This window comes from Hippocampus comes, unplaced genomic scaffold (genome assembly GCF_001891065.2).
Source record: "Hippocampus comes isolate QL1 unplaced genomic scaffold, H_comes_QL1_v1.1 scaffold276, whole genome shotgun sequence".
NCBI classification, from domain to species: Eukaryota; Metazoa; Chordata; class Actinopteri; order Syngnathiformes; family Syngnathidae; genus Hippocampus; species Hippocampus comes.
The window spans coordinates 8,967-76,016 of NW_017805074.1; the positions used below are offsets into that span (position 1 = coordinate 8,967).

At 42.0% G+C, this 67,050-nt stretch overlaps 1 protein-coding gene across 4 annotated transcripts; it reads right to left on the minus strand.

Moving 5' to 3' along the window:
* Positions 1 to 22,560: 22,560 nt before the first annotated feature.
* zbbx (zinc finger, B-box domain containing) lies at positions 22,561 to 54,758 on the minus strand. 4 transcript variants are annotated; one of them, XM_019864842.1, is made up of 9 exons: positions 54,604 to 54,758; positions 53,099 to 53,217; positions 52,684 to 52,797; positions 48,205 to 48,292; positions 47,841 to 47,895; positions 46,749 to 46,861; positions 42,276 to 42,483; positions 40,756 to 40,900; positions 22,561 to 22,681 (listed from the first exon to the last, which is right to left on the minus strand). In XM_019864842.1, exons 2-9 carry the CDS (start codon positions 53,155 to 53,157, stop codon positions 22,576 to 22,578), a joined length of 888 nt encoding a protein of 295 aa, XP_019720401.1. In that variant the 5' UTR covers positions 53,158 to 53,217; positions 54,604 to 54,758; the 3' UTR covers positions 22,561 to 22,575. The 4 variants fall into 4 exon arrangements, with proteins under 4 accessions (XP_019720401.1, XP_019720402.1, XP_019720403.1 ...); XM_019864843.1 differs by lacking the exon at positions 54,604 to 54,758 and adding an exon at positions 53,602 to 53,624; XM_019864844.1 differs by lacking the exon at positions 22,561 to 22,681 and adding an exon at positions 35,609 to 35,683.
* Positions 54,759 to 67,050: the final 12,292 nt, after the last annotated feature.

Here is a 67,050-nt window from a genome sequence, read left to right on the forward strand (position 1 = left end):
AGCTCTCCCGGGAGCAAAGCACCTGATTCAAATCATCAGGATGGTTCTAATGCTGCTTCAGAGCTGGCTGATGAGCTGCTCGTCTGAATAAGTTGCGTTGCAGCCGGGAGAGATGGAAAACAGGCAGGACGGCGGCCCTCCAGGCCAGGAACTGGACATGCCTGCTCTGCACCAACCACCAGAGATCTTCTGGTGGGCACGCAAGGTAAAGTAACACATTTTCCATCAGCTGTCAGAAAGCTTTCTCGAAGCTTGAGCCATTTTGCTGACCTCTGCAATGCGGTGGCAATTCATCAAGGTCACGTCCAATCCGATGTTCATCGTGTAGGCAGACGTGTTTACAAGTGGCGGAAAACCAAGCACGTACAAACCACACATTGCAATAGCAATATGTCTTTAAGAGAGGTGAGGTGACTCCCTGGATTTATGAACATTTGACAGTATTGGGTTGCATGGGTGGCTACAGTCATGCTTCATTCATGATATCGCATTTAACGAAGCGAACTACTTGATGCAGTACTACATGTGGCCCCACGCAGTGTTGAAAATGACTTGCCTTTGGGAGCACATTTGGGATGCTTTATGTTCACATTTCGTCTTTGTAACTCTGGGCCATTAAACTGTCAGCAGCGTTTATAGGTGAGCTGATGTAACTGCATTATTGAGGTGCACACCAACTCCTCCTGCTCGACAAATACTCTTAAAACATACTGGACTCTTTTGCTGTCTTTCCAGGTTGTCATGAAATGCGTTCAACAAAGAGGTCCAGTCATGGTCAGTAAGCTCACACATCTGGTTTGTGTTCACAACCACATTCAATTTGATTGCACATTGAGCATTGAGCATGTGCCCACAAGGGCAGGCATCCGCAAAAGTACACTCACTCGCACTGTATAATCTGTGCTGAGATATATCCGCACAGCAACAGCTTTTATTGCCTCGAGGCACACTCGCGTTATTGAATGGGCTCCAATTTAGAAGGAACCCTCCAGTGTCTTAAAGACAATAGAAGGTATAAAAACGTGGCAAACAGAAAGTGACATAACAAACAAGCGCATGCAGAGCTGCAGAGGACATGTGAAGAGAAGAAAAACAAAGCAACCGAGTCAAAAAGACACAAAAGAAAGACATCCAGGCCAAAATGTTCTTTGACTATATTTCACTTCTATGGGCAATGCATTGGCAACACCTACTGTAGGAATGAACATTCCATTATGCAGCAGCTGTACCTTACTTGTACGCCACTGTATAAATCATAAAGTTCAAAGAAAAGCACAGTACTTGTCATTTCCGCTTCTCGCCGAACCGTTGAAAACAAACTCGAGCCACACAAAATATGCACCCGGGATTTGGAAGTTTACTCTTCTTCGCAGGCAAACTTTTAACTCCCAAGTTTTAGTGCTGGGAGGAAGCACGCATGAAAATTGGACAACATTCTGCATGACATCTACCTAGTATAGTTACTTCGGCAAAAGAAAATAAAAATCAGCTAAGTCTGGGCTCTTTGCCCAGAGCGGTTGCCCATGGAGTGTAAAAAAATTCACTGTTTTGACAGTGGGGTAATCCTGTTTGTATGCTTCATTTTTTTCACCTTCAGTCATATGTGGTTTTTTTTTTTAAGTCTCAATGCATCACCAACTTGGGAATCCTTGCATTTTTTTGGGGGTGGGGGGGTAAATTAGTTTTTGCCTTTGTATGGCGCCAACGTTTGAATGTTGTTGCACACTGATCAATGTATCATATTTTGTATTTCCTCATCGCTCATCTAACGCCTCTCGCTTTCCTTTCGCTCAGATAAGAAGGGCACTCTTCTTAATCAAAGCTTCTGGCCCTGAGCTAACCCAGCACACTACAAAGTCTAATCATCGTCATCATCTTTCATGGGATCCAATCAATAATTCAGCATGCTGCCCAACAAATCACCGTTCATAGGGTTATTTTGGCTCAGGCCCGCACAGTCCTGTGAGCTCTGCGTGCATTGCGATGGAGATATTCACTTCAAGGCCGATAACAAGGTGGAAATGACGACTACAAGCCAATAATCCCCAGTTAGTCTGCAATACTTCTAGCCCTGAGGCTCGAGGGCTTGCAGAAGTGGTGTACTTTGTTGACCGGCATTTGGAATGCAGACGCACTCAGAGAAGGGATTTAAAAAGAGCAACTGTGCAATAACACGCAGGTCTGCCCTATGGACTCCGAATGATAATACAGAGAACTGAAATGATTTTGTCCTGTCGGTGTTTTTTCCTTCCCTGGTGTGTCTGTGATGTCTGGTCACTTATGCCCTGATATCTCTACATAGCAATTCATGTCAAAAAGCGGGTGACACCGCACAGTCTCTGCTCAGTAGCAGCTTGATCCGATGTTGTGGGGAAAAAAATTGGCACTTTTCATGGCTGCTCCATTACTATGAGCTAATTTACTTCCGTAGCTGCCAGTAACGCAGCATACGTAAATTTAGAGTTGTTGTTGTTGCTTTCTTGCCCTCAGGTCCCGATCGGCTGGATAGCTGTAGATTAAGAGAATAACAACAGATTTTAACCTGAGGGGTAAATAAGGGGTCTGTGCTTTGGATCCAGTTTGACACATCTAGGACAGCTTCATGTGAGCTATTACTGTAAAAGTCAGCAGTGTCACAAAACAAGCCAAAGCACTCAAAGCACATTTGACCAACAAGGCTTGAATATTGATAATCTGCCAAAGTATTGAACAAATATTGACATTCAGGATCTCAGGTGACGTTCATCAATCCGGTGCTCTGCTCAACAATTCATTCAATACAGCCTGTTAAAGCTAGACGTTGTTTGTCTTCATCGTGTGCGCGCTTGTGTGTGTGTATGTGTGTGTGGGTGTGTGTGTGTGCGCGCGCTTGTGTACTGTTGTTCTGTATAAAGAGCACTGACATGAAAATGGGGCTGCCCAACCCCAGACAACGTTTGAGATACATTGGAGAAGTTTAGAATAGAATTCATCCATGAACAGCAAACAGGTGTGTTTATCCAGCAAGTGGCGTAGGAGGGCTTTCCCTCCAGCTGCGTACCCGTTGTTAATCATAATCATCCAAGTATTTAAGGACTGCCAAACTGTCATGCATGCCTTTGTGGGTTTGTCCGCCTTGCTCACCAAGTGTTGCATGTATTCCTCTCACCATGTTTTTGCATTTACCTTTGGAAATAGTCTTTTTGTTGTAAATCATAGTCACGGTTGATATCAAACGCATTTTGGGTTTTCTTGTCCTTTTCTTGACAAGCAATGTCCATTTCTATTCGTCCTTGCCTTTTGCAAGCATTTTTGGTTGTCTTGTTTTTCCTGCTATTGTACCAGCATCATTTGTTGTACTTTGTCGGTCTTGCATTTTTTTTTTTTTTTGTGTAAATACAGTTTTTGTCAATTCTTTCCCCGGTCATGTGTGAAGAGCACAATTCTGTCTGTAACATTCCGGAAACCCTGACAGCAATTTCATATGCTAATGCAGTAACGTGTTTTTTTTTTTAATCCTATAACCTCTCCTGATTAAAATGTGGTCTTATTAAAATCTATTAGTGTTCTTGCTCATTTCATGTCCCACTGCGGAGGTATGAAATATTTAAAGTTACTGAATATTATTAAAGTTCTCAGAATCAATTAAACAAATTTTAATCTGTATTCAACAGGACCGTTGTACACTGTAGGTATGGCATTTAGCACCTATTTTTTTCACATGCGCTTTTTTTTATTTCATGCAATAAAGCTAAATAAACAGACAGAACAGTCATAGTTCTATGATTTAGTCATAATAGAATGTTGTCATGCGCGTACTCCCCTTCACCCCCACAACATCCATTCATCCGTTTTCTGATCCGTGAGATTAACTCGACATCTTTTACCACTAAGTTCAATGTTTCAGCCATCCATTTTCTGATGCACTACATCCTCACAAGGGTCGCGGGGCGGGCTGGAGCCTATCCCAGCCGTCTTTGGGCAGTAGGCGGGGGACACCCTGAACCGGTTGCAAGCCAATCGCAGGGCACACAGAGTTGAACAACCATCTGCGCTCACACTCACACCTACGGACAATTTAGAGTGTTCCATTAACCTGCCACACATACTTTTGGAATGTGGGTGGAAGCCGGAGTACCCGGAGAAAACCCACGCAGGCACGGGGAGAACATGCAAACTTTAGACAGGAAGGCTGGAGGCGGAAACGAACCCTGCACCTGTGCACTGTGAGGCCAAGGTGCTTACCAGTAGACCACCGCGCCGCCCCCTCCAACAACATGACATTCTAAATCCGGGCCTGGTATGTACTCATTAAGTGTCTACAGTAAATTATTAGGCTCACACTGCCCCCCATAGTCAGTGGACGATGCTACATGCAAGGAAAGATTTTTAAACTCGGGTGTCAATTATTTAATTTATCTTAGTTCCAAGAACATACACTGTCCTTCAACTCTTTCCTTATATTGTCTCATGCACATGTGATGCTATTACGCACACACGTTCACGCAGAGGGCAACACACACAGGAACACTGAAGAATACACTTCACACCAAACGAACACTTAAACTCAAATCTGTAGAGACCCATACCTCTGATGTGATAAATGGAGTCGTTCCTGTTCATGGCCAACACACACACACACACACACACACACACACACACACTCTCTCACATCTGGACAATGAGAGATGTGTCAGGGGACCTAATTACACATCCAAGTAGGGGAGTGCGAGTAAAAAGCAAGAGAGATGGCACTGAGCGTTTCATTGTCACATATGAAAGAAATACAGCACACACTGGCCAACTTTCACATTTGATGGACCATCATCCTGGACTGGATTTGACCATGTCATAATCTGGGTTTTTGTTGTTTTGGGTTTGTTAGTTTTAGTTTTGGGTGGCACGGTGGGTCGACTGGTCAGTCACCGCTTCACAGTGCAAAGGTCACGGATTCGATTCCGGCCCTGGCCTTCCTGTGGGGAGTTTGCATGTTCTCCCCATGCCTGCGTGGGTTTTATCCGGATACTCCGGTTTACTCCCACATTTCAAAACCTACCATGTATGGGTTTTTTTTTTAGGTTAATTGAACACTCTAAATTGTTCGTAGGTGTGATTGTGAGTGTGAATGTTTCTTTGTCTATGTGTGCTCTGTGATTGGCTGGCAACCACTTCAGGGTGTAGCCCGCCTACTGCCTGAAGTCAGCTGGATTAGGCTTCAGCATGCCCGTGACCCTCGTGAGTATAAACGGTTTCAGATTATGTGTTCCCTTGTGTTTTCCAGTCAGCTCCCTCAGCCCCCTTGTGCCTTGTCCAGGTGTTTCTTGTTGTCTTGTCAGTTGGCGTGTATTTAGTTCCCTGCCTGTCGCTTTACAATCGAAGTTATCGCAAAGCGCAAGATATGGAACAGATCTTTTCACACAATGAGGGATCAAGCTGAACCTAGTATGAGCAAGCACCGAGCGACAGAGTGGTCATGGAATAGAACTCGTGTCATTCATCAATCCATTGTCAGAGAAGATGAGAAAATGTCACAACTGTCCATCAAAATCAAAAGAAGACGAGAATCAAAGCTGTCTGTTGCCACAGAAGAAAGGCTAGACAGAGAACAAGATGATGTTGAAGCTGATCATCAGCCTCATCGCAGATATAGGATGACCTATAATCAGATGTGACCACAAGCTTGCCCTAAGAGGAGTGTAAAAAATAAAAAGTACTACCAAGGGGAAGTATGGGAAGAATAAACAGTAGAGACTCCTTTCTTTAAAATGACATGAACAATCTCAAAATTGTACCTCTTTAAAATACAGAGCTATATTACAAAGTATTTGTTCATCGTGGTCCCGATGTGCCTCCATAGTTGTTTTTTTTTTGTTCTGCGCACAATGTGTATTTGTACACATGTGAAATGCTGAACGCAGGCTTATTATTCCAAACAAATGGACTCAGATTAGCCTCCATCCCATATCGGCACGGACAGACTCCGATGCATACAATACAAATACACATACAAACTGAATCAAATAGACGGCAATGCTGTTACCACGGGAACAAATATCGCCTGCTCCCACAGCTGATGAAATAGTCCATGTTTACCCTCCTCCAAATGTCCTGCTAATTCTTGCATGTGGGGTTATGTGCATGAAGTGGATGTCGTCAACTAACACGCCGCGGTGAAGGCAGCAGAACACAATTCCGACAAACACATTATCAAACAAGCACACAGAGGACACCGTGGCTAATATGATCGACCCCGCGCTATCGACTGTGGTGCTCGTAAATATAAACTCAAGGGCATGTTCTTTCATGGAGTCACCAGGGCTGACTGATATTTCATATTCCAGAATTATACAGTACATTGGGGACACTATATTTCATATTTATTCCAATCATGTCAGACCACCGCAGAGCTGAGTTATCTTTTACAAAAGAACACAAGCAGAACAGAAAAAAAAACAGAGAGGCTGGAACTGTTTGGTAAAAGGATATTGAACGTACAATTATAAATCAACACCTCTGAATGGTAAACATGTAGTTTGACTCTGGTTCTGGAAGCTTGCGAACATTTTGTAGTTAATGATATTGCATCAATTAGAGGCAAATCAATAAGAGGGATGGCCCAAAGTCAGAGGGCCATTCAATTAAACGATGCTGGCACTTGTGATAGATGAGGATGAACTCATTTTTGCCTTATCCAATGGTGAGATTTCATCAAATTTCTGAATGAGTTCCGAGAGGGACATGAATGTTTTTCGAAACAAGCTGTCAGCGTTGGCAAAAAGCAAAGCATTTTGACATGCAGATGATGTTTGTAGTAGTGGTGCTAGCATATGACCTTTGAAATGTTAAGCGCACTCGCATTTGTTCATTAGCCGTGAATTTATCGACAGCCTGTAACATTGGACATTTGGACAACATTGGTGGCACTCAGTTCATTCTCATTTGGCTGCTTCATTCTGTGCGGCAGGCTTGCCTAGTTCTCTTCACAGCTCTTGTTGTAGCTGGAATTAGTGAGACACAACGGCGCAAAAGCCAAAGAACATGCAAAATAGACATATACATAGATAACTCTCCACTTATTCTCAGAAATGTTGGTTGAAGTTCAAATGGTATGGCCGAAGGGGCATCTGAATGCAAAGTCACAACAACAGCGAGTGTTGCGCTCCTGCGAGCACGGTCATGTCCGTCTGTTTTTGTGAGAGAGGTCGACTCCCTGCTAGTTCACTTCCAATTCAGTACAAAAAGGCTTCCATCAGTGTTTATGAGCCCCATCACCGCCCTCATTTGTCTTAATTTGTCAGTACTGTGTCGTATCCAATGAAAGTCTTAGATTAAAAAGATTATTACAAGTCTCACTGGAAATAAAGGTGGCCATTATTTTAAACTATTATTAATATATGTGGAGGTACGCGTCATTTTTGGACATGATTCTTGACAGCTACATTCATCAGCCAGGGGGACAAAAACAACAACAAAAAAAAAACCGTTATAAAACTTTCTCTACTTTGTATGCAAAATTGAGCTTGCCTTGGCCCCCCATGATGTTTTTTTTTTTTTTTTTTTTTTTTTTTGTGATTTTATCCTCTTATTGCTCATTTTCAACTCACCGGATAACATTCCGTGCGTTGCTTCCTTTAAGCCTCACGGGGGGGTGAAACAGGCTCACTAAGACAACACAATTATGCCGAAATTTTCCTACCCGAACAAATGCCTTGCTATTTTTTCGGCACATCACTCCCACGGTGACTCCTTCCCCATGCATGAATCACGATGTGCTGTTTCTGTGCTGTTGAGCTCACCTCTTTAACTCAGTTAATATTTTCTCTTTTCTCACATTCACCCTTGTGTTTTTCTTGTCTCTCTTCTATTACACATCTGCGCTTTGCATCTCACTCTTGTCATGCACTCCAGATTGACTTTCTCTCGGGCTCAAGTGTTATTGATGACAATGCATGCTTGTGCATTAACACTGCGCAAAGTTAAATGTCTGCACATGCACATCAGCACTTTGTTTTTGTTTAGTTTCTCTCTGTGCTTTTTGTCAGTGTATGTCGAAAAATTTTGCAAGATTTTTTTTTTCCTCTTCAACCTCACTGATGTTGCAGTGTTTGTCGGCGAATTGATTGGCTCAGCGTTCTTGTTCTGCTGTTCCTCAACCCTTGATGTGTTAGCAGAGTTTCTATGAGGAAAGTCAATCGAAAGCAAGCTGCAAATTAAAGCAATTTATGCATTTATACTGACTGCTGGGTGCAAAAGGTTTTTTTTCTTTTTAATGAGTCAAGTTACATTTATTCATGTAGCCCTTAATCACAAAAGAGTCTCAAAGGGATTCACATCCATACAGTTGACAAAACGACATCCCCTGATCTTTACTCCACAGGATGATAGGGTAAAAAAAAAAAACGGATCTGGAGAAAAATAAGAAATTTTGAGAAGGGATGCAATGGATGAACTTTGTTTGAATGGCTTCAATTAGCGCAATGTTTCCTGACATTTGCTCATATGGAAAACTGGCCGATTATGGCTCTTCAAACATCGCCCAAAATAATCAGCCACATGGACACCGCTTACCGTATTTAATTTCCTGTACTCTAACCCAGTGGTCCCCAACCCCAGGGCGGTGGACCAGTACCGGTCCGTGGGTCATTTGGTGCCGGGCTGCACAGAAAGACAAAATAACTTACATTACTTCCGTTTTATTTATTTCTGACTCTGAAAGATATTTTATTTTGAAAAAATTGCGGATTCTCTGTTACATCCGTCAACAGTATGTCACTCTTGAAGGCGCGCTTCTCGTCACGTGATCGGTTACTGCTAAAATGAAACCCGTGAGCTAGTGTCTTTTCCGTTAACATTTGTGGTGTTTCTTGCATTTTAAAAGTCAGTAATTATATTATGTGTGTTGTATTATGTGTGTACCAGGTTTGACCAGCAGCGGGTTACACTAGTTATGTTGTATGTGCTTGGCATGCTTGGAACCCCAGCTGATACGGTGTTATAAATTGTCCCTTGTAGTACCCGGGAGTCAGTTGGTCTCTTTTCTTTCTGTTTGGTTTTAAGCGAAAAACACTGGTGCCTCTCAAGTTGAATGATATGACCCAACACCCTCCAACCGCATCCGTCACAGCATCACACACACACACACACACACACACACACACACACACACACACACACACACACACACACACACACACATAATCACACACGTGCACACAACGCCAGACCGTACGCGTACACAAAGAGGAACAATCAATACCTGTGGTGATGGATGCCGCATGTTAATATGTGTGCTGCCCCCTGACCTGTAATTGAACGTGCGGCACAACACTTTATCATGACAGGGCCATTTTCTCCACAGGTCGTCGGCTGCTAAATGGCTGATAAGTTGCTGCACTTCACACCTGCTGCTCATAAGGCTGCTGTCTGTCTGCTGACTGATGCATGGGTAGGAAAGAGCAACCGTGTGTGTGTCTGTAAATGAGGTATGGCTGTGCAAACACAAACCCTGTGTCAATTTCTAATGGCGGTGTTGCTCTGGCATCACCAGGGAGCAAAATCTGCTGGTTCTGGGAACAAAGGGGTCGGAATGTTGCATCAGCGTCAGTCTAATGCAGCCTGCCCGGTCCGTGAACCTCTTCGGTTCTCTCCAGATCCAGAACAAGACACCATCTCTGAATTGTAACTTTTTGTCAAGACAAGTGCCACTTGAATGTCCCATTAAAAAGCTACTTCCCACTTTTTAATGTGTATTACTTTCCTAACCGCCAAAAGGCAGGGCTCCTTTGAAAACTTCACGTAATTCACACAATGTATTCACCGTGGGATACAAATCATAAACATAAAGCACACGGGGATTGAACTCATTAAAGTCCAATTTCATGTTTTCAGTCATATTTCCTGCTTCAGTCGTGGGCTCCTATTGAGGAGACTCACAAAGCTGCAATAACTTTGGAAATGGGTAATGAGTCTCTACATTAGAGGTATTCAGACAATAACATCCCTCAGCAGGAAGATATGATAATGCAAACAGTAGGTGTGAGTTAAGAAAAAAAATAAAAGGAAATTAGGAGCGAAGGAAAAAACAAATGTACATACGCTGACTTTCTTTTGCTGCAGTAATTGAATGTTATGCTTTCGATTATGAGAGTCAGCTTTATTGTCAGCTTTTTTTCCTGAAGGCATCCACTGTTCATTCCGATGTGGTGTTATTGTCATAAGGAAAATAGTCAATTTCTTCTGTGTAATTGGGTAATAATAGTAGTCACAATCATTTTAAAATGTGTGTGGACGGGCGGGGGGGCATTTTGCAAGATGTCAAGGCTCTGAAGATTCGGTTGATGCTCTGTCAGGAAAAAAAAGAAAAAGCTGGCTCCCTTTAGTGCTCCGTGTTTTATAACAATATGCTTTCCTCTGACTGGCTACAAGATAATGGCCACTTGCTCAATAGAATGGGATCCAACACAGTGGTACCTCTAATTACGAACGTCTTTTCATACAAAGTTTTCAAGTTACAAAACGTCTCAACAGGAAAAAATTGCCTCTTGTTACGAAAGAAATTTCAAGATATGAAAGGTCAAAATACAGTATGGAACGAATTAGGTCATTTACATGGAAAACGCGTCTCTACTTACAAAATTTTCTAGTTAAGAAATTTCTTCCAGAAACAATTTATTTCCTAAGTGGAGGTACCACTGTACAGAAATTCAGCAAAAAAACGGTGAGATCAGGAAACGCTTTAAGGTGCCACACATTCTACTTTATTTTTTATTGAACCACAAAACCTGCTGCTGTCAAGAAAAAAAAGTGTATTTCCCCAGAGTTAGCAAGTACTGTATATCATAATTGCATAAAGAGAGGAAATGGGTGAGAAATAAATGAGATAATCAAGAGTCTGCTGGTCCATTTCATTGACTGCAAGCATGCATTTGGGGGAAAGAGACTCTCCATGCTTTGCTTTTTTCAGACACAGGTAAATATGAAATTATCAGAGGGTGGCGTTCTCGTCAGTACTCAGTGCATATATAAATATGTATTGTAAAAGACACACACACACACACACACACACACACAGACACACACACACACACACACAAAAATTGCTACTTATTTGTGCATGCCATTGCAGATCTCCTTCACATGAAACCCCATGAAGATGCATACAGTACTCCCACATACATAAACACGCAAACACACAGTTCTGTATGCCCTATTTGGGTCTGATAAACTTGCTTATGACAGCTAATAACTCCTTTTCTCCCTCTGGTCCTAATTAGGGCCAGTTACTATGAACCGTTTGATGCTAACGCGCTCTCGCTTTGGATTACTCCCCCTACTCTCTCTTTCCTCGGCCTTCCGCACACTGTTGCACTTTGTCTGCACATTGTTGGGAGTGGATGTGGACTAGAGAGGACCATTTTGAAAGGCTCTCCCCGTCGGGGTCTGTTTAACCAGTGAGCATACCACACACACACAGACGAAGTTTCATATAATTAACATTCTTGACTCAGCTTGGTGCTGCATAATGTGCAACGGGCGAGGCACGTTAATCTGCAAACAGTTTAACGTGCCTCGCTTTTTTTGCAGTTCAAAAGGTAGGCAAGGGGTGTTTAAAATGAGAAATAGACTCTAACAGACCACATGGCTAATTGCAAGCATTCATTGTCTGCCATACTTTTCCCGAGGTCCAGAAACCTCTCAATTTTATTACGCATGAAATGCTGAAAATGTTGGAAATGTACATTGAATGTAATTTTCACCAGGAGCTGAATCAATTGAATTGATTGCTTGGCAATCATTGTAAACTTGTTGATTTCACAATCAAAAATCACGCATTCATCCATCTCCCCATAGCATTAGTCATGGAGTAAAACGCATCCAGCCATTCTCTAAACCACTTATCATTTTTCAGGATCACAGGGAGCTGGAGTCAATCCCATCAGACTTTGGGTGAAAGCCAGACTACACCTTGGACTGGTCATCAGTCAATCATGGGGCACTTGTGGAGACAGAATATTCACACCCACGATTACACATGACTTTAAGCAGGCAGGTGAATCACTGCACAATCGGTGATCAGTATAATCTATAACGCCCCGAAAACAATTATAATAAAGTGGTATTTGTGGTCTATCAATAATTGACAAAAGGTCCAAGCCAATAAACGACGATTAAAAGCAGACCCCCAACCCCCCCACCCCCCCAAAAAAAAGAAAACCCACAATGAAAAATGAATAAAATTAGCATTTGTTTGATGGAACAAACAAGTGACCTCATGTATTATTTAGAAACTGGTCCCAACATAATACTCTGATCTGAGAAATGAGGATGTAGTGAGACTCAAAACATCAAATATTCATCACACACACACACACACACACACACACACACACAGACACACACACGCGCGCGCGAGCCAGATTACAGTCATGAGTATGAGTTGGTTGTTTAAACTTTACCTGTCTGACTAGAAGAGGCATTTTTGGAAAATCAAATTGGCAGTTGTTGTTACCAAGTATTTCTTATTATAATAATTATTATTACAATAAGGATTATTATGACCACTTGCAAAATATAATAGCTGTCCATAACAATGACGTTCTTTGAGAAGGTAAAGGAATGATGGTACCTCGTCGGTAATCTAACAAACCGAGACAAGCCAAAGATGACATGCACTGTAAAAACTGTCAGGGGTGCTTTAAATTAAGAGGAAATCAATGTGGAGGCACATGTAGAGGCGTCACCTAAACATGAATGTTCAAAATTCGAAGCCAGGAAAAACGAGGGTCCAGACCTTGTGTGCATATACTCTGTCAGTTCCAGATGGTGTAAATAAACAGTCTTGGTAAATGGTGCTTGCTATGCATGAAGATGAAATAAAGATTCTGAAATTAAGGAAACATCTCTTTGATAAACATAGCATATGATGTCTCAAAACATGACTACATCCGGGAAAAGATGCGTGAGATGGGACGACTGCTTCTCCAAGGGAAGAGAAATGGAAAGCTGAAAGGGACGGTGGATTTCATCATGCCAGCTAATTTCCCTCATGTGATAGAAGCGGTAAGGAAAATGAGGAAACAAATGCATTCAGAATACCATCCTTGGCGCTGAAGTTAGGCCACAAGCTCAAGAAAATTGCAAATATTAGTGAATGTGAAGGATTGAGTTCAGGTGATGACGATGCCGTCAACAATGCACGGGTGTTCAAACAAATCTGTCACACCGGGTGGAGTGAATGTGTGTCCTCACAGGCCCTCAGAAATCAGAGTGAGGCAAAATGGAATGTCCCACAGCTTCTGCCCTTCACCGAAGATGTGAAAATAATGCACAATTATCTCGATGTCCATAGACAGGGGTGTTTATTGCCATCACTAACTATTGCTCACGACGATAAGAACACAACAGTGTCCTGAAATAATATTAAATCGTGAGTTAAAGACGTTTAAAAAAAAAGCATCTTAATTACACTCACACTGTTATGTACGGCGTCGGTTGCCAGCATTTAGCGCGAGACATACTAGCAGCAACCCAATATTAGGAAAAAAATTACTTTCCAACCAGTCGCAGTAAAGTGGGGTACAGGACAAATACCTCACACACCAAGTCCCCATAACTCAGGAAAAAAAAACGTGTGTGTGTGTGTGTGTGTGTGTGTGTGTGTGTGTGGACTTGATTTAGAGGGTTTGTTGTGTAAGACAGAAGATTGCTACAGAAATGCTATCTATACATGTTTGTAAATACATATTTATTCATACTGTATATCTAAATTCATATATATTTTGTTTGCGTTTAGAGTTAAAAGCCCGATCAACACCAAATCAAAATGTGGACCTTCTTTATTTGAGTCCATAGGCCCTGCTGAGTACAACTTTCACTGAAAGTAAAACGCAGATCTTCTTCAGTATACAAGTTTGCCAAGTTAGTGATTTTAATTTTTTTACTGTAAAAAGTGCCAATTAGTGTCAAGCGATATCATTAGTATGCTCTCTGCCTTTTCTATACTTGCAGGGTAGATTGAATGGGTTGTAATTGTGTGTCATGGCGGTAGAAAAGGTTGCGAGCTGTGATCCAGACTGATAATAGCACAGTAAGTTACAGAGCACATTAAGGCTGACAGGCGGCAGTTAATTCAAGAGGAGATGGCTCTTGTTTAAATAGACAATCATCAGGATTCACAGGCCACTGCTTTACGAGCAGGACAACGAAGACCAAGCTTGAACAACGGCCCTGAACCACACAGGGCTCACTCTCCCTTTTTCTTCTTCTTGTGTGATCTGTTGCAAGTTTTCATTGACTGGTAGAATGGCGAGGCGGCACACAGTGCAAAGGTGCAGAAAATTGAATGCTTTTAGGTGCGCCTTATAGTGCGGAAAATACAGTATTTCAAATTTTCTAGGAGGCGTGTGTTTTTCTGGGGCATTCTGTTGTGCATACAATTTCACCAGGATGTAGATGCATGCCAAAATTGGTGAGTTCTGTGGCATGTTGAACCCGTTGATTAGTCACAAATCTAATGATTTGTTGATCATTATTATCTTTGCATAGTCTTTTTTTGCTACTCAAATTCTTATATTGGATCGCTATGGAATGTACAATTGTGCTCGATGTTGTTCTGTGGCAGGATTCTGTGGTTTTTCAATGCTGACGAAAGCTGTTACGTTCCACTAGCAGAGCGCATGATAACCTGTCACACTTTTTTTTATTTTTATTTTTTAAATATGTGACATGAGTTGCTTGGTTAGTGATACAGATGGACGATGACATTTTTGTACAGTGCCCTTTAGGTAATCAATAGGACCATTTCCTTCATATTACTTACACTGAGGGCCAGAGAACTGTCTGTTGCCATCTGCAACAAAGACACAAACACAGACGTGCACAAGTTTGCGCTCATGAATCTCTCCCTGACTTCTGCTTGGACGGCTCATTGAACTGCCATTAAACGAGAGGGCCGTCATTATTTAGGATGTTTCCTTTTAGAGGATACCAAATGTGCATGCTTGTATGTGTGTTTGTGTGCGTGCATATCCGTGCCATCGAATTGTTGAGACTTATGCATTTAACTATCCAAGCGATCTCCGGCGCAGCATGCACGCATAAAGCATATTCATTAGGCAGGAGGGGTGCCATTCTTCAGCACTTTGAAATGCAATGGAGCATTCGCCGTAGTGCCTGGATACGAAAAAGAATAACAGATTGTGTATGATTTGGGCATATGGAACGGAAGAATGCAGCAGAACATTAAAGAGCAGTGCTGAGCCAAGGGTGTCAAGGGAAAAGCCGATTTCATTCAGGGAATATATTTAGTTTGCGCAAATACTGCAGAGATTTTGCACGCTAGAATAATGACTTGAATCATGTTCTGTTGCTACAATGTAATCATCATAGTAAAGGGATGTGAGACTTAAATGCTGGAGGGGGCCACAATTGTTGATTGGTGCAATTGTGGGGCCACACAGGACCACGACCATTCCTCAACCAAATGTATGACTAAAATACAATTCTAAATATGGACAAAATAGATGCATGTGTGCAAAATACGTGCTGTGAAAATATTTCATTCATGACAATACATGTTCAATGCATGTGGCAAAGATCCTCTATCCTAACCACCTCAAACACAAAGGGTTTGAAGCAATAACAAGATATCCACATGCTGTTTTTTTTTTTTTTTTTTCCATCACAAAGGGCTCTCTCACATAAAAATTATTAACAGCTTCTGCCCTCTCGCCATTAACTCCCTAAATAGTGACTCAAATCTAGAGTGGCTCTTTGCATTTTTGCACACCCCTGTGGGACGGCATTACTGCACGGATCATTGTAGCTCCAGCTCCCTACATACTTAAACAATTGTCATTGATCAATATTCCACAGCACCGGACACTTTAAAGAGCTCAAGGACTATCTGCCTAATTGCACATCGAAAGTTATACGACAATTACTGCCACTGTTCACTTAAAAATGGTGCAACGATTAACCTCACCAACAGCACAACTGTCATAGTATTGTATTGCACCACTGATCACTTGAACTCGGCTCGATGACTCTGCACCTTGTCGCACAACTGTCATTGGGTGGTATGACTGCACGATGGTACTTTTACATTACGGAAAGTCTTTCTATATTTTCTATTTATGTCATGGACTGGACCGAATGGTCAGGAGGGCCAGCTCTGTCCTGGGCTGCTCCCTGGACACTCTGGAGGAGGATGTGGGCAACAGGAGGATGCTAGCTAGGCTAACAGCTATGATGGACACACCCTCTCACCCCCTTCATTTGTGTCCAAATAATGAACATAGGTTGTGTGACTCCCAGCAAGTGTGAGTCTTTTTTTTACTCTATACAACAGCACAAATTCACATATGCTCGCTCACACATTAAATAGAGCACCACCATTGACTCTGGCAGGAAAGCTTGATTTGAAAACACAAGAAAGTTTTCCATATAATCAATGTGGCTCAAACAAAGCCTGGCTTCTTTCAAATGAGAATTAAATTGGGTACTTTTGTTCTGCATTGTTCAAACATTCCATCGTTTTTTTTTTTTTTTGTTGCCACAGAGGATACAGCATGTCTCGTTATTGCAATTGGCTATTCCATTACCGTTTCACACTGCCTGCACCAAATCTTTATCAGATGTTTGTGTTGTTATTTATTTTGTTTTGTGAAGAAAGGAGTGACTGGCTGAACCCGAGTGACTTGCTTTGGCTTTCAGGTGGCGCGATGTAAATTAAAGAGAGGAGGATAAATAAGGATTAGGGCGACAAATGCATGGATTGTGCACCAGTCAGTAACAGGGAAATGCCTCTTAAAATTAAGCGCAGGATTAAAGCACCCCACTGGGACATTTAGTGAACGTTTAGAAGCTCGCACTGCACAAAACTGGACAGTCTTAGAAAGTTGTCACAGAAAGTTTGACTGTTAGTTTTTCCAAATCCAAACAAAGTAAAAATTGCCTGCGAGCAACATACTGTCATTCCTCAGTCATTCCCATGAGATTTTATTAGCTAAGTCATAATCATTTGATTTTTTTTTAATTAAGACTTTTACATATTTGAATGAGTTTGATGAATTTAGAGAAAAGACGAGTTTAACTTTTTTTAACTTCCGCTAGTACTAGTTTCCCACACTCTAATTCATTGGGATCCATACGATTACATCTGACTATAGACTAGATATGGTTCACACGTACTATTCAATAAATACCTTTGTGACAGTGTCAGTCAAAATGGAATATCGTTATCATTGATATGGCCATGTGTGCCATGTGTGCTTTATCATGCATCTTTCATTAGATTGTGTGGATGTTACCCGAAAGAAAACCAGACCAGAAAGTGCGTATTTTTTGCACATCCTGAAGAACATTGATCTGAGAGATACTCAAAAAAGATAAGATGCCTTTTCCCTTCATCAAATGAGGTCTAGATCACAACACACCATGCTCTCTCTGCATAAGCTTGCTTCTGCTTTGTAAAATATCTAGATCATTTGCCTTAATTCATCCCGCTCCCTCTTTCTTGCTAAAATGCGATGCATTGGCTCATCCAAATTATCTTTCCAGTGCCTTGTCCTCTTGCTAAAATGCGATGCATTGGCTCATCCAAATTGCACGTAGTTCTCCCATTCCCTCATGTCCTCAGTGGATCTATTGTTATGAGATTTCCTCAACCACTTTGATTTCTTCCCTCGTGATTTGACGTTCCCCTAAAGGACATCTCTGCCATTACAATTTTTTGTATTTAATGTGTTAAAAATGCAAACTGCTGGGCTCCACACTCTAGAAATGGCTTGGTGATGATTAGGACCAGATATAGTTTGTCAGAGGCACCCAGCCTTCATGGAGAGTGTCACTCTTGGTGTGATGACGATTAGTATACAAGTGAGTGTGTCCCCTCGGTGCCTTTGTTTTATGTGTTTAAAAGTCTTCTGTGTTTCTCCTTGAATGATTTAATTTGGCATCGTTTCGTAATAGCAAGACTAAATGTCCTCAGCAATATGTCTTATACGTTCAAATACCTGTAGCACGTAACTTTCCTACACTTTCTGTACTCCCAAAACCTTTCGTCACGCCATGAGTACCCCCTTCACTCATACAGTATGGGTTGATGATTCTCCAACAGAAGAACATCGCACGACTGATTATGAAATGAAGATCGTTTCATTTCGTCTTCTTAATTTTCACATGTAATGCCCAGGCACTGACTTTTTTTGAACTCAAATTAAACAGAAAACTAAATATGCCGCCTTGCAAATAAATACAAAATGATTCTTTTCAAACGATGAAAAATCTAAATAACGACTAAAGCTGCCTTGTTTATATATAACTCTTCTAACATAAGGCTTCTTTAAATAACCCATGACAAGAAAATTGTTTTGTTACCAAGCCCCACCCCTCCTCCCAAAAAATGAAATATTTAAAATGTATAATCGCTAATTTATTGACTATTGGCTGGTCATTATTTGCTTGAAAAATATATATTTAAATCCGTTGCCAACAAAGTAATAACATTGCCAAGTAATCACAGTTGTAATAATGTATAAATCTGACAAGGGGGAAAAAAATGAATGCAGGTGTTCTCATTAGATGCGACATTAACAGCTCACATATGACTTCCATAAAAATTAAAATGACGGAAGACTTGAAATGACAGCAAATGGCGTAATCTGATTTCCTTCGGTCATTTAAACTAATAAAACAGAAGGTAACGCAAGTGAACATCTTGTCGAGGGTGAAATAAATTGGAAAACAATTTGTTACTGAGTGGGCGCTGTTATTAGACAGCCACTGCCTGCAGTCACTTCAAGGTCATGGCAACTGAGAACAACAAAGTGTTCAATGATAAAGTGCATAAATGTCAACGTATGGAAGACATTTTCAGTGGTTGCACAAGTTTGACTTTGCAACCCTATAAACCTTTGCCATGACAACGGCATCGGGAGAGACATGGCCCGCTGTCAGTCGATCACTGCTTTCATTTCGTCACATAAACCGCTCTTCCTTCCGTGTCAGCCAATAAACTTCACCTAAGGTCAGCCAATCATCCCCTTGCCTTGTCTTTGTGTTCTCCTCCACGGTGTCTGCCCGTCACGATGAACGTAAAGGTGTGAAACGATCACGTTTCTGTACCATTGTTATTAGAAGTACAATTTATCGTTCTTCCTGCTTAGTTCTTGCTTCAAGAAATGCCGTTATGCCTGTGGTGAGCCAATGCTATGCTTGCGATGATCTACTTGCCTCCACTTGACCCGTCTTCGAATATACCGGAACCACACTTAGGTCCAACAAATCAACCAGTGTAAAGGGAACAATAAGCCTCTTAACACTCACATCATGTGTGACCTCATATACCGCAGGCTCAGTGAAGCGATTATCCGAGGATTTACTTGTGTTTCCCTTTTCCATTGACTTTTTGAAGATTTTTTTTTCATTTGCAACACTATGTGCTAAGTATATAAACACATATAAATTCTGTTGCTTTTACATGACCAGTGGTTAACTTATAAGGAATTAAGGAATGTTAAAATTGGCCTGTTATTTTTAAGACATTTTCAATGACGACAACTGTCGGAGTTTTCGCTGTAACAGCTCTTGGTGGGGGGCCGTGTTGTCCCTTCCGAGATTAAAAGGAAGCCTGTTTTGGTTCACACATTGGAGTGACAAAGAAACGGCACAATACATACATGCTTATTGATCCAAGTGTACATATGTGTGTCAGCACAAACACGGCTCAAAGGACAGTTTGACCTTTGTCATCTTGGTGAGGGACAGATGGACGGGGAGATGAATAATAAATAGGAGTGCAGATGGAAGTGGTCCTACAAATCATCTGTTTCAAAGTAATCTATTGGCTCTTGTCATGAAGAAAATGCTAATTTGCTAGCACGCGCACAAAGATGTGTGTGCACTTGTACAGCTCCGCTCATTTGGTTTGGAGATGAATAGGATCCCCTTCAGTTATAGTCCGCATTGATCCAATTCATTGCATTGTTATATTGCTTTTTTATGAGCCCCCTTTATCTGAACTCATTGCAAATTCGGTGTAATGTGTCATATTGTCATCCTGAATGTATGCCACTGTCTCCGCCCATCTATCTATGCTTTTTCATTTTCTTATCGTGCTGCATCAAATGTCACCCTGTTTATTTCATGATTTTGGCGTCTTATGATGAAAAGTAACTGTAAGCAGTGACATACGCAGTGCAGTACGTGTGCTCATCAGATCAACTGCGGTACTGTATATAGATTTCAATGCTGTGTGACGTAAACAAAGCCTCTTGAGCATGTACTCTGAATGAACTCCTCTGTCTCCGAACGGATTCATCATTTACCCTCGGAAAAGACAACATGGCAGAACAAGACAACTGCACTACAGAGAGCAAGCAGAACAAAGAAAAACATGGTGAGTGACACAGTCGGACATTTCCCGTAGCGTTTTCTTCTAATTTGGTGATCGGCTGGAACATCGTATCCCATCGCCTTGGTAGTTCAGCCGCCCCGTTTCTAAGGCGTCTCAGGTGGAAAACAGTTTCAAAAGCAGATTTGATTGGCCGCCGGGGTGACTTCCCTCTGTGCCGCTAATTAGCAGTCATGTGGTTTCCCTCAGGTCTGCTGCAGACTTGGTAGAACAACAGGTTTCCATGCTGGCTTGCACACATGGGACAAGCATGCGCATTGCAACACCCCCGTACAAAATACAACACCCACTGTGACCCACAGACGCTATTTTGTAGTGTGTTGCTTGTGAGTGCAGCAGACACTTCTGTGCTTTTGTTCTGCCTCACGTGGGGATACGAGAGAAGAAACAATAACAAAAAAATATATATATATAAATACAAACAGAACTCCCACTGCAATGACTGTTAGCATAATAAATATGTTATCAGTAATATGAATCCTCTATCTTTTTTTTCCTTCTTTTTTTTTTGGGAGGTATCCACAGTTTCCCCCTTTTTATTGTATCAGTGTGGAAGATGGTGCGCGGGCGGGGGGCTCAACAAGGGTAAGCCCGTAACACTGAGACGGCCCCATATCCTGAAAACAAATAACTTCCTTTCCAATTGCACATGATGAAAATGTGGACAAAGCTAACATCAAAGCTTGTTAAATATGACAACTTCATTTGTGAATGCAGAACAAAGTTGAGTTGAGTAGCCTGCCAACCGAAGTTGAATCTCACTTAGTGGTGAGCCTTGTTACCGTATGATCCAGCTGCCCCAGTTTTTTTTTTGTGTTGCACCTTGAATAAAGACAATGGAAATTTTTTTTTCACCAAATTATTTCACTCTGTGACGGCTAACACTCTAAAAAGCAATTTCCGTGACTACAAAGTAGAGTAATGGAGCCAAGTATTCATGCATGAAAACTGTCCGACATTAAAGCAATCGTTTAAGGGAGCAGATCGAAATCACCTGTCAGTCTCTCCAGGCATACACAGAGTGACAGATCAATGACATCTGTGACAGAATTATTATTCCACAACGATGCATTCAATGCCCACAGAATCTGACAATGACGTGTGTCGCCGGAGGTGCATTCACTGCTCTCAGAGACCAGGGCAAAGTGAACTCAGGAAACAAGGGCGCAGGAGAGATGACAACATGCACAAGCATGTGGGGAAAGGGGAGATGAAAGGATACATAAAAAAATCAGACAAAATATTCAGCCGGTTCAGACAGATAATGAAGACGTTTAGGAGACACGTGACAAAATGCAGAGATGCACAGAAAGGGATGTTTATCCTCCCCATGATCTTGTAGCCGTCTGTCTCATATTTGGCCCAAGGTTCGGATTAAGTCGTTTGTGTTTAAGGAGGAGGAAGTCGCTCATTTCTCGCCTTTCATCTAATTTAATTATGTGCTGACATTCTCCCTTTTTTCCGCGGAAGGAATAAAAGTAGCTTAAGCTTTTATATGGAGCTTGAATAAAACGTGAGCCGCCAACTGCCTAGCCGTGTGTTGAGCCCCAACAATTGCAGTACAAAAATACACTCACAAGCACCCTAACACAGCGGTCCCCAACCTTTTTTGCCCCACGGTCCGGTTTAATGTCAGACAATATTTTCAGGGACCGGCCGGATGAATACAACAAAATAATATGATATGACCTGCATGAAAACTGTGGTATTGTCATCACATCATAACAAACACGAATCGTGACACGAGGAACGTCCTTTCTGTGACTCTTCCAGTCTCTCGGTATCTCTGTTGCAACTAATAAAATTGCTAATGACACTTTGTGACACTCGAAGCTCAGCGGCCACTTCCGTCTGTGAGCGCCCTGCTTGAAGCATCACAATGGCAAGGTACTGTTGATTCATTGTTAGGTGTCGTGGTCATTTCTGCCCCCCAAACACACACACACACACACACACACACACACACACACACACACACAATAACACATCTCGAGTGTCACAATACTTGAGATCTCAACATGGGCTTAAAATGGCATTTCCTGAAAGTTCTGCCATTCATTCTAAGTTTGATTTGAGTTGAACTTGTTGGAATTTTTTTGTCAAATAACTTTTACGTAACATATAGTAGTACACTGTCTCCCAAATAGCAGTAAGGGGCCCCATGGAACACATCCTAGTCATCTTTAGCCATACATTTCTGGTTTAAATACAACACGATTCCGAGTTACTTGTGATGTATGGAGGCTGGACTCCACTTCAGCTCTGATAACATCCTGTTCCCTTGCGATCCTGCGGAGGATAAGCAGAACACATAATACAGTCGATGAAACATTTAGCAGGACCCACAACCACCTACATTTGCAAAATGTTTTTTCTGGGATGCTCATTACTGAACCAGTGCAGACACGCACGCACTCAATGCAGGTGAGACGCGCCGCAAATCTAAAGGGGCCTGACAAGGGATGCCTAATGAGGAGCTCTAAACAGGTGTTTCTCATTAAAGTGGACGAAGCAAATCTTGTGAAAAGAGAGCACAAAGTGTGAAGAGTGAAAGGGAGGAAAGGGATGAGCTCAAATATTCCCGTGTTATTCATTAATGTTTTACAGGCTGCTGGAAATCACGATTCACCGTTCGCAGCATTTTGCATTCCTTTCAGGCTTGTTCAGGATATATGTGCCAAATGTCTGGCATTTGTTTCACGATCCAAACATTTTTAAGGCATTAGGGTAATGTTGTAATCATTGTTTGACATGAAATGAAATTATCAATGGATGGATGGGTGGATATTTAAGCAGGCGGCACGGTAGTCGACTGGTTAGCACGTGGGCCTCACAGTACAGAGGTCGTGGGTTCGAATCCGGCCTCGGCCTTCCGCTGTGGCGTGTGTATGTTCTCCGCCTGCCTGTGTGGGTTTTCTACGGGTATTCTGGTTTCCTCCTACATTCCAAAACATGCCTCGTATAATGGATGGATGGGTGGATATATAAGCAGGCGGTACAGTAGTCGACTGGTTAGCACGTAAGCCTCACAGTACAGAGGTCGTGGGTTCGAATCCGGCCTTGGCCTTCCGCTGTGGCGTGTGCATGTTCTCTGCCTGCCTGTGTGGGTTTTCTACGGGTACTCTGGTTTCCTCCTACATTCCAAAACATGCCTCGTATGTTGTTGAAACACTCTTAAGTTGTCGCTAAGTGTGAGTGTGATTGTGAATGGTTGTTTGTCTCAGTGTGCCCAGCGATTGGCTGGCAACCGGTTCGGGTGTACCCAGCCTACTGGCTAGATTAAGCTTCAGCACGCCCACAACCCTCGTGCGGATAAGCGGTCCAAATAATGGATGGATGGAGTGGTGAGATAATGCATAGCATCTGTCTCGCAGTATGAAATTTTAAATTAATATTGAAACACTAGCTGCGCAGTAACTTATACTATAACTATACACACAGGGATGCTTTTTGTTGTCTTTTTTTTGTCAGCCATTGTCTCTTTTGAACATTTCTTTCACTCGCGGTTGACTTTTTCTTGATGTCCTTCGTGAAGTCTGCATCCCTCTTTTCCACAGCGGGAGTAGGTCAAAGCGAGAACATCCTGCAATTGATCAAACTGCAAGCAGCAGGACGAGACTGATGTTGTCAAAGAGAAGCTGTGAGTGTAAACGTACACAAACACACTTTTAAGTCACATCTGGCACGATGTGCTTTTCTCCCAAGGTTAAACATTTTTACACTGAAAGTTTACTGTTTCAAATTAACCAACTGAGCGATCCATCACCATGGGAACTGTGCTGGTAAACCCGAAACAATACAACCTGCCCCCCCCCATCCCCCACCCATCACATCGACCTCACTAGCCGGTCAGCCACCCCTCCCTCTCCCACATCCAAACGTAGCGCTTTGTTGCACATGGATGCCTTTGCTCCATTCGCATTAAAGTGGACTTTGCTATAACCCAAGTGCAAAAGGGAGAAAGCGGAAGGAGGGGCTTTCATTAAACACCCCAGCACACGACAGAATCGATTACAGTGATGTATTGATTTGTCAGTCGGTCCAGGGTTGCTTACACAGGGCGCGGGGACGTGCCGTGAAACTGGGGTGGACATGGAGGGATTGAATGAGAAATTAGTGTGGAACACTGGGGAGACCATAAGGAGTGACTACAAATAAATAAATAACAAAAGTACTAAGCAGTACTAAGGAGGAAGACAGAAACGTAATTAGGAAGTTGCAAATCAGTGCGGGAAATGCTGCAGAAATGGATCGTCATGTCGAGCGAGGAATGGGCACACGGTTCGGGAAAGCAGAGGGGCAAATAACACATTCCTATGGAACTGGATCACATTCTCACTTGCTGCTGCGGCTGCAAATAAAAGGACATTTACACCCTCGTGTTTTGAGAATTTTTCATTCCTCCATCGCTATACATGTGTTCAACTTTCTGCGGTGGTCATACAAATTACGCTAATCTCTTTTTCTGTCTGGTCTAAATGTCTGAGTGTTGTACTGTGTTCAAGAATGTGGCAGACGGACAACATATCTCATTATTTTTTACTATTTTCAACTTCCTTGGTGGCAGGATGGACGGGTGGGATACATAAATGAGTACACCCGACATACTTTTTAGAAAACCTCGAGTTCTCTTTCACAATCAATATTTCATGTTGAGCAGTGTGTAGTGCATGTTCCCATCCATGCAGCCATTCATTTCCATTTTGCGTAGCCTTTTAGGGAGCTGTAGAGGGCAAGGCAGCCCAGCTCAGTGCAGCTCCCAAGCATAGAGAAGTCAGGAGGTTTGGGATCTGTCCAGAAAAACCTCATCGTAAACGGCAACCGCAAATAGGGAAAGGAGTCATCTATACCAGTTGACTTTAGGTGACAGGCAGACGACGCCCCAGAATGATCACTGGTCAAATAGGACCTTGCCCAAGAACCAATCCTCGGCAAAATGTCTGAAAGGCAGCTGTGTGAATGCACCACGACCAAATGCTCGTGAGTATTTGACCCTTGTGTAAATGTGCAAAAGACGAGGCCTCAGGCTATTTGTTATCGAAGATGACAACGTTTTTCAAAAAGAAATCCCTTCATTCACCCCACGAGGGAACGTTTTCTTTGCACTCTGGATTTCTTCAGTCCATGCAGTACCAGTCAAAAGTTTGAACAGATTCAATAGCATAATCGCCCAAAGTTTTGATTGGTGGTGCCTGCTGAATGAAATTACACACAAACTCTGTAGAGAGAGTGTGAATACGAGTGAGCGTGAGTGCATGCAAACCTCCCAAGTGGTGTTTTAAAATCGACATAGCAGTTCAATCAGGCCATTTTCTTCGTAAGTAATAAACTCAGTAGACACCGACAAAGATCATCCTTCCCTGTCTCTCCCTTATTGTCTGTCTGAAGCTGCCTTTTCACAGTCAGATTCGTGATGATTGCAGCTGATTTACTAGAGTCCCAGTGGCCGTGAGTGATTAAAACTGGCAATAAAACCCGCTTTTCTTTTCGGGAGGCATTCCATAATATCTCTCAAATCAATCCACTTTTGGCTGTAAATGTGAATGTTAAATGCAGGCACAATTTTGGCTATTGGTTTGTTGTCGTGTGGTCTTCGAATATACATTGGTGAGGGAAGAGGTGGGGCAGGTGAACTCGGCTGAGGACACGGATAGCCAAGATTTGAAAAGCAATGGCTTGTAGGACTAATGCTAAACAGCAGCAAGCAGGCACACACACACACACAAACACACACACACACACACACCAAGATCAAAAACACGAGGAGGAGAGAAAGGGAAGAGACTGCCTGAATAATTTGCTACTGAGATGACAAACTGGCTTGAGTTCCTGGTGTTTATCTTTTTGCACTCTTGCAAGTACCTACACAGAGGGGGCAGCAGCTGCCATTGGCACGGGCACCATCCTCTAAACTAATTCATCACCTTCAAAGGTAACCTCGGTGCTGGGACGTGTGCGCGCGTGTGTGTGTGTGAGTGTGTGACAGTGTTTGTATACATGAGCAATGTGACCTGATACAGTGCCACCTTAACCTTATTAAGAACAAACTGATGACAGAAGTAGTAAGTGACCCTCTTTCATTTTGAATGCAGTACACACAAACACGCATACACAAACACACACACACACACACACACACACACACGTGCACATACTGCAATTCAGATTTTTTTTGTCAAATCTGAGCTTTTTCTGTCACTTTAAAAAAACAAATACAATGTGAAGTGACCCACATGAGGACAAAACACGGAAGGAATGAAGGCCTCTCCTGTAGGTCCCATCCTGATGCGTTTTTTTTGGGGCAATTTCAAGGGTTTTTTTTTTTTTTTTTTGCAACTCAGCCAGTATTTTCTTTTCACCACTGAATTGTTTTCTGTTCTGCCATTGCTTTTCGCGCCAGCCTGTTTTATCAAACAATTGTGATGTTTGTCACATTATGATGACAAATGGGTCAGATGAGCGCAACCTGAGCATTCAGACTGCAGTCGGAAGGATACACATCTGATTTATATCCACATACGAAAGAGGCTTGGGGGTCAGATTTGAAAAATATCGCTGTTGTTTTTTTCACATTGCCAGGTAAAAAAAATTGTCACAGTGTAATCACCATTTATATTTCTGTCACCTGCACTTCTGTCTCAAGCCTCACCTTGGTTGTTGTTGTTGTTGTTTTTGTTTTTTCTTGTAAATCTACTTTTCATATTTAAATGCAAGAGCTGCATAGATAAATGCCTGGATACCAGAGGCCTCACTTATCAAAGTGTGCAGGATTCTTACTGAAAGTGCACGCACGCCCCAAAGCCAGAAATAGCGTTCGGCAAAATATAATCAGACCGATCCAACCATGAGTATGTACACCTGCAGGAAATCTTACCTTGGTCAAACTTTAATACATGATTGTAGTCTTGACGTTGGTTCTTTGCGACATATTTTTCCAGGAAAAGCGTTGAATTGTATGATTATGGGACTTTAAAACCACATCCTTTGTAGGCTAGTTACAGGAAATTAGAGGCTTAGTTCCTGTCTTCAGCCCCCTAACCAAAAATACTGAAAAACAGGAACAACACAGATAAGATCTGTGCCGTGATATTGAAGCATTATCATTGTTTGTGTGTGTGTGTGCATGTGTGCGTGTGTGTGTAAAAGATGTCAGGAGCTATTTAGGAAGCCCTCAGTATGGTATGTGTTAATCTGGTATTACACGTCTCAGTGTGATATTCACAGTACTCTGCTCATCTTAAGGCCTCCAGCGCCGATTATGCCTGCTACATGCATTCACACAAAACAGCAACAACTGCCAAACACGCACACACACACATTAAGCAGCATATTAAGGCCTCCTCGCCAACAGCAAGCTGTCAAAGCAGAAGTCTTTAAGTGGCTAATGACCCATTACACAGTCAACAGTACAGACCGAGAGCGAGATTGATGAAGCACAACAAAGCGGCTTTGTCCCCCCCCACTTCCCCCTCTCACAAACTTGACTTCTGTAATGGTAAAGAAGTGTTCAAATCGGTTAGGGTGACGATGTCATGGATGACACGAGACTCATGGTGTGAATAACAGGAACAAGAAAGCTGATCACAAAAGTGCAACAAAAATATCACAGCAAAGCAAATGCTTTTGTCGTGGATATTGGAAGAACAAGAGTGGCAGTGACTTCCCCAAAGGGAGGGGGCATACTTATATACACATACTTTTTACTAAATACTCACGTCGACAATGAAATGCAAGGAGAGATACTATTCAGCATGTGCTATCATCAGGACAGTCTGCACTTCCCGCTCCCCAGCCACTTCTTCCAACTCTACCGGAGGGATCCCAAGGCGTTCCTATGGCAGACGGGATGAGTTTCTCCAGGGTGTCCTGGGTCTTCCCCGGGGCTTCCGGCATACATGGCAATTTTCCGCGGATCCGCGGAAATCCGCCGTTTTATTTCTTAAATTGATCATTTTTGTGAATCGCCTAAATCCGTTGAGAAAATTTTAGGGGCGGTCAGGTACCTTATCGTCGAGTTTTCACGAGCTCTCCCGAACAGTCTCTCCGTTTTCCGTTTGTAAACAGCCCTGCGATTGGACGTGTATGAAAGCTTCAACTAATCAGATCACTGAAGGCATTATTTGTTGCGGAAGTCTTAGCTCGATTATAAACGGCCCAGCGATTGGTTAACGACAAGCGATTGGACCAATCAAATTGCATGTAACATATTGCTTTACCTGATTCATGGCGGCCTGTTCGTCTCGCAAATTCATTGTTCTGGGATCGTTTTGAGCGGAATTATGAAAATTTTGACGAAAGATCAGGAGTCTTTAATCCTAGAAATTGACTCAAATGTCAAGAATAAATTCCGATGGGACTGGCTTGACAGAAAAGTCACTGTAAAGGTTAAAATTGGTTCCCAGTTCGACGAAGTTACAGAAGCTCTTGGACAATAAGCTTTGACGTAGCAGGCAAAGCTTATTGTGTGTATTGTAGTGACTTAATTAACTATGGCTCCCGTGGATGCGTGGCACTGACAGATCATGCAACAAAAGTGAAAAAACATGCCGACAAAATCGCCATTCGACGGAGCAATTATTCTTTGGGATCGGCATTTTTCAAACAAACTTCGTCAGCGGATACAACTAAAGACGTTACGCGCTGGGGTACTTACTTTGGCTGAACCAAGCAACGAAATCTGCTCCACTGACGCCCCTCGCCGATAGACAGGTGCACTCCGAGGTATATACTTTTTTATTCAAATATACGAGGATGATATTTTCAATTTTATTTGGTATGCATTTGTAGCAACAGCATGATAACATTTATTTGTTTTTATTTGCGTTTTATATTCATATTGATAATTCACGTTTTGTCTTGGATAATAAAGCACGGTTATGCATAATAAATTGTATGCATAATATTCACTATCACTGTATGAGGTAAGAATCAACAGCTTTTTATCACATTTACACAACACTTTATGAATACAAGTCATGAACAAATCTTAAATATGGCAGGGGAAGTGTTTTCTTTTTTTGTTTTTATTTTTAGCAGCAAATTTGGAGTTACATATTGGTGCTCACCAGGAATGCATAGGCAAAATTGCACAAATTTTCACTTGAAAGAATAGTGGCGATCTTGGGATTTTTTTCTGTTCAATTTTCAAACTGTGTAAATTTAATACACTTCATCTTCAGCATGTTTAGTGCCACTTTTGTAAGTAACCACGCCCCGTCCAGGCCACGCCCCTTCCGCTTTTTTCATCACTCGCCATTGCCATGTATGTTCCGGCCAGTGGGATATACACAGTACACCTCACCTGGGACGCGTTCAGGAGGCAACCTAACCAGATGCCCAAGCCAACTCATCTGGCTCCTCTCAACGTGGAGGAGCAGCGGCTAGAATTTTACATGAGCCTGGTCATCCCTCCCGGATGACCAGGCTTCTCATCGTATCTTGAAGGGAGCGCACGGATACCCTGCGGAGGAAACTCACTTCCGACGCTTGTATCTGGGATCTTGTTATTTTGCTCACGACCCACAGCTCATGACCGTAGTTGAGGGTATGAACGTACTGTCGATAGTTCAACCAGGAAATAAAGAGCTTCGCCTTCCGGCTCAGCTCCTTCTTTCTTTCATTCCCTACAGATCCCGCTTCTGCCTGTCAACTGGCACAGAACCTCCACTTTGTGATACAGCACCACCTGCACAGTCAAACTAAGCGACGCGCAGGATTGGGAAATGCGCATACAGATAGGTTCAATCAGTTACAACGCAGACATGGCGAGCTAAAGATTAGTCACTAATTTAGCTTAGTGACACATTTAGAGTGCAGAACCAGATAACGAATCTTATCTCTCCAAAAGGCCTCCATTAAAAGTTTTCATTGCCAAAGCGAGTGAGAAGTTAAAATCACTTGCGTGCTTCATGTTTACATTTGTTGTGCCAAGTGCTATTGGTCTCACCTGCTACTTAAATAGGTTTCAGTAAGTTGACAGCCTGCCAGGGCGCATGACATGCCACTCGTGGTGGCAAAAAGTGCTCTCTGCTACCCCCTGTTGGCACAATTTATAGTAGCCTCACTGAGTCAAGCTGTCCTCCATTAGTATGCACTTCCACACATCCCTGTGTGTTTTGGAACATGAACATAAATTTCCAAAGTGGGAATAACCGTGAGGTTCAAAAGAAAACTACAGAGAACCATGGCTTATTTATACAGAGTTGTCTGAATTGAGGAGAGAGAAAAGAGGAAAATCCTCAAGGATGTGAACAGAGAAGAGTTGAGGATATAGACGGCATATATCAGAGCATTTTTAAAGAGCTCCAACTTGACGTTTTTTTTTTCTTTAATTTTCTTTTATCACTCTCCGTTCCAAAAGTGGCCTTAGGTATTGATTAGTACGTAAATGTATAATAATTGATTCATTTAAATGTTCACTACAGAGTATCTGCACCATAACAAAGATGCCACCCATGTGTTGCACATCATGCTGGGTCCCTTGAAACGGTTCCATTTCGGTTAATTAATTGAATATCCAGCCATCCATTTCCTGAAACTTGTCCTCATGAGGGTTGCAAGTGTGCTGGAGCCTATCCCAGCTGTCTTTTGGGAGTTGGCGGGGTACCCCCTGAAATGGTCGCCAGCCAATCGCAGGGCACAAGACGAACAACCATTCACACTCACAGTCACAGCAATGGATAATTTCGACTGTTCCATCAACCTACCATGTATGTTTTTAGAACGTGGGATGAAACCTTAGTGCCCGGAGAAAACCCACCCAGGCACAGGGAGAACATGCAAACCCCACACGAGAAGGCCGGAGTCCGAACCCCACAACATCTGCGCTCTGAGGTGGATGTGAATAATTTGTTCAAATCAATTGCCTGTTAAAATCAATGACACCAAAAGAAAACGGAACCGTTTAAAGTGATGTTTTGTGTCTGTGTGAATGTATGGCTGACATCGATTACACACTAACAACCTCATTTTCTGATTGACTGCTTGGTGGAGCGTATAAACGCGGTTGGATCACAGTCTTGCCGTGAAAAAAAAAAAAAAAATGACAGTGAGGGCAGATGGAAGGATCGAGGGACTTAAATGAGTGTGAAGTGTTGTCAAGGTGATCCCCTTTTCAACCTCCTGCTCCCTCCCAAACCCCACTCCCACCCATCTCCATCCATCTCCCTCTCATTAAAGTAGGAGCTTTAACGATTGTGGCATAGACCGTGCTGTATTTGACGAAGTGCTGACTGCCCGCTGAGACAAGGAGACTTGTGGAGTAACTCGTTGTCAACCTCACAGACTTGACACGGACACACTTATAGTAAAAGGTTGATGGACCAGAATGTTGATGGGAACATCACCCCCCCCCCCCCCCCCCCCCCCCCCCGCCCACAGGACATTTGCTATGGAAGCATAGTAGGAAATTAAAAACGAAAAAAAATAAATGAATGAGATTAAATTGCAACAGTATGCGCATTTAAGAACTGCTGGTAATATCACAGCCTCGAGCAGGCGAGTAAACCAGAATGAGCGTCATGTGGCTCAATAAATGTTAATGCATGGTCTGATTTAATCGGAATATTATGAGGCGGGTTGTGATTTACAAATAACACCAGTATTACCCAACCTAAAACAAAAACATGCACAACTGAGATTGTGTCGGCATACTAAAGCTTGATTTTTTTTTTTGTTAAAGGTATATATATATATATATGACCCATTTCCACGAGCAATTGCTATTTTTAATGGCTGTAAGCCTGCTTCTGTATCTGTCTTTTTTTTTTTTTTAAGTCCACAGAGGACCCTCATTTCCAACAGTAAAATATATACTATTCCCATCAATAGCGAAAATCTTTGACACCGTTTGGAGCAGGGGCGGTCAACCAGTGTTTGAAAAAAGCAATTCTCAAAAAGATTAAATAAAATAAATAATTCACTTGCATGGAAATCTGCGAGAATTCATTCTCACTGAAAAACGGATTTTCAGACCACAGGCGCACATGGTCCGTCATGGGGCGGAAAGGCGAATTTTTCAGTGGTGTAGCCAAGCTGACACAATGACTTAGGAAGGGGTGACCATAAGATGTCACGTGCACACTCATAATGTACTGCTAATATGATAACACCTATGAATTTATGTTCTGGAACCCTGTCAATCTGAATCCATACTCCATCAATCTTGATTTGTATTTGTAGATTTGATCTGCAATACCCAAACAACATTATTTTTGTTTCATTTAAGTTTTATGACAGTGTGTTTCTACCAAACCAGAAAATATTTGGTATAATCAACAAACAACACCAGTTTCAGTTATATGAGATGTATTAAATTCGATAGAAACTGAACAGCATTCCTTAATGGGAGTCGGGGGGAGTCACAAGTCGGTCTTTGCATCCAACCACAATTTGAAAACGTTGACATACAGTGTTAAATCAACACAAAAATAGGACCGGCAGTTCAGAAGATGAATGGATGCTGAAAATAAAGGAGACATCTGAGGAAATCTCCCCTTGGATCGAGAAGCATTGTCCCTCTTCTCTCGTTTTCGAGCACACAAGCGGCACTCCTCTGGGTTTAAAACTCATTTTCATCTCTCTTGTAAGCTGCGCATTCTTACATATTTGCTCTAAATCCTATTAGGAGGCCTTTGTGATATGAGAAATGCTTGCAAATTGGAAAGCATCTTCAGGCAAAAAGTTGGACATGGGAGGCAATTTTCAAAATCGAATCACTTGCAGCACAAAAAATTTTACATCATAGTCCTGGTATATTGGATCACAATCGCCTGACCCGATTCAAGAGCACTTGGGTCCACACAGCCGTGGTGTCTTTCGGCAAGACACTGATACCCGAACCGCTCCCCGGGCTCTGAAACATCCCCCTGCTCCAGAGTGTGCCACTCACAGCGTACAATACGTTTGCCGTGTCCCCGACTGCGATGGTTCAAATGTTGTGGCTATGTGTGTATACATGACAAATAATGAGTTTTTTTTTTCTTCTTTTCAGCTGAACCAGAATTTAGCCAATCTTTGAATTAGCTTCCGTTCCATGCTAAGAATTTCAGTGCCCCGATACTCAGCCACTGCCGGTCCCAAACCCGGGAAAAAAAGATGGTTTAAATTGTGACAAACAAGTCATGCAAGCGACTCACTTGGTGACCCGAGGTTGGGTGACCGCAAAGTCACAACAACAAAAACAGTAGCCGGTTTTGGTATGAAAAGTCACACACATAAATTTGTGTGAAATCAACCTATTTGATGCAAAGGAAAAAAAAAAAAAACCCTCAAAATAAACAGGTGCTTGTCAGTCAGTGAACCTGTTCCAAACAGCTGCCCTAACTTTCTCTTTTATTCATACATTTCCTCTCTTTTAGCATTTGGTTTTGCCTACTTTTGTCACTATTTACACAGTTTTTGTCACGTTGCGCGGTGGTGGAGGACCCCAAAAAGCAGGCAGGAGGTTTTTGCCTATTTTTGTCAGTATTTACACAGTTTTTGTCACGTTGCACGGTGGTGGAGGAACCCAAAAAGCAGGCAGGAGGGAGGAGCAGAGTTAACTTGATGAGTTGTATTGATAAAATTAAAAAAACAGAGAAAACTAAATTCTAAGCAAACAAAGTTCGAAGAACACCAGGAAGCCAAAGTACCAAACCAAAACCATGACTGAAGCAAAACAAGATTAAAAACACAGAGAAAACTAAATTCTAAGCAAACAAAGTTCTAAGAACACAAGGAATCCAAAGTGACTGAACCAAAACCATGACTGAAGCAAAACACTAGAACACAACCATGACAGGAACCAAGCAACATACAAACAATGACCCGACAATGAGTGGTCGGGCGGGAGTCCTTTTATACAGCTAATTACATAATGACCAACAGGTGCGCAGTTGCAGGGAGAGCCCTACAGTGCCACCTGCTGGTCGCAAACCAAAACATGACAGTTTCAGCCCTGCAATTTTTTGGGGCGGACATCACCCATGATTTTCGTTCTGCGCCTCTGTGAATCCGCAGTCCGTTTACAACAGCACCAATGTCTCCTTTGTTTTTAACTTTTTTTTTGGGGTGTCATGCTAAACTGCTGTCACTCTAGCATTTACTTTTGCTTAGAATTTTGGCAGGAAATGGAACTTTTTGTCTCCATGGAACTCACGGCATTCACTTGGCGAGGAATGCACCCCAGAGAGATTTGGCATTTGGAGGGGGATAACACTCGGCAATAAAGTGGAATCAGAGAGAGAGAGGACTTAATTGAAAAAAAAAAATCATCGACGGACAAGTATACACGTTTAGACTTTTCAACAAGATGGAATAAAATTGTGGACCTCTTTAAAATGCCAATGTGAAGGCAGGTCTGAAAATATTTACTCATTTACTTGTTTGATGTTATTATGAAATTATTTTCTTTCTTGTAGTTTGCGTTTTAACGTTCACTCTTATCGTATGTGCAGCGCATTGTTGCAGCTGCACTTCATGTCAAAGTGCTCTATAAATACAGTTGAGCGCAGCATTGAGGAAGTATGAAAGGTCATAATGGTTAAATGGAAACAATTTTTCGATAATGAAAGCAATTTTTCGATAATGAAAACAATTTTTTCGAAAAGTACAGTACTGTTTTTCTTCCATGACTGCACTTTCGTCTTTGTGCTCGTCAGTCTTGCTTCAGAGGCATATTTTTCTATTTCTATCCATCCATTTTCTGATCCGCTTTATCCTCACAAGTGTCGTGGGGGGTGCTGGAGCCTATCCCAGCCGTCTTCGGGCAACAGGCGGGGTACATCCTGAACGGATTGCCAGCCAATCGTAGGGTTTTCTATTTTTAGAATTTCATTCATCACTGAGAATGTGAACATAAACATTTTCTTCTTCTCTGCCACCTGTTAAATATTGATATTTATAATACACTTTGAAGAGCTGTATTCATATTGGGCCAAATCACTGGACATTTTCGTCTTCGCTGCCTTGATGGAAAAAATAAGGCTCATGTCGCACGAGCTCATGAGAAAATAAAAAATTACACGTGCGCAGTAGAAATACTCATGCTTTCCATGAGTGCCAAGGATATCAAACATTTAACATACCTGTTGATATGTCTTCCATCCTGACAACACCCACACAGGATCTTTGGTACCATTCACCAGATGTCGTGGAAGTGACTGAACACTTCAGAGGCGTGGAGACCATAAAACCTGTATTATGCTCCTATTTGAAAGATGAGCTTGATCCACGTGGATTCAATGGGCACCTTGCTATAAAGAGGTGCATGAGACCGTAAACGTTTTAAGGTTCCTTGTAGGTGGATTTGTGCTGCAAGAAAGTGGTGATAAAGAAGATTGAAGTCAATTATTGACCAGGAGACTTTTGGGAGGATTGGTTTGGAGATTGGAGATTGTTAGGTGGTGATTGGGAAATTGAAAGCTTCAGTGATGAGATGAGGTTCTGGGAGCAACTGGGATGATTGTAACTGTTCTAATCGGAGAGGTGGGTTTGATTGGCAATCTTAAGGGGAGCGAGGCTGTGCTTAGTGAACCTGTGCAAGTCGACCTGAAAGAGGATGATGGTGGAAAGGGAGAGAAATGCACATCCAGGATTGGGGATCTAACACTAGCATAAATAGAGAGATCAGGAGAAGATGAAAGAGGAGTTTGGGAAATGTTTGCGATCTCGGCTTGATGATGTGGAAATGATGGCAAGTGTAAGATTTGTGGGGAACCACAGTGGGGTTTTGATGTGTGGATTGTGGGAGAGGAAGAAGACCTCTGTGGCCGTGTGGCTGACGTTAAAATGTTTGGACTTTCAGCGGTGGAGTGTGATGACTTACTCTAATTGGCCAGCACTGTGTGCAAAGCAAAGAAAATTTGCTCATTACGTCTACGATCACATGATTTTTATTTGAACACAAGAACAGCTTCCACAAAGTTATTGAAAACATTTCTTGAAACGTGTTAAGAAAAGAAGGTATTTAAATTGTTTGGACATTCCATTGTAATTTTAGAAAAAAAAAATCAATCTTATAATCATGGGTGCACAAAATAATTTTAGTGTGGTTCTCAAAGGAGCACCAGAAGTTTTGGTGTGAGGATTTATTTGCTAAAATAAACTGGATAAATATTCATTCATATTATTGGGAGGTGGCACGGTTGACAACTGGTTAGCACGCCGGCTTCACAGTGCAGAGGTGAAGGGTTTGATTCCGGCTCCGGCTTTCCTTTGTGGACTTTGCATGTTCTCCCGGTGCCTGCGTGGGTTTTCTCTGGGTATTCCGTTTCCTCCCACATTCCAAAAACATGCATGGCAGGCTGATTGAACGCTCAAAATTGTCCCGAGGTGTGAGTGTGAGCACTAATGGTTGTTTGTCTATGTGTGCCCTGCGATTGGCTGGCAACCGGTTCAGGGTGTCCCCCGCCTACTGCCCAAAGACAGCTGGGATAGGCTCCAGCACGCCTGCGACAGTGGCCGACGTGCACGAAACCTTTTCCAGAATGCACCAGCCGTACGGAGGTTTTCCCGAATTGCAAATGGCCACTACAACCCTGACATAAACTGTGCACGATCAGTAAAAATCAAACACTGTTTGATCTATGTTTCAGTCGCTGCAAGTTTCCCCCATCTGTCCCACAGCCCTCATCACTGACATTGACTAAAGACTGCCGCGAACAATCCCTCCATCTCATCATCATGTGGGACTACCTGACAGCTCAGTAAAAATGACTGTGGAAAAAAAAAAAGTGTTCCCCACAGGATGTCATGCCAACACAATTAATTATTCATGGCCACCCACTCTCTCAAAATCAAAGACAGGAGATGAGACACTGGCAAACACGTTGTAATTATTATGCATTATAAAAGTTGTAACTGTTGGAAGGAATAGCTTATCAGCATCTTCTAATTTTGCATTTCCCTAAAGTCACAGGAGTCTTCGAATTACCATCCAAGCAATGCCATATCAATTATTACCGTCGGCATACAAATCAGACCCATTGTTTGAAAAGTGTTTGATACAAAGTCAATCCTGTACTCTCAGAACATTCTCTTTCGATGTGAATCGTTTGAAAATGTCAGAGAAAGAAAGAAAAGAAAACCGTACATGATTGTGACTGTAGTGCAGGACGGCATCGTGAATGGCTCCCTTTTCAATTTTCATGATTGTTAATTTTTATTTTGTTTGTTTTTTTAAAGTTTTTTTTTCTTGAAAATGCTTGATTTTAGTTTAGTTTTTATTAGCTTTAGTATTAGCTTTAGGTTTGTGTGCGAGCGCGCGTGTGTGTGTATATATTGTGTGCAAGATTTAAAAAGTACAAAATTTCACCATAGGTATTGTGCAGTAAACACTCAACAAAAAGATTATTTTAAAACCATTTTAAAAACAAACATGTAGAGATCAAATATAGTCCATAGACTTAAAGGGGAAGACAACCCCCACATTTGCATTCTGATTGCATTCTGATGAATATTGCATTTGTGCAATATGAGTTAAGCATCCAAATCTACCTGTTGTTCGCCATCTCAGGGCACGGCCATTTTGCCACTTTTTTTGAACTGAAAATAACATCACAGTTGCTCAGGGCTCAGGTAATAACCAATCACGGCTCAGATTCAGAAACCAGGTGAGAATTAATTAGTTTTCATTAGTTTTGCAAATGTATAAGGTAGTTCCAATAAGTTTTTTGTTTTTTTTAAAGCATGTTCATTTTCATTTTATTTTGTTCATGAAAATGTTTTTTTTAGCTTTGTTTATTTCTCTAGTTTTCGTCAAGAATAATAACCATGGTCAACACATGATGGAGGTCAGAGTGACATCATTTTTGTTTGTTTGTTTGTTTATGTTTTCCATATTGGCCACTGCTCATTTGACATTCAGAATGTGTTTCACTGCATGCGCTGTTTGTTTACAGCAAAACTCCCCCGAGGAGTGTTTATAATGACTTCTGCTCATTGACTGCAGCTCATTTCAAATGTAATAAACACTAATAGGGGAACATTTAATGCCTCCAAGATCAGTGGAATTCTTCATCGAGTGTGCACATATTGACCATAGTTACAATAGTTTTTTTCCTCAATCTCTTACACGAACTAAATGTTTGTATCCAAAACGTGACATTGACGTTAACAGTGGTGCAGTTTTGAATAATGCGCTGGGAATCAAAGCTGATATTTGAAGGTCAAATGCTTTTTACTTCCGACTGTCCGTGAATACTCTGGTTCTGTCTAGGCTTGCTACAGCAAGAGAAGTTCACGATTTAGTCAATTTTCAGCCACCAAATTGTCAAGTCTACTGAGGTCATGTAAAAGAGCATGCCCATGGTCCGCCGGAACATTTGGCATGGTGGAAACTATCCACCAAATTGGCCGGACAAGATAACCGAGGGTGGCACTAGCACCAAAAAATCAGAATGTGGCAGTTTTAATGTCGAGCGCAACTGCAGTGTCTACAAATATAGATCTTTCCCGGAGGTGTCAAGAAGCAGCAGTGGAAGAGGATGAAATGTGAAAACGAGATCCTTCCAAGGTCACCTCTGATTTATGATCCAGCTAGGTTGTAGAATTTTACATGAGACTCTGATTAATTTCTTCATGGGGTCTGCAGGCTACAAGGGTCTGTGACGATCATTGGATTGAGACGGGTTTTGCAAAACTGCAGGTTGTGAAAGCTGAAAGCAGATCTTTGAAATAATGGCACCACACTATAACCTGTGTGAAGTGCATTTTGCACCAAAACAATCCAACTATATATTGTGCAGGGGGTTTTTTTTCTGTACCTTCAACCCGCTCTGCACAATATTCTCTAGAAATTGGTTTAATCGTTTCTAGTGTGTGTTATGCTAACAAAGAAAAGGTGATGATCCATGATCTCATTGGCACGGGTAATAAAGTCAAGTTATCAACTTTTCGCTGTACAGATTTTCTCAAAGGGCTCAGTGCCTTAATCACAGATACTTTGACTTTGACTTTGATGGAAGGAGGTGCTCCCGGAGAATTCAGGTCATTGTCCTGACAACCCCTCGAGTCACAGGACCGGTGATGTTTACGACTTCAATACACCTCTTTCCTCGGTGAGTTCGATAAAACAGCTCACACTCCAACCTTCACTCTTAGATACGTGTTAAAATTCAGCGTCTCACTCTTTCTTTCCACCAGCCAGCCGGTCCCTCTGTCTCTTCATTAAGCTCTGCCACCAACATGGCTTCAGGCTTATTGCACTTAGATTGGCTCCCTGCTCTGTTCCTCACTCAAAGGCTGCTGCGGCGGGGGACTTCAAGCGGTCCTGCTCAGGTGGTCAGTGGGACCTAAAAGTGCACTCTAGCGCTCATCCCCTCTAGCCCAGTCTCCGGTGGGCTACTCAGTCCGAGAGGTGGCGCTTAAATAAAGAGCTATAATTACGGGGATCTGCGGAAGCCGAGCTCTCGTGAAGTCAATAGCACAACGTGTGCTGAGAGAATGCCTTGTGAGCTAACGGCATGTGGAGACTGAGAGGCAGAAAGAGAAGCATTGGCAAGGCAGGATGTTAATATTTAAAAAAAAACAAAAAACTGTAAATGCATGAGTGCAACAGTAAAAGCAGCCCCCAAAAGTCAGTACACACCTCAAATATAAAAAAATGTGATCAAGACAATTCGGGTATGGACTCATTTTTAAGGAGACATATTCGTGAACATATAATGAACATCTAGGCTTGGAAAAAAAAGTGTAGGAATATAAAGTAAAATCACAACTATTCAAGAATTAAATTGTTGTAAGATTTATTTTCAATCACGTGTTGAATCTAACACTCAGACATATTTTTGTTACACAACATTAATCACGTTCATTTGTCATATGTTCTTGCACATTGACTGATGTTGGTCCACTTGATGGATCTTTGAATTCTGACATTCGACATAGTGTTTGGCCGCCTTCACTGTTCGTGCAGTTTACCTGTTCACAGTTGCACAACCAAAGGGGAAGTGTACGTTTTCCAAGGACGTTCATATCGAACAATATGTACTGCCAATCATTTATTATTAGTGCTTTTGACTGCTGATTTGATTTGACCAAATAAACCAAACGAATATACCTTTGAAGGCCACATTTACAGTACTGACCAGGTCATTTATATAAAATGACGACAAACCAACTCATCACATCATACCCTCTTGAATTGAGTCAGGTCACATTAAGTCGCATCTCACTGAATCGAACCAAAAACAAATTATTCGACTAAAATGAACTGGATGAATCAAATCGCACCCCTTGTATCGCGATATGTATTGAATCATCTTGCACACCACTACTACATCTGGATTGTATTAATAGTAGAAGTAAATGTTGTAAAACGTAATAAAACACCGATACTGAAATACTAAACAATACTCAAGTGTTGCATGTGAACGAATCTGTACCTGCGGTACCTCTTGAGAAGCAACCTGTCCATATAGGAAAGACTTCTTTCAGGGAACTGCACCTGGACGGGTATGCTGCTGCCTTCTCCTTCATGGCCTCTCTCTGGAGGGAAGTCAGTTTGGGCTGCTTTACCTGACATTGATACTGGGGGAGAATATACAAAAATAAAGTTGGGTGAGAGAGAGAGAGAGAGAGAGAGAGAGAGAGAGAGAGAGAGAGAGAGAGAGAGAGAGAGAGAGAGAGAGAGAGAGCAAACAAAGCCCACCAATGTGTCAGACCAAAGTAGAATGTGCAACAACAACGTCTTCTCTAAAAGGGGAAAACATCTTTTCATTGCTGCCTACAGTCAGTGACAAACACAGGCAGGCAATCAGTAAGGCCCATATAGACTAGCAACGGGATGCATGAAATACAACAGGAACAACTACAAAAGAAAAAAAAATGCAGATGGAAGAAATAAAGAAAAACGTTATGATTGCTCTCAACACTTAAGAAGTCCACAGTGGCAGCTTGAAAGTGGACCTGTGTGCCAGTGGCTTGACAGAAATAATTAGAGCTGAAGGGGTTGGCAGTAATTTGCGGAGTAGAGCAGAGAGGGAGAGGGGGGGAAAAAAATCTGTCCAAATAGTAAGGCAGAGAAAACAGGGAAGCACTATAGACACACAAAAACTAGAATAACACCACTAGTAGCACAGACATAAATATGCAGACATATGCTCTGCTGCACATGCAGAGCCAATATGAGATGGAAGGCGGTTTGTACAAATACACATCCGCATGCACATGGCTGAGGGGAATCGGGGCAGTGGAGTGGCGTACAGCCACCCATAGCACTTCTCTCATTATCGCAATATGCAACCGCCGTGGATTATTTTTCTTACTGCAGCGGCAAGCACTTTCTGGAAGCCCTGAACACATCAGCGTAGAGGGAAGGGAAAGGGGCAGCGGGAACCACTCGGGACTTTGTGAAAATAGCGCAGGAGGAGAAAAAGTTGGGATGTCGCATGAACACGGCGGGCAGGATAGGACTGTTGTACAAGTTTTGCCGTAATTTCGATGTAGCTGGAGACAGCGGGGGTTACCGTGAGGGCATGTTATCATGCATGTTTTTGGAATGTGGGAGGAAACCGGAGTACCCGGAGAAAACCCACACAGGCCTGGGGAGGACATGCAAACTCCACACTGGGAGGCCTGAGCCGGGACTCACGACCTCTGCACTGTGAGGTCGAAGCGCTAACCACTGGACCACCGGGCCGCCCAAAATTAAAACATTTTCACAAAATATATTTATAAGGGCATGAGGAAAAAAATGGTTCGGCAACAGCCGATCTCCCTTTTCTCTCAGGTCGTAGATTTCAAAGTAGTGTTTTGGGTACTGTTTGTGTCAAAATAATAATACAAAGAACAGAATTATAATGGTGGTGATAGAATTTAAATTGAAGCCAATTGATCACTGATTTTTAGCCGTTGAACTTGGATGTACCACAACATTAAAGGACGATTTTGCATTATTTCTCACCTGTTTGAGTCCAGATTGTTACTGGTTCGATGGCATTATCACACCTTTGGTTTCTCCACTCCTTGAGAGCCTCCTGGAAAGATCTAGCTGACTCCTCCTCATCATACTCTCCACCGAGTAGAGATTTGGCAAAATCCTTTTTAGCATCCTTTGGTTCCTTTTTAGTTAGTTCCGCTCTTGTCTTTTCATCATAATTCCTAATAAACATCTGCAATAAAACAAACAAACAAACAAAACATTTAAGGGAGAAGCACTGAATTAGAAAGCGTGCCAAAATGAGATTCACGCTAATCTTCCCTAATCTACGACTATAACAGCACTGTAAAACATAAATAGAAATTAAATTAGTCACAAAAATCATGTTTCCTGATGAAGGATCACCAATTCTAATCGGTATACTGTCTACTGCCTTTGCATAGCCGAGTACATTGAAGGGACAAAATGGAAGGGACATTTAATGAGATTCTCCAAGCCCATGTGTGTGTAATTGCCAATTTGTGCGGGCAAAAACAAGTAAAAATTCCATTGCCATTTGATACGAAAGCGCAATGTAGATGCTTGGTGACAATAGTGTAATCAAAAACTAATTGGGCAGCTCCTCATTGAAGCGGACATAAGTGCAGGGTGCCATATCAATGTCAACTGTGTGCTCACTTTCTAAATATAAGGCCTACTATATGGTGTAATATGTATTGAATCGTATTAAGCAGTCAGCCTGCTTGAAATTCATTTAATCCGTTGACGATTGACAGTGACGGTCTCTCTCTCACTCTCTCTCTCTCTGTGTGTGTGTGTGTGTGTGTGATATATATATATATATATAGTGAGCCTGATTAGAGCCTAAGAACACCTGAAAGTGATATGGTGCATTAGTGCCCCCATTAGGGGAACTCTAGTAAACCACGTCTATAATGCACACTGATGTTTCTTCTGTGTTCTCAAGTCTGCATGCTTCGCATGATGCTGTGACTGTAAATGATGTATGTCGTACAATCCTACATGCACACAGCAAGAGAGGTCAGAGTGAGGGGCTGAGAATGAACAGGTGCCTGTATACACTGAGAAAAGGGATAATTTTCATTTTCAGAGATTATCTGTGGAAGTCGTAGGGTTTCAAAGCCTTGCTTTGCGCATACTTCACCAATGGCCGGTAAGCAAACTGGCATCGTTGGCTGACTGGGTAGCACTGTTATTTCCCAGCAAAAAAATTCTCCCATTCAACTTCCCCGCTCGAAACACCCAACCAGTATGGAGTAGATATGTTGCAGAGATAAGAAACTTAGGTCATTGCGATTTGGGTTCAAGTCACCATTTTCTTGAGTTGGTTCTTTACAAACACTAAAAGAGTTGAAACTTGACAGCCTTGGAGAGTTAAAAACATGGGATTTGACTTGAGATGGGATGACTCTACAGACTTGACGGTGGGTGACGCCTGGTTAGCACATTGGCTTCACAGTGCAGACGTTCGGTTCCAGCTCCGGCCTTCCTGCATGGAGTTTGCATGCTCTCCCAGTAACCTGCGCGGGTTTTCTCCGGGTACTCCGGTGTCCTCCCACATTCCAAAAACATGCATGGAAGGCTGATTGAACACTAAATCGGGGGTGTCAAACTCATTTTTTGTCACGGGCCACTTCGGAGATATGACTTCCCTTGGAGGGCCGATGTAAAATCTCAACGTTATTTATTACCCATGACAATTTGACATTTCGGTACAGATTTCAGCAAGGATCATGAACGTTGACACACACGATTTGCTCCCGTGGGCCACATAAAATGGTATGGCGGGCCAGATCTGGCCCCCGGGCCTTGACTTTGACACCTGTGCTCTAAATTGTCCCTCAGTGTGAGTGTGAGCACGGATGGTTGTTCGTCTGTGATTGGCTGGCAACCGGTTCAGGGTGTCCCCCCCGCCTACTGCCCAAAGACAGCTGGAATAGGCTCCAACACCCACGCGACCCTTGTGAGGATGAAGCGGATCAGAAAATGGATGGATGGATGGATGGACTCTATGTTTCAATACCTATGTTACAAACCTCTGTGTGTGCACGTGTGCATGAATGTGTGTGTTTTTCGCAAAAGTACAACAATGGAATGCACAAGGGTGCATTGCCTTCTAATGGTGCCATAAAGCTGGCCCTTATTTCCCCTCTTTCACCAGGGGATAAATTAAAGCCACTCTCCCGGGATCAAGCATACTATCAGGCAACAAGCAGCATATCACTACACTCTTCTGTGCAACGCAGGAGGAAATTAGTTCCCTGTTTTTTCGCCTGAATGGGTCTGGAATACTTCACAGTGTTAAGCATAGTGTGTGTGTGTGTGTGTGTGTGTGTGTGTGTGTGTGTGTGTGTGTGTGTGTGTGTGTGTGTGTGTGGGTGTGTGTGTGTGTGTGTGTGTGTGTGTGTGTGTGTGTGTGATGTATCTCAAGTGGGGTCCACGAGTAATGAGGAGCAGGGCTGTTGGGTGGTGGTGATGACAATGAGCCAGTTACCTCAGGCACATCATTCTGGCCGATGCAAAATGGTTGTTGTGATTGTACAAATAATTTATTTTTTAATCATAATTTCACTGTGTTGCAACAAGCTCCTTGATATTGTTGGATGATTCACTTTCCCCTCGCCTGCACACTGAGTCATGCAAGACATAAATATTGAATTAGTGAATTAATTAATTTTTAGGATGGTGAGATGATCGACCGGTTAGCACGTCCGCCTCACAGTGCAGAGGTGCAAGGTTCGATTTCGGCTCCGGCCTTCCTGTGTGGAGTTTGCATGTTCTCCCCGTGCGTGTGTGGTTTTCTCCGGGTACTCAGATTTCCTCCCACATTCCAACGATTCAAAGAGATATATGCCATCATTATAAATGACATGCTAACCAGTCAACTACCATGCCGCCCCCAATAAATTCTTGTCTTCTGGTATTTTCAGATGTGACGGAGGTGCATCAGTGAAGCTGGAGAGCAGTTTTGTCACGAACGTGGTGGTGGTGGTGGTGGACCCCAAAAAGCAGGCAAGAGGGAGGAGCTGGGTGAACTTGACAAACTGTATTCACAAAATACTGAGGAAACTAAATCCGGAACAAACAAATTTCTGGGGACAACAATAATCCAAAGTAACGAACAAAACCCATGGGGACAAAGTTAGCAACAGTGGCGGCAACAATGACAGAAACGACAATGACCCGACACTGAGTGGTCGGCCCAGGAGTCCTTTTAACAGAAAACCTACTAATGGCATGATGACCGACAAGTGTGCCGCTGTAGGAGAAGCCCTACAGAGCCACCCGTTGGTCCCGAACAACTCAACCGTGACAAGTTTGCCATTATACTTAATTTTTTTGAACTATGTTCTTCCTGGTGATTTTTTTTTTTTTTTTTTTTTTTTTACTTTTATTTTAAATTATATCTGTAGTTTTATTATTTGCTCTTGGTTGTACAGTGTCCTTGAGTGCTATGAAAGGCGCTTGCAAATGTAATCTATTATTATTATTATTATTATTATTGTAATGTTTGTAATTATGTCCATCACAAGGGTTACTGCAGATATATATAGCCCATAGAGGTGCAATTTAACTTCACTCAAGCAAAGTACCAGATTACATTAGAACTCACTGTGGGTGAGTCGGCACCACCCCTTCTGCTTTATACTCGTGCGTTTCGACCAATTGAAAAATAAAGTTCTCAGATGTGACAGACAGAAAACTTAGCTTTCTGCTAAATCTCTCGCGAGCATCTCTGCACGTCGTTGATGTTGATGACCATTTGTGCATGTTATGCATTAACTTAATTTAAGAAATAAAAATGAAAAAAGGTCAGTTGACCAAGCTCATCGGATAGTACGGTGCAAACACGTCATTGGAATAAATCTGAGCAGTGAATCCATAATCAGCGTGAAACAAAGAAGAAAGAAAAACACCAAGCGACATGAGGGAGGGAGAGAATCCAATTTCGCATGGGGGCAAAGGAGGCCCACAGGAAAGGGAAAAAAAAAAGGTGTTAATATCTGGTACAGAGTGGAGTATATCAAAAGATGGGAGAGAGAAGGGACATTTATTTGACAGGAGGGGCATCTGATATAGGAATGGGAGTGAACAGAAAACCAGAATTAAAAGCAGCAGAGGTCATAAAATGGAACAGTAGTATTAAAAAATGCAATCAGAAAATAGGCAGATATGCTGTATATGGAATATGTAAAGCGCAAGTTCATCATAAGGATTTATTTGAAAAGCGGGGACATTTTCTCCCCTCTCTTCTGAAACCCCTGAAAAGGCTGCGTGATAATATAACCGAGAGCAAACTGGAAACTGGAAAGGAAACAATATCGAGTATGATCCACGTGGATGCTTGCGCATCTTGTGAGGCCATAAAACCTGAAGAATTCATTCAACCAGCCCACAAAGAAAGGCTTAAAATATGGAACGGATAGCAAGACTTTATTGACATCCCATCAACGAGCGCTGTGGATTTCTGCATACCTGCTGATCAGTCCTGTTGTCTCCCTGTCCACAGAATGATCCCTTCATTTTGCTTTGTCTGGTTGTCGTCTGGGGACAGCAACATGTTTCGCACAGAGGGAGATGAGGTGGAGCTAAGGAGGCAGAGACAGACCGTGATGTCACCATCGTCGTCAAACATAGCACACGGTGCATTGACCGAGTCTTGAGTGGTTGGCCAGTTGCTGAGATTTGCAAGTGTGTCTGGCATATTGAACGTGTCATACGCTGAAAAATACGGTGCGTTGAAGTTTCTCCATTTTATTTTGTCGAGTGGTTCCACGCGATTCAATCATCAGGATTCGTTTTGTTTGTTTTAAGGTAGATGATTTTGATCCAGATGATTTTATTTTGTTCAACCACTTGACAAAATAAAATGGAGTAACACACCATTTTTGTCAGTGTACTAGGATTGTAGATTAATGCAAGTCAGTGGACTTAACTTCATAAATTGCTTGGTGTGTTTTACTAAGCTTGAAGTGGCCATTCCATCCACACTCAGCATTTTGACATTTTGTCATTTTTGGGAAACGTTGTCATGCTCCTACTATGACGTATGAAGCATTTCTGATCATCCGAAAAATGACATACCATACCTTGTTTGGCTTATCTCTTGCACAAACATATATTTTTGTGCGTTTCGGGAAACGCACAAGCACCGAAAACAACACATGTAATTTCATAATAAATGCTTCCTACTTGTTCAGGATGTAGGTTGGCACCAAATCAACGTATGTACTTTTCTCAGGGGAATTTCCTTTTTTGTATTAAAGTTGAACATGTTCTCATTAAGTCATGTGGAACCCTTTGCAGCAATATGCAATAGGAAATAGAAGAAATAGAAGAGACATGGAAACAAAACAAACGAAAAAAAAACGACAGCGTTGCCAAAACACGCAGCAAGGACGGTGAGATGGACAATATCATCCATCTACTTAAGCCAACTGTGCTGCTTTGTTGTTAGCTTCTTAAATATTAACCATCATGTGGGCGATTGAGAGAAATTTAGGAACCCGGCATTCACTTTGAAATACAGTGGCAGAAATCAAGCCCAGACCGTGACTGATGACTTACCTGTTACAGGTTCATCCTTCAGCACTCGGATCTTCACCCTGCCTGCAGACAATTGCTGGGGACAGGGAACGAACAGTTTTACGCTTGCAACAACAGGCTCTCACCCAATAGGTTTGTCTGCAAAGTCCAGGGGTGGCACATTTGCATTCATGTCTGTTTTCAAGTTGGCGACATCATTTATTTCTAAACTTTGGGTACATGTTAAAATGGGTTCATTGTCCCGAAGCATTAGAAATGTATTACATTCAAATGCTATCCAATAGATGTCACCACAGGTACAAATTGAGTTAGTTTCATACATCTGAATAGTTACAGCGACTAAATTGTTGGGAGAATAGATATAAAAGCATAAAAAAATTGCTACCTTTTGGGTTTTCTTGGTGACTTGCGTCATACTGCTGCTGTTTATTGATGCTAATTGTTCTGATTTCCAATGAAAAATTCCTGATTGCCTAAACAAAGAGAGACAATGAGTAGGTATTGGTCAATTTTTGTTTGATCATCAATTCTACACGCATGTACCTCTCTAGAGTCTTAAATACTTTCATTTTTAAACATTCCCTCATGCGACCCCGAGATCCTTTACTCACCGGTATAATCGGGACCTCATAAGCCTTCCCAAGTGCAACCCTACCATCGCCTGTGCTCGCCTACCTATGCCTCACAGTGTTGTTCTGTAGTTGGTGCCTCATATTCACAGCCCTGTTGTATAATTTTACTCACGGATAACATACCGGATTGGACCTAGCATGGAAGTGTATTGTTTGGCTAATAAATCTTGGTTGTTGTTTTGATTTCTCACCTCATTTGGTTTGACCCACTTGCCACCGGTAAAATAAAAGAGAGTCATTGATGTTATTGAAGGCACAGGTACCAAGAGGCTATGTAGTGAAAAGAGGAAGCATCCACTTCAGAGCAGCTCATTTCAAGAACAAAGTCATTTTTCAAAAGATATTGGATTCAAAGATACACCTTCACATTCTTGGATCCAATCTAACAAATGAAATATCTTGCCGAACGTGTAGATTGTACTGAAAATGAAAAAAAAAAAAAAAAAGGGAACAAATCCAATGAGGGGAAAAAAATATCGTTAATGTTTCTTGGCTAATAAATCTGATTCTGATATATATATATATATATATATATATATGCAGCAAAGTGGCTGGATAGCTCAGTTGGTAAATATATATATATATACACACACAAAATATGGTATAGTAATATGGTAAAAGTGAATATGGAAGTTTTCTTTTTACTTTTGCTCCACCTCCCCAAGTCTTTTTTTTTTGTATCAGTCACTTGTCATACTTTGGATGTGTCGATAAATCATGTTTTTCAGTCATCGATGTACAATAACACACACACAATTTGGCATACTTCCAACAGACAGACATTATTAGATGGATGAGCAAATGTCATAACGAATTACCACTAACGGTTTAAAACCATGGAGAAGTATTAGAAGTAGTCGAAGCAGTTTCTCCGGCAACATACAATGCAGCAGGACTACTAAATTAACGAAAGAGTTTTGTGAAGATGAAAAAAAAAAAAAGCCTTCTTCATTCAGACGGGAGTTATTCACGCTCATCACATTGAATTATTTAAGCGATTGTGAAGGCTGTTTATTTTTGGTTGAGCTGGCAACCTGTCACAGAACGTCAAACAATAAATGTGTGTGAATGTGAATGTGTGTTTGAATGTGCCGACAGAGCTGCCACCTTCCTGAACTCTGTTAGTGTGTTGTGCTGACACAAAGGGTGGGTGTCAGGTAATCGCCCCAGCGCCATCTCCCTGGCAACTGACTATCGCCAAGGGAGACAACTCCGGCGCACCTCTGCTGGTGCACGGGTGACAAGTTGTCCCTTCAGGACCTGCTCCCAATCTATGTGGACTTTAAATTAGCAAAATATGTCAATATCTAATCCAGACAGACTCACTTGAATCGAGACACGGCTCCACACGTAAGAATAAAGTTGCTCTTAGAGATTCAACAAGAAGGGCACATTCACACAATCTTGTTTATCGGTCTTATGAAGCCATAATTACAGTGGAGTGCCATCAGGGCCTGCAAGGCCTTCTTCTCTGCAGCCCCAAACACTCTCAGAAGCACATACAGTACTTACATTTACAACTTGCATGAAATGGTAATAATTTCATTTCAAACATCCCTTCTGCTTTATATTGGTGTGTTTTGACCGATTGAAAAATAAAAGTTCTCAGGGGTCACAGAAGGAAAACTTATCTTTCTGCTAAATCTATCTCCTGTAAAGGCTTTTACCATTTTCCACCAAAGAGAAGGTAAGGAAAATAATTCATGAAGACAAACTATGTATTGAAGCGCTAGTAGTGTCTACAATTCTTCGAGCCCGAAAGTCAAAGCCACAGCTAGGAGTCGGGCAGACCCGATCATAGAAGGATGTTCCAATATTTGCTCCAAGCCTCCACCTCCTCTTAGCAAACTAAATTTGTCCAGCTATTTTTTGGGGCCCAAATAACGGAATCCGCCTGTAATACAAGGATAAGCCATTCATCTACTCTGGGAGCGGTGTGATCTTGGGGACAAGCAAAGAGAAAAACAAAAGTGGTGCATAATAAAGAAACACAACAACACGTAGAACCCAGAGTATAAATCACAGCTTGAAGAGCTGCAGGGCAGGCTTGTCAAAGATTCACTCCTATTGTACTGAGGAGGAAAATTTAGAGGGGGAATACTGAGAGGATTTCATTCTAAGAATCCTGCATGTCCTAAAGCGGAACATTAAAATAGGTGTACTTTGCCAATCAGAAAAGAACTGATGATATGATTGGGGAATAATGCTCATGTGCTAATCTATCATTACATTTACAATGTCAAATATGAAATTGCTGACAAAACGTGAGAAAACTAAATCAGCTCTCCAAACGTATGTGCGCGAAATGTGTTATGGTGACCGTTGAACGTTATTGTCACAATTCAAAATGGTATGATTGCCATAAAAACAACACTGCATGTTAGGAAACTTCAGAGGAACATCTTATAAATGACTTAAGGAAATGACTTATAAACGCACTATCTGGAAATGTTGACAAATTCCCATATACGATATGAAGTTTAAGTTAATGACCAAACTATCTTTGGGTTATTTACATATGTGTGTTAGCAGGTCACAGTGTGGCTAACGTAAGGGCAAGCATTACATTGGAAGAACTCTTGATTGTAAAACTCGCCATAGGACATAAGCAAGACAAAATCCTGTGATTTATGGACTGCTGTATCAAAATCACACAGGCAGCTGTGCCCACACCATGCATCATGAGGCCAGTGAAGCTGGAAATGTTGCAGTATTTCAACGTGACAGGAAGCACCGCGTTCTTGTGCTTATCTGTTTAGCTGCAACAGAGCTCTCTTCCCATACCGATTTATAGCTCATTTATTAGGAGCCGGTGTGTTGGGCTGCCGTCGTCATGCAGCCTATTCCAGCTGACTTCGATTCAAAAACAGACCGGTCGCACTCAATGAGAAGGCAGTTTTTTAAAAAATGTCATCGTGTGGGAATCATTCGCAAGTCTAACTGCACAAAGTCAATGGTGTGAACCACTAAACCACCACCTTTATACATTCAAACATTTACCTGGCCTTTAATACTGAGGTAAATTGGTATAGACGTGATCTCACTTGTAGCCTGGAACTACAACGTAAAAAGGGGATAATATCTCAGTGGCTCAGATTGTTTGGTTACTGGGTGTTCTTCGACCTCCTCTTCCTCTGCCTGATTTTTTTTCTCTCCAACCATCACTCATGTTTTTTTTTTGTTGTTTTTTTTGCATTACAACTGGTGAAATGGGCAGTTTCTCCGGACTTTCCTATAAGCCTCTTAACTGTCTGATCCCTCTCTTTAGCCCCTCTAAATACAACCCACCAACATGCCAGATTCAGTCGTAATGTTATTTTCTTATTACGGGAAAAGTCTCAACAGGTGGTCATAATGATTCACTTAGTTCTAATCTATATGCAGAACCTCAGAAAGGTGAGTACATCCCGGTGGTCGACTGGTTAGCATGTCGGCCTCACAGTGCAGAGGTGCAGGGTTCGACTCCGGCCCTGGCCTTTCTGTGTGGAGTTTGCATGTTCTCCCCGTGCCTGCGTGGGTTTTCTCCGGGTACTCCGGTTTCCTCCCACATTCCAAAAACATATATGGCAGGCTGATGGAACACTCCAAATTGTCCCTCGGTGTGAGTGTGAGCGTGGATGGTTGTTCGTCTCTGTGTGCCCTGCGATTGGCTGGCAACCAGTTCAGGGTGTCCCCCGCCTATCGCCTGAAAACTGCTGGGATAGGCTCCAGCACGCCCGCAAGTTTTAAAGAGTAATAACTTTCTTCACATTTGCCACAGGAAAATGATACTCCCATTGCTGGAAAATTATTCAAAAGATCTCTTTGATCATGTTTTTCTCACATCAATCAATTATTCTTTTCAATTTTAGACCCACACTTGCGCTTATAAATTCAAAAGCATGTTGAATGGGAGTCAGCACACACCCGTCCTGATTTAAAGTGCCTCTGATGAACCCCAAATATAGTAATCAATGCATATTTTAATTTAATACATGAATATAAATCGCATTTGTAAAAAATAGATATAATTCCCCATATGACATTACTCCGACCAAACACCTGATTCCCTACTCTACTTAGTCAAGTAAATAAACAGCCGTGCCACTATTTGAGGCTCCCTAACTGCGTGAAGTAAATTCACTTATTTCTGATATTTTCTGCTATTTGTCTCCTGTTACACTTTCAAATGTCCACTCCCATTTCCCCTGACTTTTACAGGCCTCCTTTATGCCCACCGCCTTGATACTCACCCTCTCTCGCCTTTCTCTCTTCTCATACTCTCTTTCAGCTTTTGCAGTTTCTCTTCCAGCTCATTGCCCTGCTGGGCCAGAGTCACCGTCTCCAGCTGCTGGCCTTGTGGGTTCCTATCGGGTAACACACACACATGCACGCACACACACTTATATGAGGCCCGTTAATGATTGTGGATCATACGAATGGCAGATCCGTGTTGCCGTGGCTGATCAATATTTTCATCAGTTAGTCACAGGGTAAGTGCACACGGACAGTGCAGTGGAGTGACGAAACATGCTGAACTGCAAACTGTCGTAATTCTAGTTACAAAATGAGGTGTATGTCTCACCAAGCAAGTTAAAAAAAAACATGGCAGACAAATGACACAGATGAACTTGTTTTAATCGCATCATTGATGTTATTTCAACTTACCTGGCACTGAACTGTAAAGATTTTGCTTTGGGAAGCACCACAAAGTCATTTAAATTCATGTCTCCTTTTGGGTTCGGTAGCCTGCGTCTTTCTGGTGGCTTATTACCAGGAGATTACTTCTGCAATAAGATCCAATCGTAATGCCGTTAAGTGCACGCTCACACTCACTTTGAAATAACATACACACAGTACAGCACTGTTGTCAATGACCTCTAAATGGATGCTGCTGAGAAACCATGACCGGAGCAGACAGAGTTGCCAAAGGCTTCGCAGGGTAGTTAAAAGAACTGGCAGTAATTGTTTAAAGGGCTATTGAGAAATTAGTTAAGTGAGACATATTGGGGTGGATTGTGATAACGAGAGCAGAGAAAAAGCCAGCAACACAGATGAAAGCATAAGGGCTTTGGAATGCGGGTTATTAAGTTTCATTCAAAAGGGTAAACATCGAAGAAAGCAAATATTTCGATTTCACCTCGGATTTTACAATATGAATATCAACAGACCATCCGTTGACCCATTTTCCATAGCTCTTGTCTTCATTAGGGCCGTGGGTGAGCTGGAGCCTAACGGGTTAAAGTGGGGTACACCCTGGACTAGTCATCTGCCAATCGCAGGGCACATGTAATAACACACATGTTTTTGGCAAGTGATAGTCAGGTGCAGTAACCAGAGAAGAAAATCCAATCAAGATCTGGGAGAACAAGCAGAGGTCAGAGCTGAGATTTGAATCCCAAACCTCTGAACAATGAGCACATCTCAATAGATTGTCAAATACGACAACCGCTCGTACACTGTCCTGCCTCAATAGACTGTAAAATTCTAATCAATTATTGAGATAAGAGTAGAGTATAGCGATGGTGATAAATAGTTAATCTTGTCATGACAGTGCAAAAATATCGATCTATCCATAAAGTTATAATCATGATTTAATGTATTAATTGTCTGCCACTGATCATGGAGCCTACTCCTGCTGAGTTTGTGCAAGAGGCAGCGTAAACCCTGGACTGGTCACCAGTCAATCACAGGGCAGATATCGATCGACAAACAAGTATTTACTCACATTCACACATGGACTATTTAGAGTTTTCGAAAAGCAGGTGTTAATGTGGCAGGAAACCAAAGTAGGTCCAAGCCGAAACATTGGTAATTGTCCACTCACAGGCTCAGACAGTAAACATAAAACAGTTAAATGAGAAATGCTGCTTCAATAACTTGGCTATTAGTCTGAGTTGAGCCGAAAAAAAAGGAATAGCGTGTAATAAGGTCAATAAATAAACAAGCACTAGCATTTACATGATTAGAACGACTGCTTAATTTAAAACAGACATATCTCAAGCAGCCGAGTCACCAAAGCAAATATATTACATCACTAACACACGAACATTAAGTCACCCTTAAACATATTTAGTCATTCTAAAATATCAAGTAACATAATGGCAAACACAAATACATTCGTGTCTGCGACGATTTATAAACCGTCAATTAGCGACATAGATTAAACTCACCTGACGTGATATTTTTAAAACAGTGGGTGTGAGGCTGGCTATTAGAGCACCGAAGAGAAGATTAAAACGTTTTTTATCAAGTTGTCGTAAAAAACGTGTTCGTTGTCGTTTGTTGTTTACCAGAAGCACGCGTCCGTTCAGCTGTGTTGTTTTCGGTTTCCGTGACAACCGAAGCACGTGATCCCAGCTCTCCTTTCGTTTGCAGTCATTATTATCTCATCAATAAACATTTGGCAAAATACACAAATAGTGGCCAGAATTAGCGTTTCTCTTATCTTTTTATTGTTTTCTTTTTATTCTTATTCTGTGTTCTATTTTCACAAGTCTTGGGACTTATTATGTGTTGTGTTTATTATTTTAGTTTACGTTAACTGTTTTGTAAAGCGCTTTTTTTTTACAGCTGCAGCTGTTGTGAAAGCGCTATATAAATCAAGATGTGTTGTATTGTTTTGTATTGTATCATTGCGCTAACCCGGGACCTTGGGTATTGTATTCCATGCCATACGACGTGGAAATGTATTTTCGATGGACAATAAAATTGCTTGAATCCTGGAATAATTATTTTACATCTTCACGTAACTTGCTTGCGCAGCTGTCTTACCATTCTGATGTTACTCCCGCAGTCATATTAATTGCATTCTCTTTTCTTTTTGAAAGAAGATGAAAGAGGCACCTGTGAGTTGGCAGTCTGTTACCTAAGTTCCGCTACAATGCTCCAACCACGGGAAGCTACAATCGCGAGGAGCTTCGCCCCAACGTGAAGCCGAATGCATGGAGGAGGAGATATGGAATGGAACGCGAGCTGATAAAAACTATCGGCTGTTGCACTCGTTTGTTTACTTTCAAACGCAGCTTGTTGCAAACGTCAGTAACGTCATGCACACTAAAATCGCAAGATTACCATTTCGCTGTCCTGACCATCAACAACTATGATCCTTGCACCCTCATACTGGTCGTTGGAGAATTCAAATTTTCTCCTCTCTCTCATTTACTCACATCGTCGTGCAACATGCACAAAAAGAGGGAATAAAACTCCGCGGTTCATGTTTGCTAAATGCAAATGTAATAGAAACTCTTGTACATTTAGAAACGAAGGTTTCTTGTATTCATATAATCATGTGTTTTATGTGTAACACTTTGATACAGCTGTTGGTGTTAAAGCGCAATATAAATAAAATGGAGTTATGTACAGCAACCAACACATGATGAAAATTGGATCAAGGCTCATGCTGTTTACAGCAACCAAAACATGATGAAAATTGGATCAAGGCTCATGCGGTTGCTGTTGTGAAAATAATGCATTATCCGCAAGGACTTTCACTTCATTGCTAAACCCTGCTCTTTGCCACCTTTTCTCAGTCTACCCATTTCGAGCTTTCTATTGCTCTACATGCTGGAGTCAGTACTCTTGCCCTTGCCACAATGGAAGTGTGCATGTGTGACTTATTGAGCGTAGCTGTGGGTGGATGGTCATTTAGGGTTGTGACCCCTCTGCTGGATTCTCTTTCCATTGCTAAGCAGTGACTCTCCACCACTCGTTTTTGCTCCCTCTCGCTCTCAGACTGGCCTGGAAAGGATGACACGCATGCGCGGGCATACCAATGAGTGGGAGAGGTAAAAGAGTGGAGAAAGAAGAGGAAGGGGGCTACTAAAATCAAGGATGCATGGTCGAGAAAAAGTGGATATTATCGACCAGAGGACAAACCAAATAATATGCAAGAGAGAAGGTGTGCGGGTTCGAAAAAGAATGCTTGATAAGGCTCAAACTGCAGAGCGGTTACCATAAAAAGGACACGTAAATCCGCTTTGAAATGTCAAGGCTATTTATGTCATTAGGCGGCAGCGACGACGGTGTGGTAATTAATGTCATCTGCTGAGTTTAACCTCTTTTGTGCTGCTTGATGCTACATGCGATCCCACACTTTATTTTTTTACTGTTGGTCAAATAGTATTTGGTCAATGACAAGTACAAAGGATTTAAGTCTCACATATTGAGTGTATATATGTCTGGAATGACGACAATGTCCATGGAGATCTCAGTTCAAGTGAAGGAGGTCAGAATTACGCTCTCGTGTGTTAGCGACGGGGGCAAAATTACATGAAAACATCAGACAACTTTGTCTCACCATACTGCATACATAACTTAAAAAAATTATTATTCTCCTGCCCCAACCGCCCCGCCCACAATTTCTCAGACTAATATCCATTCATTTGTATGAGATAACTTGTAGTTTTAAGAATCTGTTGGAAAAAATTGGGGGGGGGGACATAAATAAAAATCTACCTATCAATGGAAAGGGCGGTGGTGTGAACAATTCCGACAAGATCTGAGCCTGCTGTACTCGGTAATTATCCCAATGTATTCCTCCACATGCTTTCATTTTCTCCATACAGTCCAAAAACATGGAGGTCATTTGAGGTGAAGGATTACCAGAGTGCCCACTTCAACATGTTTGCTTGCTATTAATCCTGTGATTGACTGCAACACAGCGGATACCAAGTACTGTAGTTTCATCTGTTGAAGGCAGTGCTTCCTTCATTGTGTGTGTGTGTGTGTGTGTATCTGCAGAAGCCTGACATTGAACCTGTTCATTTGAATCAGGTGTGTTGCAACAGGGAGAGATGGAAAACATGCAGGATAGCGGCCCCTCCAGGACTGGAATTGCCCACATCTGCTCTAATTCATTCAATAATATACTACAGTATGCGAGGAAATGTGTGATAAGATACAAGTAGACCGAAAATGAAGTGAAATGAAATGTGACGGATGATATGGTGTCATGATCTGAGCAGAAGCAAGTCACTTAGTCGTCCCTGAGTAAAAGAGACGGACATGTAATAAGAGGGTCTGGATATGGGTGAAAGCGGGGATCATTGATCCGGATGAAAAAGGCCAAGTGGAAATGAAGGGCCTGTGTGTGGGTGAAGAGGGGCTGTGGAGGTGGATGAAGGAGTACAAGAAGTCAAAGAGGAAAAGACGGAGCAGCAGCAACGCGACGTGAGCCGCTATTCATCGTGCGAGCTGGCGGCCTTGCGTGACCCGCAAAGACACATGGCGAAGATTTTCATTATGAAAGTTAAAATGACCTGTACGGTACCGCTTGGCACACTTCGATTGTGCTGTATGAAACGCAATTCTAATCGGTTAGCTTTCCATTGTCAAATGTTAAGAGTACAGTGGTGCAGGCCCACGCTAGAAGAAGGTCGACATACTCCAATGCGTCTGAAAATTGTCAGCAAATGGGAAGAAAGCATGCAGAGGAAAAGGGGCGGGGCAGGGTCGTAACAGAACAGGAATGAAAACCAACAAGTGGGCAATTAAGCGAACTATACAATTCTAATTTGGGCTAGCGCCGATTGCTTTGTTGAGCGAGGCCCTTATTATTTTACTCTATGTAATTGCAGGTTGCAAGTAAGGGAATGTATCATAAAAGATGTACTGGAATCCAGGTCAAACATGACATTCAATAACAGAGAGAAGAGGTGGAATTGTATAATCACACGACCATATTATTCTGCCGAGACAAATAGCGGCACAAATATGATTTGGAGCCAACAATATTCTTTCTAAGGTTTCTTGAGGCATGTGTGTGGGAGAGAAGGAAATAACACACACACACACACACACACACACACACACACACACACACACACACACACACACACACACACACACAGTAGTCTGTCAGTGATGTGTTTGACTCGACTCTACTGCCATCTAGAGCTATTGAGTGACACAGTATGTGAAAGTTTGGGCTTCCCAGCGATGACATAGGCCAGCGGTCCTCAACCTTTTTTGCCCCACGGACCGGTTTAATGTCAGACAGTATTTTCAGGGACCGGCTTTTAAGGTGCGACGGATAAATACAACAAAATAATATGATATGACCTGCATGAAAACTGTGGTATTTTCGAAACAAAATAATAAACCCAAATCATGACACGAGGAACGTCCTATCTGTCCGTAACACTCTCTGGTTGCTATTGTAACGTTTAAACGTGCCTTCAAAATAAGATACAAAGCGCATGAAAAATACGACTCACCCTCACCGCAAATTATGCACAGTGCGCTTGGTGCGTGGGAATCTCCCGTTGAAATAAACCCGTATTTTCAGTCGGACTCCGGATATTTGTCATTAAATGTAGCCTTCTTTTTCTTAAAAGCCGTAGGCTCCTCTTCTGTCTACTGGCTGGACACTTTCCCCTTCCCAAAGAAACGTTTCAAAGACGTTTGTTTTTACTCTGTTCGCAAACTCCTGGGTTTGATTTTAGCGGTAACCTGTCACGTGACCAAAAAGTGCACCATGAGCTGCGTCAAGGGTGACATACTGTAGACGGATGTAACAGAGGAATGGTAAATTTTCAAATTAAAAAATAAATCATTCAGATTCCGAAATAAATAAAACGGAAGTAAGGTAAGGAAGTAAGATATTTATTCTTTCTGTGTGGCCCGGTACCAAATGACCCACGGAATGGTGGCGGTCCGCGGCCCAGGGGTCGGGGACCACTGACATAGGCCACATTAACAGTTGCCTTTTCAGTGCTTTCACCACGATTTCCTTCACAGTCAGATGGGTTGGGCGGATAGTGTGTGTGTGTGTGTGTGTGTGTGTGTGTGTGTGTGTGTGTGGAGAGTGGTGTTCTCCATGTTCAGACCATTCTGAAAATGGGACGTGAAGCATATATCACAAATGACACGTAATTTGTCACTTGCTCGTCTGTCACGGCCATATGTACGCGTCAACAAATCTGAAGTGACATGACGGAGTGGTCATGTGTTGGCATTTTGAAAAACGACTTATATGTGGCCATGAGAAGCACGATATTTTTTTGGGGGGCGTTACCTCTTCCGTGTATGTGTGTGCGAGTGAGCTTTTTATTCTGCCACGCACCAGCAATTGCAATGTTGTACAACATTAGACACCTGTCTACTCTGGCTGCGTATATCTGACAGTCATGTTAATTCTGTACAACTGTGCTGTTTGCCTCGCTGCGATGAAGAAAGCTGGCAAAGTGGCTTTTGTAAACATAGAACTTTGCCAAGACACAAAAATACATTCACACAATGGAGGCTATTCATGAATACAAACAAACAAAAAAGGAATAGAAAGCCTCGTAGAGATTGCACACAAAGCACATGCTGGCCAGATGCAAGATAATACCTTGCTATTATTCTTTAAATCGGGCAATTTTATCAGTGTATAGGCTTATTTGCTTTTGTGCCAACAGTTAGATGGGAAGATATTGCTGGTATGTCTATGTATCAAGTATGAACCGAGATTGAACATAAACCTGGGAAGACAACAATTTAAACTCGAGTACACAGCTTCACAAATCCACCACATTACTAAAGCCCACAAACCCATTCTAGTTGTCTATATTATCCTTAGTTGGACTGAACAACTAATGAACAAAGATTTGTCGGTATCACTTGCTTTTTTTCGAATCTGAGTGAATCAGAGCTAGCTTTTTCATTTTCACCGTGTCGTGGTTCATTGATCAGTCTACATGTCACTTAAAACTCACAGCATAACTCTCATCGTATTCCCCCCCCCCATGAAATAGTACATGAGGCAAGGCATCTTAATTTTTATACAATAGAATACAAGACATCTTTATTTATACAGCGCTTTCACAACAGCTGTAAGTATAACAAAGCGCGTTACAGACCATTTAACGTAAAATAACAATAATGCAACGGAACAGAACATAAAACATTGACAAGAATAGTGCATTTCACACACGAGCTAACTCCATGTGTTTCAACGTCATTAAAAGACCAGCCTTCTAAAGCATTTCCACATAAAATAGTTGAATACATTTACAAGCAAATTGTAAAAATAAAAAGTAGCTTACTAAAATTATAGTAAAAGGACGTACATGGCAAGAGCAAGATCATTAGTACCACCATCACAGCAGCAGTGTTTTACAAAGGAAAGTGGCTGTCAATTGCCAACAGTGATAAAAACCCAACTGTAGCTGCCACAGAATCAGTAAATATTGTTACTTGCACTCGAACAAACATATAAGGGGCTCTCCATTCAAAGAAATGCAAATACAGCCTCTTAAAGAAGCTGCCCAAGACAGAGCGTGCATTCTCCGGCTTTCGCTCTTCAGCATACCCCAAGTATTCTCCAGCACACACTTATATACATAATGTACACTACATAGACACACTTGAGATGGACAATTTCTGTCACAACAGCACTTTCTCAAACCGACTCTGATTAAGCAGCAGCTTAGAGTGCTTTTAATTTCATGGAAGAACAGACAGCGAGTTATTGAGGCCGGGAGAAAAAAAAAAAAAAAGGGAGGTGAGGCAAGGGAGAGAGCGATGGAGGCATGGACAGGAGGAGAGGCAAAAAGGAAGGAGGGCAGAGAGTCGATAGTTAAAAAAAAAAAAAAAGTATAGCGGGATATTAATTACTTTGTAGGCCCAAAGGTGTTGGTGACAGACAAGGTTTTCGGGGTGTGGGTACAGATCAGGAAGGTGATAAGATAAAAGGTGAGAGCCACATGATATTAATTACTTTGTAGGCCCAAAGGTGTTGATGACAGACATGGTTTTCGGGGTGTGGGTACAGACCAGGAAGGTGATAAGATAAAAGGTGAGAGCTACATTTGAAGGCTAGTAGTAGTGGGGAATTTAGAAAACGTTGAAGAGGAGGTGAGGGGAGTTTGGAGAAAAGATAGATATGCATGCCGGCAGGTCGAGGCCTTCAATATTTCACGTACATACATAATTTAAATCCAAGCTAAAAATCTGTGAATGCTGTATTTGTAATTTGCCTTTGTCTTTTCTCAACTCTGCGGTGCGCACACACACACACACACACACACACACACACACACACACACACACACGTGATGTGACCAGGGGGCCAAACTGTCACAATGTGTTCAAGGCGAAAACGCAAGTGAGTGAGTCAACTGCAAATAAAAAGGAGCTAAGCCATCTATCTGGAGCAATTTCAGTGTGTGTGTGTGTGTGTGTGTGTGTGTGTGTGTGTGTGTGTGTGTGTGTGTGTGTGTGCGCGCGAGTGTCTCCCATGCGTACATTTTATATATTTCACTTCTTAAGTGGTTCAGTCAAAGGTCTTTTTAGCATACAGAGAAGACATTGTGGACTAGGAGGCACGAAATAGGCACAGAGGCATTCTTTCATAACTGGCTTTTTTTTTTGTGTGCAGTGCCATACAATACATGCTAAAGTACCCTGCCATTCACTTGCTTTAAAGAGCACGCCGTGGCCTTAAGGCGAACTGTGCACTAGCTCGCTATGGTACCGGAATGATAATAACAATACATGAATTTTAATGCCGTACCCTCTAAGAGATGGGACCTTTAATCTTGAATGTTTTAAATTTGACCTGAGTAAGGATATTCAAGCCTGCGTACGTGCACGCTACGGCTTCCCTTTAGACTCTGAGCAGATTTTCATCTTATTCAATCGCATGTTTGTGATGTGAAGAGAGATAAATCAAGGTGTCTTTAATCCATGTCAAATGCCTATCGGCTCCAGTAATCATTTGGGCTCATTTGCATGGGATTGCAAAATACGCTGCAATGAAAGTATGTAAACTGACAGAGCCGTTGGCCCCGCAGAACTCCCAATAAATGGAAAAGACAGGGTGTGGAGCATGTTAGCTTATGTGCATGTAACCGGCCTCCAAACATGAAGTGTCATTTGAAATTTAACAGCCTAGTGAATGTGGTTTGTATTTGTAAAAAAAAAAATCTTTCCTTGGCCAACAGAGGAGTTAAGCTTGAGCCATATGAACTCTAATTTGCAGCAAGGGGCCAAACCAATGCGAGTATCGGGGTGTTTCTGGGTGATTTTTACCATGTCCATATTGTGCAAAAATCTTGTGTTTCAGGTCAAGGTCTGTGTCAATGTCAAGGTCCGGGCTTGTTGCGCTGTTCTCTAGGTGGACCTGTTCAGACCAGAAAGGTCAAACTGCAAGTTGATGACGTGTGACTTTCTATGGCTTCAGAAAGCAGCGCTCCTGTTGTCAGTTAATTGTCCAGTCTGCTTATAAAAACAAAAGCATGTACTGAAGGATATGGTGGATTTGTAAAATGATAGTCATCAAAGTCTCGTGAAAGTATATGTGAGATATTACGCACACCCGCACGTCATTATCGCCCAGTCTCATCTGTTGTCAAGTGCCTCTCTTTGCATCTTTTTTCCCCCCGCCAAGTCTCCATCTTTCCACATTCCGCGTAAACGCTAATTTCCCTCTGCAGTTCTCTTCGCGGCATCCCAGCTCCACGCATCTAACCTCGCAATCGCTCATTTTGTCATTGGCATCTCCTTCCTCTTTACCTGAAACTGTCTCAGCTCATATTCATCCAACTAAACTTCTGCGGCAACCATTCCCTTTCCTTTCTGATGGATGGTTTTCATCTCATTTTCGTGTGCTTGTGTGTGTGTGTGTGTGTGTGTGTGTGTGTGTGTGTGTGTGTGTGCGCGCATACTGTTTACCATGGTGAATTAGAGCAGAACTGTGTGAAGGTGGCATCACACACGCACACACACACACACACACACACACACACACACACACACACACACACACACACGCAAGGATGATGAAAGGGGGAGGGATTTGAATGGCCAATGGCTGCGGGGCCGTATATAAAATAAAGCAGTTAGATTAGTGAAATTGTTAAGTGTCAAGATTTAATTGTCAAAATGATCACAAAAAACAAAAAAAAAAAACCCAAAACAGTTTAACAGACTGCTGTCTAAATTTGTGAAGGTGCGAAGCATATATTAAATCATGGTTGGACCAAGCATGACGTGACACGAAAACCTCAGCATTCTACTTCTTCACAATTGTCTTTTTTTTCCTTTCTCTTTGTCTTATTTGTGTAATGGATCAATAATAACTGAAAAAAAAAAGAAACAAGAGTGGAATGTAAAGTACACTGGAAAGTCCTTGTAAGACGGGAGTCACCTTGCCAGCATAATACTAACCTGAAGCTTTGTTGATAAGGGAGCTTTTGTGTTTTACTTGTATGAGAGTCAAGTGTGTTACATAAAAGATTGCCTCATTGCCTATTAAAGGTTTTAGGACCCAGGAATGAATGTGGCGGTCAACCTACTTCTAAAATGGATTGCGTTCAACCCTTGTGGTTGCGGGTCTGTTCAATGTAAATACATTGGCAAGCACAAATAGATTTCCTTCTATTGTTTAGAGTGCAATCAGCTTTGGAACATTGGAAAGGAAAAAAAGAACTCATCAAAGCAATGAGTATTTAATATACATCAACCCAGTGCCAACCAACCTCTGGCTTTCACTAAACGTTCTTTTTGCATCTTAATGATTACTTCGTATTTTGCAGGATGTGCGAAAACTTCTTTGATGTGTCCGTACATTTTTCAGTTGGCACAAAAGCTTGACTGAAATGTCCCTCTGAAGCGACGTTCGCCGTCATGTGCCATCTTGGTAATGAATGTGCAGATTGGCAGGAGAAGTGAGAGCTTTACTGAGATGCTCAGTGGACCAGAGGAGGCAGGACTGGATGCCAGTTACGGGTGCCAACGATTATGTAACTAAATGCTTGCTTATAGCATGCTTCACTTTACATCATCCTCGTTGTGTTTTTTTTTTTTTTTTTAACCACCTTGGTTCCTGTGAATTCATATTTTGAGCTCAAACGTAATTGTTGATCAAACAGGACCCTTGTGAATTATTAAATGTCACTGAGCACGGAAATGAGTTTGACAACAAAACTATTCTGGTGAACAGAACCAAATCTGTTTATTATTGGATTTGTCGTGATGCAAAACTACTGAGGGCTTTGTCTACCGTTTTATGTTTTGTCCCTCTCATGACGCTTCATCGGGTATTGGAAAAATGATGAGAAAAAGCTCTTCCACGAAATCTGGGCCTTCAGTGACTGTGGATGTGGACTAGAATTTCAATTGAAAACGTCCCTAAAATGTTTTGCAAAAATCTGACATTATACTGTGGAGGTTGAATCACAACCATCCGAAATATTGAAATACGGGAAGTCGTCTTCTCTACGGTTGTAAATTAAATGGGAGGTTGTGAAGTAATTTACATTTCAACAGGTACGGCGAGTTGATTCGCAAACATTGTGGAAATGTAGACATAGCTGACTTGATCATTGAGGGACCGGCTAACGAATTCAGGAGATAATAAAGTGCCTTAACTTGGTCATGGCAGATGTCGTCTAAATAGGCTAACATATCACCATCATTTGTAAATGAGCCTAGCGTACCATTGCATGGTTGTTTTAGTAGTGGCTGATTTTACAATTTGATTGTGTAGTTCCCTGTTAACACTGCGTGACCTTCAGTTTTTGTGCGGCTCTCATCAATGGCATAGACACGAGCATCGGATGTTGAAATGGCTCGTGAACTGTGGGACAGCCTTTCTGAATTAATCCTTTTTTTCCCCGCTAACAAAAGAATAGTTAATGGGTTATTTGTATCTCCTGGATCTACACCTTCTGAATCGCCAAACTCTTGTTCTGCAGGTGTAAAACAAGTACCTGCGTGCGCATTCCTTTATTTGCACAATATTAAATCTTATTTTCTGAGATTGCTAAAAATGAACCATGCATCAACGCCCAGATGAGGGGCGAATTATATGACAAACGTGAATCTGATTTATGTTAATCATGAAGCAGCCTGCGCTGCGCCGTGCATTCAGACTAAATCACCAGCCACAAAACTCATACATATAAATGAAGCTATCTTTAAAATGGACTACAAGAATAGAGATGCATATGTGTCCTTTCACCAGATGAGGCACCACGACAAAGCCGAGCCCATTAATGTGTGGAACGCGCAAACCCTTGTTTGCGCTTACTCTGAAATAGCACGCAATAACCACCGCATGAGTTCCAATCACCAATGAGCGAACCTCATTTTCTGTCCCACACTGAAAATTACACTAACTTGTATTGAAGATAGACACATATTATCACCAAGATTCATCTACATAGGAAAAAAGTGCGTGCCTAGAAATGTGCGTGCATGTGTGTGCGTGTTATATTGTCGAACGTCAACTACTCTATTAGCAGGCTTCCTCCAGCCTCCCACCAAATCAACCCATAAACATCAAACCAAAACATATTCTTATCCAACTGAGGAATATGGCTGTTAAGCAACACCCCGCCAAATTAATTGGCCTTTAGTGTGCAATGACTCCCATAAAGTAGGCACATTCAGAATCCTGAGCACACAAGATGATTGATAGTACAACAACCTCGCTATCCCAAAAGTTTGTATTGCACTGCACTTTCATCACAAAGCATCAGGGTCCGCTTCTTCTTTTGTCTTCATAAGAAAGCAGATGAGAACAATTAGCTACCTAATAGCTCACGGATTACCATGATTGTAGTTTACCCGTCTACTGGGGAAAAGGCCAGAAGGAAATTCTAACCTACAAATTCTTGGAAATGCATCATACACGTCTCTCTGCTATTAAAATTGATGTGATCGCAACACTGCGCTGCTTCGCTTTTTCAGTGTGTAACTCCATTTGAAATTCGAATGCCGCCTCAGAAGCTCCGAGGCATGTTTTGATGGGCCACTCAAACATTTTACCGAAAAGTGAATTCGGTTCATTGGGAATGAATGGAAATACGTTGAATTTATAATATAATTTATAATAATAATGACAAAGGGCAACGTCTGAAAGCGACTGTGTGTGAACCCTGCATTGGCTGCTGTAACATCAACATACTGGCCACAACATTTGGTATATCTACGAAAGAATATACCAAGGCAGGAAAAACATCAAAAAAAGTATCGGTCAAAACTGACTATTGATAACCCAAGTAAATAATATACTGTATTACAAGAACTACTCGTACAGTATATGGCAACTGTAAAACTCATGCAAAATAGAACCATGCGTTTTTTTGTGCAATTTAGCCTGACGGTTCAGACTGATATGTTCCGCGTCTAGACACCAATTCTTGCTGCGGTCAGACCCAATGCGAGTTCGGTGTGTCTGGCAGTGCGAGCCCATATAAAGTTTGCGGAGTAAGGAGAGAACGGCAGAATTTTTTTTTCCTGAGAATAACCTCCTCCTCTTCTCCCCATGAACAAACGCATGCGAGACCCCCTGGAGAACGCGGTATTTCATGCTCACTCTGAAACTAGCATTCCTCCTGGCAGCTCTTTAGAGGTCGAATAGCTTTCTCAGCTTCTTGCCGCTAAACCTTCTTCACCAGCTGTGTAGTGTTCAGTGTCTAGGTGAGCTATCCAGCACCTCACCCGTTTAACAACAGGGTTGTCTCTTCTAGACATGGTCCAACATTTTCTTATCGCTGTTTGGAATGTCCATCCATCCATTCATCCATTGTCGAATCTTCTTATCCTCACGAACATCGCGGGCGTGCTATAGAGCCTATCCCAGCAGTACACCGTGAACTTGGTTGCCAGCCACTTCGATGAACGAAGCT

What these genes read in the sequence shown, in the direction of transcription:
- zbbx (XM_019864842.1), bottom strand. Translation starts at nt 53,157, where the DNA reads ATGAATTTAAATGACTTTGTGGTGCTTCCCAAAGCAAAATCTTTACAG. An exon ending in TCTTTACAGTTCAGTGCCAG is followed by an intron (nt 52,798 to 53,098) that starts GTAAGTTGAAAT and finishes GTTACCCGATAG; the next exon opens with GAACCCACAAGGCCAGCAGC. An exon ending in ACAACAGGACTGATCAGCAG is followed by an intron (nt 42,484 to 46,748) that starts GTATGCAGAAAT and finishes GTTTTATTGCAG; the next exon opens with ATGTTTATTAGGAATTATGA.